The 72089-nt window shown below is 39.6% G+C and overlaps 1 protein-coding gene and 1 pseudogene across 1 annotated transcript; both read right to left on the bottom strand.

Moving 5' to 3' along the window:
* Positions 1–30457: 30457 nt before the first annotated feature.
* On the bottom strand, positions 30458–69978 carry FMR1NB (FMR1 neighbor). The gene is given in 6 exon segments (NM_001102262.2): positions 30458–30607; positions 32284–32432; positions 46066–46162; positions 48079–48219; positions 51669–51788; positions 69593–69978. Coding segments are annotated over 6 exon segments (849 nt in total). The 5' UTR covers positions 69918–69978; the 3' UTR covers positions 30458–30590.
* Positions 35914–37714, bottom strand: LOC100335894 (proteasome subunit beta type-6-like; annotated as a pseudogene).
* Positions 69979–72089: the final 2111 nt, after the last annotated feature.

The raw sequence follows: 72089 nt of genomic DNA, 5'->3' as shown, positions 1-72089 counted from the left end.
TCCTGAATCCCTTTGATTTATCTTTTTAGTTCAGTTCAGTTCAGTTCAGTCGCTCAGTCATGTCTGACTCTTTGTGACCCCATGGACTGTAGCACGCCAGGCTTCCCTGTCCATCACCAACTAACGGTGCTTACTCAAACTCATTTCCATCGAGTCAGTGATGCCACCCAACCATCTCATCCTCTGTCATCCCCTTCTTCTCCCACCTTCAATCCCTCCCAGCATTAGGGTCTTTTCCAGTGAGTAAGTTCTTCGCATCAGGTGGCCAAAGTATTGGAATTTCAGTCTCATCAACAGTCCTTCCAATGAACATTCAAGACTGATTTCCTTTAGGATTGATTGGTTTGATCTCCTTGCAGTCCAAGGGACTGTCAAGAGTATTCACTGACACCACAGTTCAAACGCATCAATTCTTCAGCGTTCAGCTTTCTTTATAGTTCAACTTTCACATCCATGAGCTTGCCTAGTAGCTCAGTTGGTAAAGAATCTGCCTGCAATGCAGTAGACCCCGGTTCAGTTCCTGGTTTGGGAAGATCCCCTGGAGAAGGGATAGGGCTCAGCTGGTAAAGAATATGAATGCAATGCAGGAGACCTGGGTTCAATCCCTGGGTTGGGAGATCCCCTGGAAAGGGAAAGGCTACCCACTCCAGGATTCTGGCCTGGAGAATTCCATGGACTGTATAGTCCCTGGGGTTGCAAAGAGTCCAACATGACTGAGTGACTTTCACTTTCACTCACAACCATACATGACTACTGGAAAAACCATAGCTTTGACTACATAGACTTTTGCCAGCAAAGTCATGTGTCTGCTTTTTATGATGCTGTCTAGGTTGGTCATAACTTTTCTGCCAAGGAGTAAGCATCTTTTAATTTCATGGCTACAGTCACCAACTGCAGTGATTTCGGAGCCCCCCAAAATAATGTCTGTCACTGTTTCCATTGATTCCCCATCTATTTGCCATGAAGTGATGGGTGCTATGATTTTAGTTTTTTGAAAGTTGAGTTTTAAGCCAGCATTTTCACTCCCTTCTTTCACTTTCATCAAGAGGCTCTTTAGTTCTTCTTCACTTTCTGCCATAAGGGTGCTGTCATCTGCGTATCTGAGGTTATTGATATTTCTCCTGGCAATCTTGATTCCAGCCTGTGCTTCATCCATCCTGGCATTTTTCATGATATACTCTGCATATAACTTAAATAAGCAGGGTGACTATATACAGCCTTGATGTACTCCTTTCCCAATTTGGAACCAATTTTCCGTGTCCAGTTCTAACTGTTGTTCCCTGACCTGCATACAGATTTATCAGGAGGAGAAGGTGGTTTGGTAGTCCCATCGCTGTCGAAATTTTCCAGCTTGTTGTGATCTACACAGTCAAAGGTTTGGCATAATCAATAAGGCAGAAGTAGATGTTTTCCTGGTATTCTCTTGCTTTTTTGATGATCCAACAGATGTTGACAATCTAATCTCTGGTTCCTCTGCCTTTTCTAAATCCATCTTGTACATCTGGAAGTTCCTGGTTCATGTACTTTGAAGCCTGGCTTGGAGAATTTGGAGCATCACTTTACTAGCATGTGAGATGAGTGTAATTGTGTGGTAGTTTGAACATTCTTTGGCATTGTCTTTCTTTGGGATTGGAATGAAAACTGACCTTTTCCAGTGTGGCTACTGCTGAGATTTTCAAAATTTGCTGGCATATTGAGTGCAGCACATTCTCAGCATCATCTTTTAGAATTTGAAATAGCTGAATTGGAATTCCATCACCTCCACTAGCTTTGTTCACAGTGATGTTTCCTAAGGCCCACCTGACTTTGCATTCCAGGATGTCTGGTTCTAGGTGAGTGATCACACCATCATAGTTATCTGTGTCATGAAGATTTTTTTGTATAGTTCCTCAGTGTATTCTTGCTACCTCTTCTTAATATCTTCTGCTTCTGTTAGGTCCCTACCATTTCTGTCCTTTATTGAGCCCATCTTTGCATGAAATGTTCCCTTGGTATCTCTTATTTTCTTGAAGAGATCTCTAGTCTTTCCATTTCTATTGTTTTCCTCTATTTCTTTGCACAGATCACTGAAGAAGGCTTTCTTATCTCTCCTTGCTATTCTTTGGAACTCTGCATTTAAATAGGTATATCTTTCTTTTTTCCTGTGCCTTTAGCTTCTCTTCTTTTCTCAGCTATTTGTAAGGCCTCCTCAGACAACCGTTTTGCCTTTTTGCATTTCTTTTTCTTGGGGGTGGTCTTGATCACTGCCTCCTGAACAGTGTCATGACTTTCCGTCCATAGTTCTTCAGGCACTCTATCAGATCTAATCCCTTGAATTTATTTGTCACTTCCACCGTATAATCATAAGGGATTTGATTTAGGTCATACCTGAGAAAACCACTAGACCATTCAGGTATGACCTAAATCAAATCCCTTACGATTATACAATGGAAGTGAGAAATATATTTAAGGGACTAGATAGATAGATAGAGTGCCTGATGAACTATGGATGGTGATTCTTGACACTGTACAGGAGAGAGGGATCAAAACCATCTGCAAGAAAAAGAAATCTGAAAACGGCTCTCTGAGGAGGCCTTACAAATAGCTGTGAAAAGAAGAGAAGCGAAAAGCAAAGGAGAAAGGGATAGATATACCCATTTGAATGCAGTGTTCCAAAGAATAGCAAGGAGAGATAAGAAAGCCTTCCTCAGTGATCAGTGCAAATATAGAGGAAAACAATAGAAAAGGAAAGACTGGAGATCTCTTCAAGAAAATTAGAGATACCAAGGGAACATTTCATGCAAAGATGGGCTCAACAAAGGACAGAAGTGATATGGACCTAACAGAAGCAGAAGATATTAAGAAGAGGTGGCAAGAATACACAGAAGAACTATACAAAAAAGATCTTCACAACCCAGATAATCATGATGGTGTCATCACTCACCTAGAAGCAGACATCCTGAAATGCGAAGTCAAGTGGGCCTTAGGAAGCATCAGTATGAACAAAGCTAGTGGAGGTGATAGAATTCCAGCTGAGCTATTCCAAATCCTGAAAAATGATGCTGTGAAAGTGTGGCACTCAATATGCCAGCAAATTTGGAAAACTCAGCAGTGACCACAGGACTGGAAAAGGTCAGTTTTCATTCCAATCCCAAAGAAAGACAATGCCAAAGAATGTTCAAACTACCACACAATTGCAGTCATCTCACATGCTAGTCAAGTAATGCTCAAAATTCTCCAAGCCAGGCTTCAGCAATATGTGAACCGTGAACTTCCAGATGTTCAAGCTGGATTTAGAAAAGGCAAAAGAACCAAAGATCAAATTGCCAACATCTGCTGGATCATCAAAAAAGCAAGAGAGTTCCAGAGAAACATCTACTTCTGCTTTATTGACTATGCCAAAGCCTTTGACTGTGTGTATCATAATAAAATGGAAAATTCTGAAAGAGATGGCAATACCAGACAACCTGATCTGCCTCTTGAGAAATCTGTATGCAGGTCAGGAAGCAACAGTTAGAACTGGACATGGAACAACAGACTGGTTCCAAATAGGAAAAGGAGTATATCAAGGCTGTGTATTGTCACTCTGCTTATTTAACTTATATGTAGAGTACACCATGAGAAATGCTGGGCTGCATGAAGCACAAGCTGGAATCAAGATTGCCAGGAAAAATATCAATAACCTCAGATATGCAGATGACACCACCCTTATGGCGGAACGTGAAGAAGAACTAAAGAGCCTCTTGATGAAAGTGAAAGAGGAGAGTGAAAAGTTGGCCTAAAGCTCAACATTTAGAAAATTAAGATCATAGCATCTGGTCCCATCAGTTTGGTTCAGTTCACTTCAGTTGCTCAGTCATGTCCAACTCTTTGCGACCCCATGAATCGCAGCACGCCAGGCCTCCCTGTCCATCACCAACTCCCGGAGTTCACCCAGACTCACGTCCATCGAGTCAGTGATGCCATCCAGCCATCTCATCCTCTGTCGTCTCCTTCTCCTCCTGCCCCCAATCCCTCCCAGCATCAGAGTCTTTTCCAATGAGTCAACTTTTTGCATGAGGTGGCCAAAGTACTGGAGTTTCAGCTTTAGCATCATTCCTTCCAAAGAAATCCCAGGGCTGATCTCCTTCAGAATGGACTGGTTGGATCTCCTTGCAGTCGAAGGGACTCTCAAGAGTCTTCTCCAACACCACAGTTCAAAAGCATCAATTCTTCGGCGCTCAGCCTTCTTCACAGTCCAACTCTCACATCCATACATGACCACAGGAAAGTGAAGTGATGGGACCAGATGCCATGATCTTCATTTTCTGAATGTTGAGCTTTAAGCCAACTTTTTCACTCTCCACTTTCACTTTCATCAAGAGGCTTTTTAGTTCCTCTTCACTTTCTGCCATAAAGGTGGTGCCATCACTTCATGCCAAATAGATGGGGAAGCAGTGGAAACAGTTTCAGACTTTATTTTGGGGGGCTCCAAAATCACTGCAGATGGTGACTGTAGCCATGAAATTAAAAGATGCTTACTCCTTGGAAGGAAAGTTATGACTAACCTAGACAGCATATTAAAAAGTAGAGACATTACTTGGCCAACAAAGGTCCATCTAGTCAAGGCTATGGTCTTTCCAGTAGTCATGTATGATTGTGAGAGTTAGACTACAAGAAAGCTGAGCACCAAAGAAATGATGCTTTTGAACTGTGGTGTTGGAGAAGACTCTTCAGAGTCCCTTGGACTGCAAGGAGATCCAACCAGTCCACCCTAAAGGAGATCAGTCCTGAGTGTTCATTGGAAGGACTGATGTTGAAGATGAAACTCCAATACTTTGGCCACCTGATGTGAAGAGCTGACTCTTTGGAAAAGACCCTGATGTTGGGAAAGATTGAAGGCGGGAGGAGAAGGGGCCAACAGAGGATGAGATGGTTGGCTGGCATCACCAACTCAGTAGACATGAGTTTGGGTTAACTCTGGGTGTTGGTGATGGACAGGGAGGCCTGGTGTGCTACACTCCATGGGGTCACAAAGAGTTGGACATGACTGAGTGACTGAACTGAACTAAACTGAACTGAATGGTCTAATGATTTTCCCTACATTCTTCAATTGAGGTCTGGATTTGGCAATAAGGAGTTCATGATCTGAACCACAGTCAGCTCTTGGTCTTGCTCTTGCTAACTGTATAGAACTTCTCCATCTTTGACTGCAAAGAATACAATCAATCTAATTTCAGTATTTACCATCTGGTGATGTCCATGTGTAGAGTCTTCTCTTGTGTTGTTAGAAGCGGGTGTTTGCTATAACCAGTGCATTCTCTTGGCAAAAATACTCTGTTAGCCTTTGCCCTGCTTCATTTTGCTTCATTTTCGCCAAACTTCACTGCTACTCCAGGTATCTCTTGACTTCCTGCTTTTACATTCCAGTCTCCTATAATGGAAAGGACATACTTTTTGGGTGTTAGTTCTAAAAGGTATTGTAGGTCTTCATAGAACCGTTCAACTTCAGCTTCTTCAGCATTACTGGTTGGGGCATAGGCCTGGATTACTGTAATATAGAATGGCTTTCCTTGGAAACAAACAGAGATCATTCGGTCATTTTTTAGTTTAACCCCAAGAACTGCATTTTGGAATCTTTTGTTGACTATGAGGGATACTCCATTTCTTCTAAGGGATTCTTGCCCACAGTAGTAGATATAATGGTCATCTGAGTTAAATTCGCCCATTCCAGAACATTTTATTTCACTGATTCCTAAAATGTCCATGATCACTCTGGCCAACTCCTGTTTGACCACTACTAATTTACCTTGATTCATGGACCTAACACTCCAGAGTCGCTATGCAACATTGTTCTTTACAGCATTGGACTTACTTCCATCACCAGTCACATCCACAACTGGATGTTGTTTTCACTTTGGCTCCATCTCTACATTGTTTCTGGAGTTATTTCTCCACTCTTCTCCAGTAGCATATTGGGCACCTAGCAACCAGGGGACTTCATCTTTCAGTGTCATATCTTTTTGCCTTTTCATACTGTTCATAGGGTTCTCAAGGCAAGAGTACTGAAGTGTTTTGCCATTCCCTTCTCCAGTGGACCATGTGCTGTCACAAATCTTCACTATGACCTGTCCATCTTGGGTGGCCTTACATGGCATATCTCATAGTTTCGCTGAGTTAGACAAGGCTGTGGTCCATGTGATTGTTTTGATTAGTTTTCTGTGATTGTGGTTTTCATCTTGTCTTCCATCTGACAGATAAGGATAAGAGGCTTATGGAAGCTTCCTGTTGGGAGAGACTGATTGAAAATATGGGAAACTCATTCATTAACATAAAAAACCCAATATGGGAAATCCATTTATTAACTAAAGCCTCTGACCTTGATCAGGTCTCCTAATCAGCCAGCCCTTGAGCCAAATAAGAAAAGTAGGAAGTCAGTCACAGGAAGGGCTTCTCATGGTGCCATCCCTGCAGATGCCTCAGTCTATAAAATAACCTGAATGTTTCTACAAGACTTCTCAGGAAAAAAGCACAATATAAGATGCTTGCTTAAACTTCCAAAATTCATCTAGAATATAAAGTGATTCAGCAAATAAAAATCTAGGATACCCAGTTAAATTGGTGGGGGGGGGGGGGCACCAGAGAAGCAGCATCCCTATTCAGAGTCATACCATGGATGAGAGCAGAACCCCAGCTTCTCCAAGGGATGGTTTCAGAGCTACTTTGGACAGCTTTTTCCAATGAAGGACAGTCTCTCCCAAAGTACAACATGATGCATGCTCAGTCGCTCAGTCGTGTCCGACTCTTAGCGACCCCATGGACTGCAGCTCCATGGGGTCGCTAAGAGTCGGACACGACTGAGCGACTTCACTTTCACTTTTCACTTTCTTGCATTGGAGAAGGAAATGGCAACCCACTCCAGTGTTCTTGCCTGGAGAATCCCAGGGACGGGGGAGCCTGGTAGGCTGCCGTCTGTGGGGTTGCACAGAGTCGGACACGACTGAAGCGACTTAGCAGCAGCAGCAGCAGGCTTCTCTAGCCATGGGATTCTCCAGGCAAGAACACTGGAATAAGTTGCCATGCTCTCCTCCAGGGGATCTTCCCAACACAAGGGTGGAACTCATATCTGTTACATCTCCTGCACTGACAGGTAGATTCTTGACCACTAGCACCACCTGGGAAGCCCCTTCCCAAAGTACTAGTGATGCCTTACTGGAGCAACACTGTGCCAGATGTCTGTGTGCTAAGGGCAGCTGTGCTTATTTTAGTGTTGAGTTAGCTATTTTATCAGTTCAGTTCAGTCACTCAGTCATGTCCTACTCTTTGCAACCCCATGGACTGCAGTATGCCAGGCCTCCCTGTCCATCACCAACTCCCAGAGTTTACTCAAACTCATAACCATTGAGTCGGTGATGCCATTCAACCATCTCATCCTCTGTCGTCCCCTTCTCCTCCCGCCTTCAATCTTTCCCAGCATCAGGGTCTTTTCAGATGAGTCAGTTCTTCCAATCAGGTGGCCAAAGTATTGGAGTTTCAGCTTCAACATCAGTCCTTCCAATGAATATTCAGGACTAATTTCCTTTAGGATGGACTGGTTGGATCTCCTTTCAGTCCAAGGGACTCAAGAGTCTTCTCCAACACCACAGGTCAAAAGCATCAATTCTTCGGCATTCAGCTTTCTTTATAGTCCAACTCTCACATCCATACATGACTACTGGAAACACCATATCTTTGACTAGACAGACCTTGGTTTGCAAAGCAATGTCCCTGCTCTTTAATATGCTGTCTAGGTTGGACATAACTTTTCTTCCAAGGAGCAAGCGTCTTTTCTTTTCATGGCTGCAGTCACCATCTGCAGTTATTTGGGAGCCCCCCAAAATAAAGTCTATCACTGTTTCCATTTCTTCCCCATCTATTTGCCATGAAGTGATGGGACCAGATGCCATGATCTTCATTTTCTGAATGTTGAGCTTTAAGCCAACTTTTTATCTCTCCTCTTTCACTTTCATCAAGAGGCTTTTTAGTTCCTCTTCACTTTCTGCTATAAGGGTGGTGTCATCTGCATATCTGAGGTTATTGATATTTCTCCCGGCAATCTTGATTACAGCTTGTGCTTCTTCCAGCCCAGCGTTTTTCATGATGTACTCTTTGTGTCCAACTCTTTGTGACCCCATGGACTGCAGCACACCAAGCTTCCCTGTCCTTTACCATCTCCCAGAGCTTGCTCAAACTCATGTCCATTGAGTCAGTGATTCCATCCCACCATCTCATCCTCTGTTGTCCCCTTCTTATCCTGCCTTCAATCTTGCCCAGCATCAGGGCCTTTTCTAATGAGTCAGCTCTGCACAACATGTGGCCAAAGTATTGGAGCTTCAGCTTCAGCATCAGTCCTTCCAATATATATTCAGGATTGATTTCCTTTAGGATGGGCTGGTTTGATCTCCTTGCAGTCCAAGGGACTCTCAAGAGTCTTCTCCAGCACCACAATTTGAAAGCATCAAATGTCTAAGGCTGATATTTATTTCAAAAATTAATGTAATATTTGAATTCAGCTTAATAATTAATCCATTTTAATAGAGTAAACATTATTTATCTTTGAATAAAACATACACTAAAGGAAAATGTGCTATGCTTATTGTGTATCACAGATCAATGGTTCTCAAACCAAGATTGCACTAGAATATGGACAAAACACCAAGAACTACAGATTCTCGAGCCCAGTGCAAGATCTTCAGAATGAGAATCTCTAAAGATGCACGGTGAACCAGGGAATCGGAATATCTAAATGCCTCCCCCTAGTTGATTCTGATGTGAATCCTCATTTCACAACAATTTGTTTGAATCATCAGGAAAATAAATATGTATTTGGACTATATCCCCTCAGTTTCCACAAAGAGATTTTTTTCTGCGACAGAGTTATGATTTGACATTTTGGCTCCATTTTTAACAGGGTAAGTGAAGAAAACATTCAGCCAGAAGTTTCTGTGTCTTTGATAAACATAAAAACTACTGTCTAATATGTCACTTAATGTTGCTTATATAAGACACCATACAATAAATTTCTTTAAGTATTTTCCTTCAGTATATATATACAAACAACCGAGCAAACCTAATTACCATTTTTGGTTCGGAACCAGAAACCTCAGAGCTAAACCCTGTGTTTTATTTAATAGAAAAGTCATTCCATATTTCCAATACAGTTATCTCATTCCCTCCAAATGGTTATTTCATTTCTTCTCAACAATTTGTCATTTTTAGTTTATACATTTATTTGTCTTGTTCCACTTCAGGTCTTTTAATATTGTAAACAGCTTCAAATGTACAAAGGATATAAGTTAACTAATTGGTTTTCTTTAGCTTTGGTCTATTCAAGATGAATGCCAGAATTGATTATACTGAGCAACAATTATATTCAGCATTATGAAGGTCTCACAGGATTGCGCCAACATATGTTCCTTTATATCACAATTTATTCAGATTACATTCTCATAAAAAATCCAGACAACAGAAAAACATATAAAGTAGAAAATACAAGTCCCCTTGCACTGCAATATACTGTCTTCCTCACGACATAAATAATCCACTTTAAGCAAATTAGTGAATAATCTCCTAGATCTTATTTTCTGAACATATAAAAGAAAATATATATTTCAAACAAGGATCATACTTTACATATTGTTCTGCAACTTGCTCTATTTCTCTTATAATTCAGTTTGGATAACTTTCCATGTCAATATTTATGAGTCCATGTCATAATTTTGAACAGCTACATACAGTCCATCATATGGATGTGTCATGATTTATTTAACCAGTTCTTTACCTAACATAAGTTTTTCTACCAAAGAACACAGTGTTTCCACTGGGAATACAAGAAGGGAGAAGTTAAAAGTTCCTTTCTAAAGACAAGATTATTTTGCTATTCAGTCTTTCACTTGCAGTCATATTGCTAACTACTGGTAGTTTATAGACCATCAATAAGGAAGTCTCCAATGCTAACCAAGTTGAGAGAGTGAAAAATGGTAAGAACTCAGTAAATGATAATTTAAACCAACTACATGCTGCCAATGCATCTTAAATGGGCATTTTATTTTTCCTATTACATGACCCTCTTTTAAAAATGAAGGTGCTTATTACCAAGGATTTTCTTTTATAATCGAGTCAATATGCAGGTTTTTAAGATAGCTATCTACCAGGTTATTTTCAGTTCCACAGAAACCAAAGCCCACTCTTCGGTTAGTGAATCAAAAAGAGAAGAGTGTTCTATGGCTTATCCCTCACATTGCAAGCTGCTGACGTTGCAATCTGTAGAAGCCTAGACCTGATACAAACCAGGAACTCTTGGAGGAAAATGAGTCACAGGTGACACTCACAGACTAGAAACTTTCTGTAATCACAAGAAGCTTGGCTCACATTACCCTAACAAATGAACTCTTTTGATATATGTTTACATAGAAAGTTTTATATGGCTAGCATCTCCATTGACCAATAAACTATTTTTCTTTGAGGAATAAAAAAATAAGCAGAGGCAAATGACTGACTCTGGTAGGGAACTGCTTTGTTGTTGCTGTTGTTGTTCAGTTGCTAAGTCGTGCAACCCCACAGACTGCAGCATGCTACACTTCCCTGTCCTTCACTATCTCCCAGAGTTTGCTCAAATTCATGTCCATTGAGTTGGTGCTGCTATCTAACCATCTCATCCTCTACCGCCCTCTTCTCCTTTTGCCTTCAATCATTCCCAGATTCAGAGTCTTTTCCAGTCAGTTGGCTCTTCACATCAGGTGGACAAAGTATTGGAGCATCAGCTTTCAGCATCAGTCCTTTCAATGAATATTCAGGCTTGATTTCTTTTAGGATTGACTGGTTTGATCTCCTTGCTGTGCAAGGGACTCCCAAGAGTGTTCTCCAGCAGCACAGTTCGAAAGCATCAATTCTTCAGCACTCAGACTTCTTTATGGTCTAACTCTGACATCTGTACATGACTACTGGAAAAACCACAGCTTTGACTATATGGACATTTGTCAGCAAAGTGATGTCTTTGTTTCTTAATACGCTATCTAGTTTTGTCAGGGCTTTCCTTCCAAGGAGCAAATGTCTTTTAATTTCATGGCTGCAGTCACTATCCTCAATGATTTTGGAGCCCAAGAAAATAAATTCTGTCACTGCTTCCACTTTTTCCCCTTCTATTTGTCATGAAGTGATGGAACCAGATGCCATGATTTTCATTTTTTGAATGTTGAGTTTTAAGCGAGCTTTTTCACTCTCCCCTTTTACGCTCATCAAGAGGCTCTTTAGTTCCTCTTCACCTTCTGCCATTAGAGTGGTATCATCTACATATCTGAGGTTGTTTATATTTGTCCCTGCAATTATATGACCACAAATATTTTGCTAAACATTTTTTATCTTGGTGCATGGGTTTGAGGAGTTGCGTGGAGATGAGGGACACATAGCTATTACATTTACACCTAGGTCTTCTGGCTACCATCCATACACACCCACTCATTCCTACAGCAATCAGTTTAGCAAATACTCAGTGCCAAGACTCTTCACGAAAACTCAAACACTTTTAGACAACTTATTAAAAGAAAATAACAAGTTACCAGCAACTCTGATATGGTTAAGGCATTGACCTAGTACCACTTTCTTGAGCCCCTCGAGCTCGTCAGTGTGGGGACAGATAACTACTGTGAGACATGGTGAAAACTGTGGATATGCTTATCAGAAAAATGCTCATTTACACAATATCTTAAATACATTTCAGAAGTGTTGTGGATCAAATTTAACAAAATGGTGTATTTTTTAAATATTTATATTTATTTATTTGGGGCACTGGGTCTTAGTTGGGGCACACAGGATCTTTGATCTTTGTTGCAGCACACAGGATCTTTAGTTGTGATATGTGGGATCTAGTTCTTCAAGCAGGGATTGAACCCGGGCCCCATGTATTGGGAGCATGGGAGTCTTAGGCAGTGGACCACCACGGAAGTTCCAAAATGGTATTTATTTCAACAAAAGCAATCCATAGAATGATACAGCCAAATGGCATTTTGTGTTCGTGCTCTTGTTTAACTTTTCATATAAATGTATTCACAGAGCAAAAGTAATCCTTTGTTGGATCTTGCATCCTGCTTCTCAGATGAGAAAATAAGGTCACCTTATAAAAGGCTACAAAGAAGCACATAAGAGCATTCCTCTACTGCCATCTTGTGGGTTTTGGCTGAAAAACAGCAGAAGGCTACCAGGGCTTTTCTCCCCCTTCTCATTTTCAACGCCTTCATCTATGTCTGCCAATATTTAAATCTTGCAACATCCACTCCATCTCTCCACACACTCACACATCCAGTTTTTCAAATCACACTTTCATCACTACACTTCACCATGAAATATGTCAGTATACATTTCCCAAGAGTAAGATCCCCCTGTTTAACTATAGTATAAGCACACCTAAAAAAATTCACTATAAATTCAGTATCAAGCATCCAGCCCATACTAAATTTATTTTATTGTTCTCAAAATGTCCTTTATGGATTCCAGTTTTCCAGTCCAGGATCCATTCAAGATTCACTCCGAGCATTTGACTGCTGTGTCTCTTTAGTTTCCTGCAATCCAGAACAATCCCCCTGACTCCCTCTGTTCTTCATGACATCAAGTCCTTTGAAGAAATCCAGGTCAGTTGTCCTTTATCATGCTGCACACTGTAGAATTGTCTATTTCCTTCACTGTAGAATTGTCTATTTCCTTGCAATGAGATTCAGGGCAAACATTTTCAATAAGAGCATCACATAAATGACATTAGGTACCAACCACTGAGTCACACTGAAAGCACACAGTGTTAGGTCAAACCACTACTGGCAATGACAAGCTTGACCACTTGGATAAGGTGACGACCACCAGACTTTTCCATTGTAAGAACATATTTTTGCCTTTATGAAAAGTAATCTATGGAGTGATAACTTCATACTTGTTCCCAATAACATTTTACCCAGTCATATTTGCATCAACTGATCATCCTTATTCAAACCATTTATTACTTTGGAGATTATAAAACAGCAGTTTTCTAACTATATTATTCTTTCTACATTGAGTAGCTGACATTCTTCTGTAAAAAATAAGAACAGAGCTTTCTTCATCCTTACCTTTCTTTACAATATGCACCATGCATTTATGCATTTTTCTTAATTAAATGCATTATAAACCTTTAGCATCATTTTTTTGATATTCAAACAGTTCCACATTTAGCCATTGGATGTCCTTTCAAGTTGGCTTCTGTGTCCTTATGACATGTTCCCATCATTCTTTGGTCACTGTCTTACTTTCTCATACAGCAGGATACCCAGGCTTGTACTTGTACTTTACTTGAAACCAGCCATTTCTTTAAGGAAATCTGATTCATCTTTAGTGAGAAATGATGCATAGAAACAAAGATCAAGTGCTAGATGTGCTCACTGCTATTGGAGAGTTATTGCTCCTATATCCTTTTGGTCAACATACAGAAAAATGTACAGGGGAACTACACACACACATTATAATCATGAGCTCAGAACTATGATGGCATAGCTTTGTAGTAGACCAATAACCTAACAGAAAAACTAGAGGGTAGGATGATTTGAGGAATAGCATTGAAACATGTATATACGTGTACACCTGTGGCAGATTCATGTTGATGTATGGCAAAACAAATACAATATTGTAAAGTAATTAGCCTCCAATTAAAACAAATAAATTTAAATTTAAAAAATAAAATTAAATTAAAAAAAGAAAAAAATAAAATATGAATTAATTAAAAAAAAAAAAAAGAAAAAGAAAAGTTCCATCATCTCTGCTTCCCTATTCTTGGCTTTTAAAAAAGATATCCATTCAACCTTGAGGGTATTATGCTATGTGGAATAAGCCATAGAGAGGAAGACAGATATTGTATGATCACTCTTATTTATGGAATCTTAAATCAAACAAACAAAACCAAGCTCTTTGATAGGTGAGAACAGATAGGTGCTTTCCAGAGGGAGAGGATGGATAAAGGGTGATCAGAATGGGTGAAGAGAGTCAAAAGGTAAAAAATTCCAGGTATAAAATGAATGTCATGGTGATTTTATGTATAGCCTGGTGACTAGTTAAGAATAATGTATTGCATATTTGAAATTGTTAAAGAATAAATGTTAAAAGTTCTCATTACAAGAAAAAAAAACATGTATATTACCATATGTAAAACAGATGACCAGTGCCAGTTCGATGCATGAAGCAGGGCGACCAAAGCCAGTGCTTTGGGACAACCCAGAGGGACGGGGTGGAGAGGGAAGTGGGAGGGGGTTCAGGATAGGGTGGACACATGTGCACCTGTGGTCAATTCATGTTGATGTATGGCAAAAACCACAATATTGTAAAGTAATTATCCTCCAATTAAAATAAATTAATTAAAAATATCTTTTGTGAAGAAAGAACTGCAGAGCTACTGAAGCAGTCAGGACTTGAGAGACGAGATCTAGAAGGAAGTCTGGCAGCTTGTTAAGGTGAGTCTTACTTTCCGCATACTACTTTTCCCTCAGGATAATTTTGGCATGGAGTTGAGACAGAGAAGCCAGCAGATTAGCTTTAAGTTGCCTCATGGGCTAGGGAGACTAAAAATGAAGTTTGGCTGCCAAGGCAGCTGAATGTTGACAGGCCAAGATCCTAGAAAGCCAGGAAATCATGGAATAGAATACAATACTAGAAACCAGATTTATTTAGAGGAATTAACAGGTTAAATTGTACAGAGAATGAGGCTAAGAAGTCAGGGAGAAAGCATGAGCAAAGCAAAGCAAGTCTGTGACAGGCGCACAGTGCTGAAGAGAGAAAAAGTGGTTTATGACCTACCAGGTAGGAGGCGCCCTAGCAACCAACCTTGATTCTTAGTTGGAACTCCTAGAAGGCTATGCCCTACAGGTGGGGGTTAACCAGAGGTAAACCTGGACATATAAAGACTGCATACTAGCCTTGAGACAGCCAAGTCCCTAGTTGAATTAAGGTGATCAGATCCTCTGCTGCCTGCCAGAGGAAAAGGGTAGTTCTCTCTGGAGTAAGATAACATGATCGACAGTCACTACCATTCTCATACATAACATTGAGCATTCAATAAAAATTTACTGGCATAAAAATACACAAGACAAGGGAAAAAGAGAGGGGGTAGAAACAGAAACATAGATGATATTGTAGTTACCAGACACAGACTTTGAAATAACTGTGATGAATAGGTTCAAGAAAATATATGGCAACAGAGAGATTTTCACCATAGAACTGGGAAATATAATAAGAAGTCAAACTTAAAGTCTGGAACAGAAAATAAATGGCTAAAATTAAGAACTCAACATATGGGTTTAAGAGTAGATTGGGCAAAATTGAAAACATGATTAGTGCACTAAAAAATAGGTCAGTAGATATTAGCTAGAAAAAAGAATGGAGAGAAAAAGGATGAGAATTCTTGAAAACAACATAAGAGACATATGAAATATGGTAGGGCCTCCCTGGTGGCTTACACGGTAAAGAATCTGCCTGCAATGCAGGAGACTCAAGTTTGATCCCTGGGTCGAGAAGATCCCCTGGAGAAGGGAATGGCTACCTACGCCAGTATTCTTGCCTGGAGAATCTCATGGACAGAGGAGCCTGGTGGGTTAGAGTCCATGGGGTTGCAGAGAGTTGGACACGACTGAGCAACTAAGCACGAGCATGAGGAAAGTCTAACGCAAGCGCAGTTGGCAGACCCAGAAAGAAAAAAGCAAAAGAGAATGGGTCAGAACCAGCTCTAGAGGAAGTGGAGAAATTCCTTGAGAAACATAAGTCAACAAATCTGACAGAAGAAAGGCTCCTATATCTCTGAAAGACATAAAACCTGTTCTTTAAAACCTCCCAATGAAGTATAACTCTAGGCCTAAATGGCTTCATGATAAATTATTTCAAACACTTGAAGAATAAATACTTCTTACACAAATACTTCCAGAGATCAGAAAGAAAGAAAAAGAATACCTGCCATCTTATTTTATGAAGCCAGCATAACTAAAACTTGAAAATTACATTACATAGTAATGGGGAAGGAAGAAACTCTGCAAGAAGATAGATATGTCTAGGATATTTATGGTGATGATGGTTTCCAGGTACATGTAAAGTGAAAGTGTTAATTGCTCAGTAGTGTCCAACTCTTCGTGACCCGGGGACTGAACCCAGGTCTCCTGCATTCCAAGCAGATTGTTTACAGTCTGAGGCACTAGGGAAGCCCTCCAGGTACATGAATTCATCAAGTTTTATACATTAAATAGGTACAGCTTTTTAACATCAATTATAACTCAATAAAACGGCTTTTAAAAAGAAATCAAAATTATGTATAGATGAAAAGTGTGTGTGTTAATCTACTCCAATGATATTTAACAATGATAGTATATCTCAAACAAGTAGAGTTAACGGGAAAATCAATTAGTATAATTTACTATATTAGCATGAAGAGAAGGTAGAAAATTATATGATCACTTCAATAGATGCAGAAAAGGCATCTATTTTCTGCAATAGATGCAGAAAAGTCAAAGATAAGACTGAATTCTTACTTGTGGTTAAAAAAAAAACTCTTAGCAAATTTGGAAGAAAAGGGAAATTCCTTAATCTGAATAGTAACTACCAAAAAAATCACATTGTTAAATTATTTTTTAAATTTCACCTGAGGTCAGGAATAACACAAGGATGTTTGCTAGCAACACTTCCATTTAACACTGTACTGGAGGTCCTAGACAGTGTAATCAAGCAAGAAAAAGATATAAAAGACATAAAGATGAGAAATGAAGAAATTAAAACTATCATTTGCAGATGACATGATTGCATACATAAGAAATCCAAAAGAATCTACAAACAATGTGAATTGATAAGTGGGTTTAATAATGTTGGTATAAGGTCAAAATACAAAAAGCAATTTAATTTTTACAGATCAGGACAAGTCAGTAGAAAATAGATGCTTTTTAACTTTACATTACCAACAAAAAGTCATAAAATACCTAGAAATAAATCTAACAAAAGATATGTAAGATCTTTACAATGAAAACTAGAAAACACTGTTGAGAAAAAACTTATGTATGTCAATGTAGTAATATACTATGTCCATAGGTTAGAGTCTAAATATGTGAATTGATATATGGAGTCAATGAAATTCCAATGAAAACTGCAGCATGTTTGTGATGAAAACTGACAAGTTGGTGTGAAAACATATGGAAATGCAAAAGGCCAAGAATAGCCAAAGCAACCTTAAAGAACAAAGCTGGAGGACCTACCCACCCAGATATCAAGACCTATTATATAGCTATAAAACAGTGTGGTATTAGGGGAAGAAGGAACACATCAGTGTAGCAAAACAAAAAGTTTAGGAACAAACCACAACTATATGATCACCTTATTTTTATATCCTTAGGCTATATCCTTCTGAGATTGTTCAGAGTCAAATTTGCTTGAATTAATTTTTTCCTCTGTGATTATGTTATCACTCTAAACCATTTGTTTTTGTAGGTATTCAACTTAAGGTTTGCTTCTCTTAAACCCCTTCTGACTTTACCTTTTGAATATATAAAATATTTACATGGTTCAAAAGTCAGAACTATATAAAGAATGGAAATAAAACAGCACATTTCTTAATAATCATATGATCAAAGACGAAATCACAAGCAAAATAATAAAATACTTTGAGATGAATGAAAATGTAAAACACAGTATAAAAAATTCACAGGATATAGCTAAAACCCACTGTTTAGAGAGAAATGTATAGTTGTGAAGAACCATATTAAAATAAAAAAGATTTCAAAACAATAACCTAATATTCCACCTTAAGAAACAAAAAAGGAAGCCAAAACTAAACCCAAAGCAGTCAAAAGGAAGGAAATAATACAGATTAGAGCAGAAATAAACAAAATAGAGCTGAAGAATAGAGATTAGTGACATCATAAGTTGGTTCTTGGAACAGGTCAGCAAAAATGGAACATTTTTAACTATATTAACCAAGCAATAAAGAGAGAATTCAAATGATTAAGAAATGAAAGAACATCACTACCAAACTTAGAGAAATAAAAACAATACTATGAACAATTATATTCCAAAAACTTAGACAACTTAGATGAAAGGAATAAATTTCAAGAGAGGAAAAAATTAAACTCAAGAAGAAATGGAAAACTTTAAATAGACCTTTTAAAAGTAGAGATTCTATCAGTAATTTTAAAAGTATTCCCGAAGAGAGGCCCAGGTCCAGACGGCCTCACTGGTCTTTACAATCTCTTTCAAATAATATAAAAACAGGGAAATTTTCCAACTCATTCTGAGGCCATTATTATTGATACCAAAATCAGACATAGACAAAGAAGCTAAGCCAATATCTATTATGAATATAGACACAAAAATCTTCAAAGAAACTACCAACCCCGCAACATATAAATAGGATTATATACCATCATCAAGTGGGACTTATTTCAAGAATGAAAGGTTGGTTCAGCATATGAAAATCAATCAAGGTAACACAATGTATCAGTAAAAGCAAGGGGGAAAGCACATGATCATCTCAATAATCACAGGGAAAGCATATGACAAAATCTAACACCCTGTCAATAACAACAAGCTAGGAATGAAAAGAATCTTCCTCAACCTGATAAAAGGCATTGAGGAAAACTACACAGCTAATGTCTACACAGCACATTGCAAGGCAGAGACAGCCCTTTGCTGACAAAGGTCTGTATAGTCAAAGCTATGGTTTTTCTAGCAGTCATGTAAGGATATGAGAGTTGGACCATGAGAGTTGGACTCAGAAAGCTGAGTGCTGAAGAATTGATGCTTTTGAACTGTGGTGTTGGAGAAGACTCTTGAATGTCCCTTGGACTGCAAGGAGATCAAACCAGTCAATCCTAAAGGAAATCAGTCCTGAATATTCATTGGAAGAACTGATGCTGAAGCTCCAATACTTTGTCCACCTGATGTGAAGAGCCAACTCATTGGAAAAGACCCTGATGCTGGGAAAGATTGAAGGCAAGAGGGGAAGGGGGCAGCAGAGGATGAGATGGTTGGATGGCATCACTGACTTAATGGACATGAGTTTGAGCAAGCTGGGAAATAATGAAGGATAGGGAAGCCTGGTGTGCTGCAGTCCATGGGGTAGCAAAGAGTCAGACATGACTTAGCAATTGAACAACAATATCATAATTAATGATGAAAGACTGGAGACTCCTCCTAAAGATCAAGAACAAACATTTCCATAACTCTTTGAGTATATACCTGGAATTACTGACTCGATGGATGTGAGTCTGAGTGAACTCCGGGAGTTTGTGATGGACAGGGAGGCCTGGTGTGCTGCGATTCATGGGGTCGCAAAGAGTCGGACATGACTGAGCGACTGAACTGAACTGATGGTGTTACTATGTTTAACATGTTGAAGAACAGTCAAACTAGCAAGGTAAAAATGTTCCAATTTCTCCAAATCCTCACCAACATTTATTATTTTCTTTCTTTTTGACTGCAGCCATGCTCACAGTTATGAAGCAATATTATTACAACTCTGGTTTTGATTTGCATTTGCCAATGGTTGCTGAGGTTGATCTTCTCATGTGTTTAGGTCAATTCTATATCTGTTTGACACATTATGTCTTAATTCACCACAATCTGTATTAATTGTGCATTAGTCAATAAACTTCAAACGGAAAACTGATCTCTTTTTTCCAATTATTAAATACATTACCTTAAAAGATACTTCCCTTGCTCTCTCTATCCACCCACCCACCCCAACTGCCAACTACTGCTTGATTTCTTTGTTCTCTGAAGCAAGTCTCTCAAAAGAGTTGCCTATATCTGCTGTCTCTAATTCTTTTTAGTCTTTTAAAACTCATTCCAAGTAGGCTTTCACTCTTTTTAGTTCATCACAGGGATCTCATCAAGGTCCACAATGACCTCCATATTGATAAGCCTTCAAGTCTAAGCTCTAATTTTACTGATCTATCAATAGAATTTGAACATGGATCACAGTTTTCTCTTGGCACTCCCAGCTTTCTTTCCTGGTTGTCCTCTTTTTCCCTGTATCAATTTTGGCATGGCCCAGGGATTAGTCTTTGGTCCTTTTCTTTAACCATCTTATTCACCCAATGTTTGTTGTTTAGTCACTAAGTCGTGTCAGACTCTGTGACACCGTGGACTGTAGCCTGCCAGGCTCCTCTGTCAATGGAGTTCTCCAGGCAAGAATAATACAGTGGGTTGCCATTTCCTTCTCCAGGGGATCTTCCTGAACCAGGGATTGAACCTGTCTCCTGCATTGGTAGGTGGATTCTTTACCACTGAGCCACCAGGTAAGTGGCAATCTATGGCTTTAAATACACTTCTCAAGTTTTTATTTCTAGCCCTGAATTCCTGACTCATACATAATATATCCTGACTCATATATCCTATTCAGCATCTCCACTTGAATATCTAATAATCGTCTCAAATTCACCATGGTTGGTTCTTATCCCCTGTAACTTGCTTCCCCGCCAGCCTTCCCTGTATCAGTATTGACAGTAACTCCATCCTTCCAGTTTTTCCTGCATTACTAGCTTTCCCTTACACCTCACATCCAAACTGTCAGGAAATCCTATCAACACTTCTTAGTACCCCCAGGATCAGACCTTCTTAACACCACTTCTCACCTTGCTTCCACACTGGTTTGAGCTACCTACACTGCTGCAACAGGTTCATAACTGGTGTCTCTGCTTCTCCTCTTGCCATTCTATAGTCTATTATCAACACAATAACCTAAGTGATTCTATTAAAACACAAGTCAGGTCCCATCACTGCTCTGCTTGAAACCCCCCACCAGCTCCCATCTCACCCAGAAAGAGCGCCCAAGTCCTCACCACAGCCTACCAGGCCCCTTCTGTCTTCTGGCCCTGACCACTACTCTCATCTCTTCGCCTTATCCCCTCCCCTTGCTCTCCGAATCAGTCACACAGACCTCTTAGCTCCTCTGCAAACAAGCCAGGCACATTCCTGCACTGGGGCCTTTGCTCGGACTGTCTCCTCTGGTGGATGTACTTCTCTTGGATATTAGTTCAGCTGACTCCTTTACATCCTTCAAATCTTTCCGCAAATCTTCTACCTTGACTATTCAGTAGTACAACCTGTGCCTCCCCTCGATGCCACTCTGAACTCTCCTTCTGCTGTTTTTCCACAGTGTTTATGACATTCTAACATATCACATGATTTACTTATTATGCCTATTGTTTCTTCTCTGTCTTACCCCGCTTCTCAGTAGAATGTAAACTTATTGATGGCAAGGTTCTTTACTGTCTCCCATGATGTAGTCTAAGCACCCAGAACATTGCCTGGAATATAGTAGGTACTCAGTAAACATATATATTAACTTTTTTGCAATTTCTTTTAAAATTTTTATTTATTTATTTTTGGCTGTGCTGGGTCTTTGCTGCTGCTGGAGAAGGAAAAGGCTACCCACTCCAGTATTCTGGCCTGGAGAATTCCATGGACTGTATATATAGTTCATGGGGTCATAGAGTCAGACACGACTGAGCGACTTTAAATGTAAATGTAAAAATGTGCTGGGTCTTTGTTGCTGCGTAGGCTTTTCTCTAGTTATAGCAAGTGGCAGGCTACTCTCCTAATTGTGGTGCGCAGGCTTCTCATCTCGATGGCTTCTCTTGTTGCAGAGCACAGGCTCTAGGGCATACGGGCTTCAGTAGTTGCAGTTCCCAGGCTCTAGGGCACAGGGCTCACTAGTTGTGACACACAGGGTTAGTTGCTCCGCGGCATGCAGGATCCTCCTGGAACCGGGATCGAATTCTATGTCTCCTGCACTGGCAGGTGGATTCTTTACCACTGAGCAAGCAGGGAAGCCCCAATAAACATACTGAGCGAACAAACAAATTTGCTCCAGTTTTTCCAGAGAAAAGTCACTGCCACTGCTGCTCTTGTCCTTGAGAAACTTCTATGCTCAGGATGCTGTCTTCCAGTGCTCTCAACCTGCAGCTTCCCTTCAGTCCTCATTGCACTTTAATCCTATGTTCTAAGGTGAAATAAAAAATGCTCTTTTCTCCTTAAGACTCCAGCCTAGTCTATGGTGGGGCCAGTTAGAGAAACAGGCACTCTGTTCATCCACTCATCACCAAAATTCTGCCTCCAAGAGTCGAACATAAGCCAAAGTTCCCCAGGAGCTAGACACAAACCAAACTAGGCCCCATACCCTAGGTGACAAACCTGTGAAAATGGATGCCTAGATATATCAGAATCTTAGCTTTTACTCAGCTATAGCTTTTACTCAGATATAAACTTCTGCTATATATAAAATGAGGTAATTGGATGAGATAATTTTTGGTCTTTTCTAGTTCTTGATGTTATTGTATTTAAACTTAGCTTTAACAGTTAAGGTCAATGTCCTAATATACTAATTATACTAATACACTAATTAAAATACCTAGTATACTAATTACTTTAATGCCCATTTCAAGTATGATTCTCTACTTTAAAAAATTATAAGTCAAATTGCCTAAAAGCTGTTCTGTGAGCTATTTTATCACGAACGTGTATCTCATGTCTGTCTATATTAAGTGAAGGACTTGACATCCTGATTCAATTCATTAGGTGATTTTTTTTTCAGCCTCCAGTAAATAAACTGGTCATTTGACTGATATGTCTAAATAAAACAGTTGTAGAATAATGTTTTAGAAGGCCATTTCTCTAACTGCAGCAAGACACTGTGGCCTATATAAAAGTGAAAATGAATAAGGCTCTTAAGTCTGTATTTATCTTTCTGTCATCTAAGGCATAATTTGGCAAGGCACACAAGTGCCAGTCAGCCCAAACCTCTTCTGCCAGCCTTGGTACCCAACTAAGACAAAACAGGCATGTATTTGGGGGTCATGTTGGCTTTTCCTGGGAGATGCTAGTCTACATGACCCATTTTTTGCTGTTCTTGTCGTGTACACCCGTGGAAGATTCATGTTGATGTATGGCAAAACCAATACAATATTGTAAAGTAATTAGCCTCTAATTTAAATAAATAAATTTAAAAAAAACCTTTTATTTTGAAATAATTCTGAATTCCTTGGAAGTTGCAAAGAGAACAAAGCGGGTCCCACAAATCCTTCACCCAGTTTCCTCCACTGGTTACATCTCACATAGCTACAGTAAAATTATCTGAAACTAAAATAATATATAAATCAAATATACTTCAATTAACAGCAAACCCAGGAAATTGACATTGGTAGTGTGCAATGCCATTTTATCACATGTGTAGGTTCACTGTTACCATTACTGCAATCTGGATATGGAACTACTCCATCATCACAAAGATCTTCCTAGTGTTCCTTCTTTATATCAATAGTTACACCCATCCTCCTCCTTCCTACAAAACCTATTTTACATAACTATTTAAGGAATATACTTCCTCAGGCAGGATTTCCCTATTTTGATGTACTTATACCTAAAAATTCTAAGAACAGACCTCCATCATTTTAATGACTAAGAAACCTCTTAACAACTCATCAAAGCTCTGTTTTGAGCCTGGGTTTACAGATACTGGATTGTTTAATTAACATAAAAAAAAACTTGAACCACATCAGAGTCTTTCTAGGACTAATTAACATTCAAATGTATTTTAGTTAACTTATTTTATTCTTTCCCTGGTTAATGCACAGATTTTTTAAAAATTCCCTTAGTAAGTGATTGTTTAAAATGCCTGCTCCAATGACCTAGCTGCTGCTGCTGCTGCTGAGTCACTTCAGTCGTGTCTGACTCTGTGCGACCCCATAGACGGCAGCCCACCAGGCTCCCCCATCCCTGGGATTCTCCAGGCAAGAACACTGGAGTGGGTTGCCATTTCCTTCTCCAATGCATGAAAGTGAAAAGTCAAAGTGAAGTCACTCAGTCGTGTCCGACCCTCAGCGACCCCATGGACTGAAGCCTTCCAGGCTCCTCCATCCATGGGATTTTCCAGGCAAGAGTACTGGAGTGGGGTGCCATTGCCTTCTCCAATGACCTAGCTGCATGCTCACTAAGACAATGTAATCTGGATCCAGGTCTCTGATGAATAACAGTTGATCACCTTCTCCAAGATAAAAGTAGTCAGACAATGTGAGAGAAAGAGCTACAGGTTGTAAGTGTTTAAAAATACAAACTGTCTCACTGTAATGAAATCATTCCCCCTTGGTTATGTCTCGCAATCTTCACCATTTTTCTCTCCTATCCTCCATCCTTCCCCCTTTCCAGCTGCTCATCCTGTAAGATTTCTTTTCCATTTATCCATAGTCATCTCCTCTGAAAGAGACTGAAGTCAATTCTATCTGAAGTTCTGCTAGCTATCTCAAAAATTTTCAAAGATGTGAATACATATCTTTACAATAAAAACAGAGTTGTATAGTCCGCTTTTTTTCACTCTACACATGAACATTTGCTCGTGTCATTAAATGTTTCCTTATTCTTAAAGGTTTAATAAGGGAAATTCTGGCAAAAGTAAAGATGAGCTGATGCAGATCCATACCTTATGCTAAAAATATCTAGAAATGCTGGATAAACTGTAATATAAAACAAATTTAAATACATAGCCTAGCTTGAAAGGAAATATCCAGGGGTTATGAGAGAAGAAAGAAATCCAAGTCAGAACTAGGGTGACTGTTTCATGTTTAGCATGGAAAATTCTGCATCCAGGGAAATCCCTCAGTCCTGGGCAACCTGCAGTGGCATACTTGCCCAGAGCAGTAAGAAGCTGACAAATATTGGATATCTGTAGACATACCAGGACTGATAATGACTCTAGGGGCTAGATCCAACACTCATTAGTCCCAGCGATTTGTAGATTTTCTCAGATTGTCTATGTAAATGATATTTGTATGCAAATAACAGTTGTTGTCTTTTAGCCATTACAAATCATGTTTCTATTATCTGATTCTTTGACTAGACTGTCTAGTATTATGTTAAATAGCAGCTGTGATACAGGGCTTCATAGCCTTTTTCTTGACCTCAACGGGACTGCTTCTAGAATCTCTCCATTAAATATGTTTAGTTTACTTTTAAAAGGTTAGCGGAGCTCCCTGCTATTCCTAGCTTGCTAAGATTTTTTAAAATCATAAATGAGTGTTGATATTTCTCAACTGGTTTTCTTCACGTTTTCAGAAAATTGTATCATTTTTAACCTTCAGCCCGTTGTGATTCTATTCCTCTGCATTCCAGCACTGAAACATACTTGCACTTCTGGAACAAAGCCTACTTAATACATTATTGGATTCAGTATACACACACACACACACTTGTGGGATTTTTGTATCCATGTCCTTAAGTTAAATTGGCCTCTGATGTTCTTTTCTTGCACGCTCTTCTTCTGGCTGTGTTATCTACAACACACTAGCTTCATAAAAGTGATGGACAGCTTTTTCTGTTATTCTACTTTCTGAAACAAAATGTGTAAGATTGGAGGTCTCTGTTCTGTTTGTAAGAGTCACCTAAGAATTTGGGGTCAGATCTGGGGGGCAATGAAGGAAAAATAAAGAGTGCAACTAGAAGCCTTTGGCCTAACCACTCTGGCATCTGTAGGCCTAGCCATCTCCCACATTTCCCTTCATATACTGACTCTGCCTGGGGGCCTTTAACAGGTTTTTAGTTGTTTGATGTTGAGTTCCATTAACCTCCTTATCACTTTTTTAGCAGACAGGTGTGAAGGTGGTGGAGGAATCCATATACAACTTGGTTTGCCATGTCACAACTATTCCCCAAGGTGTGCATGGATATGCAACCTGTGTGATCACGTAAGGCCCAGCTCCTTGAACAGCCCTGTACTTGGTTTAATGTCCTGTTGTCACCATCTTAAAATTCTTAATAATTTTGAATATGGAGCCCTGTATTTTCATTTTGCACTAAGCCCCACACATTCTATAGCCAGTCCTACTATTCCTGGATACCTTCCCATTTGAGTATCACCTCCCTTTGCTCTGTCTTCTACCCTAAAGCAATAACCCATGCACAGCTATGTTTTCTTAGCAAGTCTCTGAGGTCTGGGGCAGGCAGCAAGTAACTTGGATGGTCCACGTTACAGCTTGGTCTAAGGCTCTAAATTCAGCCTAGCAATTCCATAGTAGGTATATCAGTTTCGCAGTCCTCCTAAGGGCAAGTTGTGAATCACTTAGGCCATAAATAGACAAAAAGTAGTCACAAAATGCCATAGCGAATAAAATAGGCCTTTATCACAGTAAAGAGAAGCCCTTCTTTTATGGAGAGCTCCAATTATCTGTGACAGTGACATTCAAGAAAGATTTTGTCCTCATTTTCCAAGTGACCTAACTTTACATCTATCCAGATTCTTTTTTTTTCCAAATAGTTGCACTACACAGCATGCAGGATCATAGTTCCCTGACCAGGGATCGAACCTGTGCCCCGTGGCACTGGCAGTATGGAGTCTTAACCACTGAACCACCAGGGAAGTCCCTCTATCCAGATTCTTTTACCAACATCTGGTTGGCCAATGATCCAGATATGAGATCTTTTGAGTGGTGATTTATAATTTAAAGTCTCAACGCCCATGGAGTTTGGGAGAATATCTATCACTTCTAATTTTAGAGCAGTCACCATGATCAGTTTAAGTTCAGGCTCTGCATCATAGTACTTATCACTTCACTAGTATCTTTCCATTTGGAATAGATATGGTAATAACTTAAGGGAAATGACTCTGTGACTGTTAAGGTTTGAATGCTAGTGACATATGTATGATCTACTCATCTGTCTCGTTGGGCTTGATCATCTGTGTCAGACCAGACTTTAGTACTGCTGACTACTACTGTTGTTGTTGGCACTGTTGTTGGGAGCCAGCACTCTGAACCACCTTATTTCCTTCCCACTCCTGTGAGGGTCCCTTTGGCTTTTAATCTTTGATAACAGCAACCTTCAATTGTTTCAGCTTTTCATCTTGGGTCCAGTATTTATTTGGCTGCCACTTATGTTCACATTCTTTCCTCTCATGTTACCCACTTCGTGGTAATCTCTGTCAGTAGACCCTGCAACTCAGCTTCTAATCTGTTAAACAGAGAAGAGTTGCAGATGTTCCTCTCTTTTGCTTTCAGGGTACTATTTGTTTCAGACTATGCTTATATTCTGCATAGACTGCAGCAGCTTTTGCTAAAATCTCAATTTTGTATTCTAAAGTATTTGTTTCCTTATGGAGTTGTCTTACTTATTTCTACCAAGAGAAATTTTTGGTTGTTCTTTTTCATTTAGTTTTCCCTGAATGCACTTCTTAAAATTTAGAGAAGCAGTATTAGATTCTTGGGCAACAGCTTTAAAAGCAACCATTTGTTTTACTGAACTGTTTTTCTTCCCTAAGAGTTCAGTTCACTTGAAAGTATCTGATCATCATAGCAAAACATCTTTTTTCCTAATCTAATCATTCAATAGGTATTTTATTTGTTGAGCACTTACTATGTGCCAGACACTGTTTGAGGCACTTGGGAAATATCACTGAACAAAACACATAAAAATCCCTCCCCTCAAAGAACTTATATTCTGGCACAGGAAGACAATAAGCACAAAAATTATTAAATTACATAATATGTTAACAGATGATAGATGCTAAGGAGAAAACAGAGCAGGGTACGGTCCCCACGGATCAGGAGGGCAGATGGAAATGTCCCTACATCCCCAGCCTTTATACTCAATGTTCCATCTACTCTTCTACCTTGAAAAAAATTATTCTACCCCATTCTGTTACCAATTGATCACTGCACTGTTGTTTCTGATTCCTTTCAGAAAGTTTTTCAACAAATAGTCTATACTCTTTCACTTTCTCACTTTCCAGTTACTCTGCAACTCAAAGTCATCTAGTTTCTGCTCCTACCTCTTCCCTGAAACCGCTATTGCCAAAGTCACCAATGACTTCCATGTTATCAAATCCAGTGGAAATGAATCTGAACTTTGATACTCTTGAGTACTTCTTCCTTGAAACATGCCATCCTGCTGAATTTCATTATATTGTTCTCTCCTACCTATCCTCCTACTCTTCAGTTTCCACTGATAGCCACACTACTTCTGACCATCCTATAAATCCCAAGGAAACCAGAATTGAAAGAGACACATGTACTCCAATGTTCACTGCAGCACTATTTACAACAGCTAGGACATGGAGGCAACCTATATGTCCATTGGCAGATGAACAGATAAGGAAGTTGTAGTACATATACACAATGGAATATTACTCAGCTATAAATAGAACACATTTGAGTCAGTTCTAATGAGGCGGATGAACTTAGAGCCTATTATACAGAATGCAGTCAGTCAGAAAGAGAAAGACAAATACTGTATACATGTGTGCTAAGTCACTTCAGTCGTGTCCGACTCTGTGATCCCATGGACTGTAGCTCACCAAGATCTTCTGTCCATGGAATTTTCGAGACATGAATATTAGAGTAGGTTGCTATTTTCTTCTTCACAAATACTGTGTATCAACACACACACACATACACACACACATATATATATGGAATTTAGTAAGGTAGTAATGATGATCCTACATGCGGGGCAGCAAAGGAGACACAGATATAAAGAAGAGACTTTTGGACTCAGTGGGAAAAGGCGAGGGTGGGATAAATTTTGAGAGTATAGCATTGAAACATATACATTACCATATATAAAACAGATGACCAGTGCCAGTTCAATGCATGAAGCAGGGCACCCAAAGCCGGTGCTCTGAGACAAGCCAGAGGGATAGGGTGGGGGGGAAAGTGGGAGAGGGGTTCAGGATGGGGGGGACACAAGTATACCTATGGCCGATTCATGTTGAGGTATGGCAAAAACTGTCACAATATTGTAATTATCCTCCAATTAAAATAACTAATTTTTAAAAAATGCTTGGGATGCTTGCAGTGTTCCTCTGGATTCTATTCCAGTCCCCTTTTCCCCCCTTATTCCTTCTATTTAGAATCAATCATTCATTGTGATTTCAATTATCATCTATATATTGATGACTCTCAACTTTTATATGCAGCCAGATCTTTCTCCTGTGCTCCAGAACCTAGTCATATCTACTTGGATGGCCCACAGACACACCCGTGGCTGATTCATGTCAATGTATGGCAAAAACCACCACAATATTGTAAATTAGTCTCCAATTAAAATAAATAAATTTTTAAATAAGAGCTCATTCAAAATGACCCATCTTCCCCTGCCAAACCTGCCCTTCTCATTGGTCCAGCTCAGCACCACTATCTTTCCAGTTGGCCCATCACTGAGAAACCTGAAATTCATACTCTCCTTTCAGCATGCTAACTCTTGCCGCACATACATTAATCACCAAGTCCTATTGATGCTACACACTTAACAGCTCTCAAATCTACCTCTATCCACAAGTGCCACCACCCCAGCCCAGGACACACTTTCTCATCCACATTAATACAACAGCCTCATAACTGGTTCCCTTGACCCCAATATTGTTCACTGCCAATTATCCACACAATAGTCAGACTGACTTCTAAGGATTAGATCTAACCATACCATTCTTTTGCTTGAAATCCATCATTGTTTCCTTCTGTCCACAGGATAAAACCCAACCCTTTAATGTGGGTTATAAGTTCTTCTGATTTAATATCTAAGTCAAAGTTGCTGCCACCCTAAACTGTTTGCAGTGCTTCAAACAGTCCATGAAATTTGGCCTTCATATCTGAAACATTCCTGCCACTACAGTGACTGCATGGCAAACCCTGTTCAGCCCTCTTATCTTTCATTTTATATCTCTTTCTAAAGTCTGGGCTAGTTCCCCTGCCATCTACTTCCATAAAACTTGGTACTCCTGTTACCACAGCCCTGTCATTACTTTATGTGGCTTCCTCCCCAGCTGGATGGTGAGCTCCACGAAGGAAAGGTTAAGTCTATCTTGCTCATGACTATGTCCCAAGTACATACCCTAGCAGGGGCTAAAGCAATGTTTGTTGAATGAATGAGCAACAAGCCCAGGTAAACTTGAGCCCTAGACATTTCAAAGAGGAAAGTAAATCATAAAAAAGCATCAGTTTCTTAAAAAGTCAATTTTACATATGTCACAGGATGTAACTGTTTCTTTAAAAAGTAAAAAAAAAAAAATATATATAGTAACAGTGTTCAGCTCTGGGTGGTGGATTATGGTTGATTTTTCCTTCTTTCTTCTACATAACCTTTTTACCAAGTTCTCTGTAATGAGTGTGTCTTACTTTCAGGGTGGAAAAAACGCTATAAATTATAAACTACAAAGAACACTAATATAAAATACTTTTACCTCTTTTCCTCAAAACAAAGTGTCATATAGAGTGAAATTTGATCACTTTTTTTTTTCATCACTTTGCTTGAAGGTGAATAACAGCGTGATATCTCTGCCTTATTTAACACCAACAGAAGTATATATGTTGATAACATAACCCAAGTTGCAAAAATCCATCACTGTCCAGGACCTGAAATGCAAGCAGTACTTTTCATATGCTTTTTTTTAATTCTATAGAAGCTACTTTTAATAAGAATTCGGATTATGGTTTGATGCACAAAACTAAACTACAACTTTATTTTATATTTGAAAATAAGCACAACAAAAGTTTTTATCCTTCTAAAACGTTCCAGCAGATTTAGATGACTGGGACAGTCTCCTCTTCTCTGAAAGGTACGCGTTCTTCTCACTGGGAAAATAATGCTACAGGAGAAAAAGTAAAGCAGAGTTAAAACAACTTCAGAACTAGTATACGTACATCATACTTTGTTATACAAGGAACTGATTGCAACAAAGTTCTCAAACTATATACTGAATGCTACAATTAGTTTATTTTCAGTTTGCCAATGTATCATCTTATTACAGTGAGGCATACAGACAAAATATTGATATACTACAACAAATATCATTACAATGACAATTTCTGAATAACAAAGGTAAATCTCATGCCCTGAAGAACTGCCCATGGAAATCAAGTTTTGTTAGTCTACTTATAATTTCATATGTATGTGCATATATATATGCATGTGTGTACTGCATTAAAGTTATACATGGTAATATATAGGTATGTGTAATAATATACATGTATTACTATTATCATATATACTTATGTATTACCTTATATAAATAATATATCAATTACATACACATATATAATATCTTGTATAAGGATTTTATTTTGTTTTTTCTGATATAAGTCACTTTTCTTATTCATATAGTCCAAATCTCTATTTTGCAGTTTAATCAACTGAGCAAAGGTTAAGGGACTTACCCAAGCTCCCATTGTAAATAACAGGAAAACTAGGACTAAAGCCAGAATCTCCTGACACTCAGTTTAATGGTCTAGTATTCCACTCTTGCCCTTACCCATAAGTGAGGCTAGAAATTAACACCTTACATTTGAGTAATGCGCTGCAATTTTCAAAGCATTTTCACATATGTTATATTGCTGCAGGTACACACACACACACACACACATACACACACAGTATCTCAGCTAATCAAGGACCTGAAAGGTTACTTGCCATTGGAAACACTAGTTAATGTCCTGAGTCCCCTGACTCGCAATCCAGTCCTCTACTCCTTGAAGGACACTCCTTTTCCCACAAATCATTTTATTCTCACTTGGTCCCTCACAATTAATTTGGGATGAGGGAATCCAGGCCAAGGCTCAGGGATCTGTAAGCCTACACAAGTGAAGTGAGGCCCAGGGAGTCCCTGGTGTTTCATTCTGAGATCCCCTCTCTGAACCTTTTCTAATACTACATTGTGTACCTTTGGGGAGCAGGAAGCTGAAACTAGGATTAGCTAGGATCTAGGACTGGAAGAGTTGACTCATTGGAAAAGACTCTGATGCTGGGAGGGATTGGGGGCAGGAGGAGAAGGGGACAACAGAGGATGAGATGGCTAGATGACATCACTGACTCGATGGACATGAGTCTTGGTGAACTCCGGGAGTTGGTGATGGACAGGGAGGCCTGGCGTGCTGTGATTAATGGGGTCGCAAAGAGTCGGACACAACTGAGCGACTGATCTGACGACTGGATATGTCATGTAGTCAACACAACATGGAGGACCATGGCCACTATTATACTTAGCAAGGGTGTCTATTATGGAGCTTCAGAATTAGGGCAGGCAGATTCTATTTCTTTGTTTCCCTGAAGGGCTGAACTACATATACCAAATAGTATGGTACCCAAACAACCTAGCACATTTCTTGTCCACCTTCTTTCCATCCAAATGGTAATAATGACATTATTTCAGAAGCTGATACTCCTGTGGTCCAAACATTTGCAGGATAAAAAAATAAGCATCAACTGAACCAAGATGAGGATAACAATCAAATATCAAATACTTCAACTTTAAATCCTTGTCATTACCTGTAGTCTCCTGGTCCTTTTCATCACCATATCCTTCCTCATCCACTGCTGTTTCCAACATTTCAGTATCCCTCTTTGGTTTCTTTCTGTGTTTCTTCAAACGCTTTAAAGTTCTGTTGAATCTTCTTCGTAAAAGACCAGCCCATCTACTGTAATATTAAAAGTTCAAAGTGAAACTTTATTTCTCAAGACTGATAAAATAATAAATAAAGGAAAAGGTTATTTGGTAACATAACCCTTTACTGTGAGGAGACATCCCACGTCCAAGGGCAGAGAAGCCACAGTAAGACAGAAGGAGGGGCAAAATTGGGACCCAGAGACCCCAAAGAGACTGAGACAGAAATGTGTTGAGTGTCTACTGAGGAGGTACGGGTCAGCAGTGGACTGCTGCAGCAACAGGGGCTCTGGGTGCAGTAGACCTGGGTATGGCATAAGCACTCTAGGAAGAAGTCGCCATTAACCCAATCATAGAGCCGCCAGAACTTACACAGGACTGGGGAAACAGACTCTTGGAGGGCACAAATAGAACCTTGTATGCACCAGGACCTAGGAGCAAGGAGCAGTGACCCCACAAGAGACTGACCCAGACTTGCCTGTGAGTGTCCAGGACTCTCTGGCAGAGGTGTGGGTGGGCGGTGGCCTGCTGCAGTGGTGGGGGCACTGAGTGTAGCAGTGTCTGAATGGGACCTTTAGAAGGAGGTCGCCATTAACTTCATTACCTCCACCATAGTTTGGCCTCAGGTCAAATAATAGGGAGGGAACATAACACTACTCATCAACAGAAAATTGGATTAAAGATTTATTGAACATGGCCCTGCCCATCAGAACAAGATCCAATTTTCCCCTCAGTCAGTCTCTCCCATCATGAAGCTTCCAGAAGCCTCTTATCCTTCTCCATTAGAGGGAAGACAGAATGAAAACCACAATCACAGAAAACTAACAAATCTAAGCACATGGACCACAGCCTTGTCTAACTCAGTGAAACTATGGGCATTGCTGTGTAGGGCCACCCAAGACAGACAGGTCATGGTGGAGATTTCTGACAAAATGCAGTCCACTGGAGAAGGGAAAGGCAAACCACTTCAGTAATGTTGCCTTAAGAACCCCATGAACAGTATGAAAAGGCAAAAAGATAGGACACTGAAAGATGAACTCCCCAGGTCAGTAGGTGCCTAATATGCTACTGGAGATCAGTGGAGAAATAATCCCAGAAACAATGAAGAGATAGAGCCAAAGCAAAAACAACACCCAGTTGTGAATATGACTGGTGATAGAAGCAAGGTCTGATGCTGTAAAGAGCAATACTGCATAGGAACCTGGAATATTAGGTCCATGGATCAAGGCAAATTGGAACTGGTCAAACAGGAAATGGCAAGAATGAACGTTGACATTTTAGGAATCGGCAAACTAAAATGGACTGGAATGGGAGAATTTGACTCAGATGACCATTATATCTACTACTGTGGGCAAGAATCCCTTAGGAGAAATGGAGTAGCCATCATAGTCAACAGAAGAGTCCAAAATGCAGTACTCGGATGCAATCTCAAAAATGACAAAATGATCTCTGTTCGTTTCCAAGGCAAACCATTAAGTATCACAGTAATCCAAGTCTATGACCTGACCAGTAATGCTGAAGAAGCTAAACGATTCTATGAAGACCTACAAGACCTTTTAGAATCAACACCCCAAAATGATGTCATTTTCATTATAAGGGACTGGAATGCAAACGTAGGAAGTTAAGAGACACCTGGAGTAACAGGCAAATTTGGCCTTGGAGTACAGAATGAAGCAGGGCTAAGGCTGATAAGAGTTTGGCCAAGAGAACACACTGGTCATAGCAAATACCCTCTTCCAAAACCACAAGAGAAAACTTTACATGTGGACATCACCAGATGGCCAACACCAAAATGAGATTGATTATATTCTTTGTAGACAAAGATGGAGAAACTCTATACAGTCCACAAAAACAAGACCAGGAGCTGACTGTGGCTTAGATCGTGAACTTGTTATTGCCAAATTCAGACTTAAACTGAATAAAGTCAGGAAAATCACTAGACCATTAAGCTATGACCTAAATAAATCCCTTACGATTATACAGTGGAAGTGGGAAATAATACTTAAGGGACTAGATCTGACAGACAGAGTGCCTGATGAACTATGGACGGAGGTTTGTGACACTGTATAGGGGACAGGGATCAAGACCATCCACAAGAAAAAAAAATGCGAAAAAGCAAAATGGCTCTTTGAGGAGGCCTTACAAATCACTGTAAAAAGAAGAGAAGGGAAAAACAAAGGAGAAAAGGAAATATATACCCATTTGAATGCAGAGTTCCAAAGAAGAGCAAGGAGATATAAGAAAGCCTTCCACAGCAATCTGTGTAAAGAAATAGAGGAAAACAATAGAATGGGAAAGACTAGAGATCTCTTCAAGGAAATCAGAGATACCAACGGAACATTTCATACAAAGATGGGCTCGATAAAGGACAGAAATGGTATGGACCTAACAGAAGCAGAACATATTAAGAAGAGGTGGCAAGAATACACAGAAGAACTGTACAAAAAAGATCTTCATGACCCAGATAATCATGATGGTGTGATCACTCACCTAGAGCCAGACATCCTGGAATGTGAAGTCAAGTGGGCCTTAGGAAGCATAACTATGAACAAAGCTAGTGGAGGTGATGGAATTCCAGTTGAGCTATTTCAAATCCTAAAAGATGTTGCTGTGAAAGTGCTGCACCCAATATGCCAGCACATTTGAAAAACTCAGCAGTGACCACAGGACTGGAAAAGGTCAGTTTTCATTCCAATCCCAAAGAAAGGCAATGTCAAAGAATGCTCAAACTACTGCACAATTGCACTCATCTCACATGCTAGTCAAGTAATGGTCAAAATTCTCCAAGCCAGGCTTCAACATGTGAACTGTCAACTTCCAGATGTTCAAGCTGGATTTAAAAAAGGCAGAGGAACCAGAGATCAAACTGCCAACATCCGTTGGATCACTGAAAAAGCAAGAGAGTTCCAGAAAAACATTTACTTCTGCTTTATTGACTATGCCAAAGCCTTTGACTGTGTGGATCACGATAAACTGTGGAAAATTCTGAAAAGAGATGGAACTACGAGCCACCTGCCCTGCCTCTTGAGAAATCTGTATGTAGAACTGAACATGAAATAGCAGACTGGTTCCAAATCGGGAAAGGAGTACATCAAGGCTGTATATTGTCACCCTGCTTATTTAACTTATATGCCAGAGTAAATCATGAGAAACGCTAGGCTGGATGAAGCACAAGCTGGAATCAAGATTGCCGGGAGAAATATCAATAACATCAGATACACAGATGACACCACTCATATGGCAGAAAGTGAAGAAGAACTAAAGAGCCTCTTGATGAAGGAGAAAAAGGAGAGTGAAAAAGTTGGCTTAAAGCTCAAAATTCAGAAAACTAAGATCATGGCATCTGGTCCCATCACTTCATAGCAAATAGATGGGGAAACAGTGGAGACAGTGACAGACTTTATTTTGGGGGGCTCCCAAATCACTGCAGATGGTGACTGCAACCATGAAAATAAAAGACGCTTGCTCCTTGGAAGAAAAGTTATGACCAATCTAGATAGCATATTAAAGAGCTGAGACATTACTTTGCCAACAAAGGTCTGTCTAGTTATGGTTTTTCCAGTAGTCATGTATGGATGTGAGAGTTGGATTATATAGAAAGCTGAAGAATTGATGTTTTTGAACTGTGGTGTTGGAGAAGACTCTTGAGAGTCCCTTGGACAGCAAGGAGATCCAACAAGTCCATCCTAAAGGAAATGAGTCCTGAGTGTTCATTGGAAGGACTGATGTTGAAGCTGAAACTCCAATACTTTGGCCACCTGATGCTAAGAACTGACTCATTTGAAAAGACCCTGATGCTGGGAAGGTTTGAAGGTGGGAAGAGAAGGGGACGACAAAGGATGAGATGGTGGGATGGCATCACCGACTCAATGGACATGAGTTTGAGTAAACTCTGGGAGTTGGTGATGGACAGAGAGGCCTGGCGTGCTGCAATCCATGGGGTCACAAAGAGTCGGACATGACTGAGTGACTGACCTGAACCGCACCTTTTTTATGGAGTGTGACTTTCTATCTTGGATACTTTTATATATTTTTATTAGACTATGTGCCCCTTGAAAGCACACACCATGATCTGATTCACCTTTTTGCCCTTCATAACACCCAACAGAAGGCCTGGAATCAGTATCATCTTGAATGAATTTTAAGTTCTTTTTTTTCTCACTGACAGAATGAATTTTAAGTTCCTTTTTTTTTTCTCACTGACAAACTGTTTATTGAATTTTGAAGCAGTATGGGGTGTCTCTTATTGTATCTTAGAATCTCAGGATTCAGAGAGGTGGTAAAGTGGCATTGGTGAATTTGGGACTCTGGTCTCGAAGAAGTACCTGCCACTCTACCCCTGATTCCTCAATGGCTGCCAGGTGGATAACCCCTCCACTGGAACCATCCTGCTCCATGTCCAAAGTGAAAGCACTGGCAGTAAACTGCAGGCATTCTTCCTTGGTCATGCCTTCCCAGTAGGTAGCATTGACACAGCCAAAGAAATAGGAGCTCCTGGAGCCCCCAGTGGCAAAGGACTGTTGTACTATCATACTCCCCATAGGCACTGAGTACACCTGCCCCCTTCTTGGGGGTTCCAGCCAGCAGTGATGATTTCTGCCATCAGGTCTTCTTGGTATCAATAACACATTTCCTTAAAGAGGCTGGCTGCCGTGTATACCAGCAGAGGCTCATTCAGCTCAATGCTGTGGAAACCAAGCTGATTAAGTGACTCCATCAGCTACTGCCTGGGTATATCAGCTGCTGAGCCTGAGTGGCAGCAGAAAATACAGTCATGAATAGGGGTCAGAAAACACAGTCACAAATAGGGGTCAGCTTGTCAGTCACTCGATTGGTGATGTACAACCCAGTGGTTGATCTGGAGTCGGTTCCTAGAACCACGCCCTCAGCAAATTGCATGGCCATGACAGTGGTCCCTGTGGAAACTTCCCTGTTTTCCCAGTCGGAGGCAATGGCCTCAGGCCCCCAGGATGGTGCCAGCCCAGCTCCCCAGCAGCCACTAAGGTGGTCACCATCTTCCTCTTCCAGTATTGCCCAAATTTTAAGTTATTGAATGATATAATGAGATGAAATAATGCTGTTTTAGGGAGATAAGCCTGGCTGGATGTAACAGGGTGAATTAGAAGGAGAGTAGATGAGGAATTCATGTATACATCCAAATTAGCTTGGCAAGCATCCTTACTCACTCCCTCCATGTGAAAGGCACAGCCATACTCTTCAATTGAAGTACCAGGAAAGTTCTCCAGGACCTAACTCTTAGCCATCTTCTAAACTCCACTTGCAGCCCCATTCCAGTTATTGTCTCTCTTGTATAAATTCTTTGGATTGGATGCATCATCTCAATGTTCTCCTCAGTTTCCAATTCTGCATTTGCATTTGAATGCCAGCTAGCCTCCTGTTACAGACTGAATGTTTGTGTCCCTAAAATTCATGTTGAAGCCCTAGCTGCCAGTATGGTTGGATTTGAAGACAGTACCTCTAGGGAATACTTAAGGCTCAATCAGGTCATAAAGGTGGGGTGCTGATCAGTAAAATTAATTTCAGTATAAAAATAATAAATTTTTGTTTTACTAAAAATCAGAATGCCTGCTCATCTTACTCTCACACACATCATAGAAAGGCCATGTGAGCACACAAAGAGAAGGTGGCCATCTGCAAGCCAGGAGAGCCCTCACCAGAAACCAAATCAGCTGGCATCTTGATCACTGACTTCTAGCCTACAGAACCATGAGAAAATAAATGCCTATTGTTTAAGCCAACTGTGGTATTTTGCTACAGCAGCACTGGAAGACTAATACATTTTGCCCTTCTTTTGCACCTCAGGAAACCACTTGCTCATTAGGACAGCAGGTGACAAGAGGACTACACCTGGACTAAGCTGTGACTATAAAATATGAGAAGAGGTGAATCCCCAATTCACCCCAAAGGAAACCAAAAAAAAAAAAAAAATGACAGGGAGTCTGAAAGAATAGAATTACATATTAAAGATAAAGGAAATAGTCACAGATGATTCCAAGGATTCTAGCATGAGAGACTAAAGAAATCACTGAGAGAAATGAACAGGTGTCAAGGGGATATGATTTGGGAGAAAAAGAAGTCTAGTTTTGCACACATTGCATTAAATGCAGTTAAAAATACAAAATAGGTGGAGGTGATTTCAGGATGTATGAGTCATTTATCCAGAGAAACCAAGAACACTATGTTCAGAAAGGACTTCAGAAATTAACTCAATTTTCTACTCTAATATTATGAGAAAATCAACATCAAAAGAAGTTAAGCTCACTATAAAACTGGTAGTAAAGGCAGAACTAGAACAAAGATCTTTTAAAATACTCTTTCTGCTACATACTTGTAATATTTTCTGATAGATGAGAATAAGGCTTTGGGAGACAACCACAGTTGGGAAAACAAAGAAAACCAAACTGAGGTGGATAAGAATGGGAAGGGGAACAATGAAATCCAAGGAAGGAAACTTTCAAAAAGGGAGCAGTCAACAGTGTACTTATGTGATAAAAATGTCAAGTCAGATGGAAATTCAGAAAAGGTCACTGAATTTTGCAATGAGGTTATTAGTTACTTGGCAACAAATCCTTCCTTTTAATAGTACCTAATATCCCAGAATTTTCTAAAATGCTGCCCTTGGAGTCCTTGCAATAGGAACACCTTGGACATATAATCCACATATAATGAGGTTCTCTTATTATTTCAGTAACTAAATTACCTTGAATGGGGTCCAATAAGAACTGGTGTTATGTGAATTTCAAGTCTATAGTGACTCATGTTCAAGAAGGGTTCCAGTTGCTCACATTCTCATCTGATCGTATTTTATCAAAGTTCTTAGAGCCCAGCAATACTTTTATAGACTCTATTTTCTTTCTTTGAATTCATATGTCTATAATCCTAGGAACTTCAAACCTTTCAGCAGTTGGCTAATTACTGCATAAACCTTTTCAAAATAACATTACTAATTATATTGTACAGTATAATGAGACAAACAAACATGGGGTTTTGAAAATGTAAATGCTCATTTTTAAAATTCAATGGGTCATGATTTTTAGGCAATTTTTGGCATATTTATTCCCAATTCTTTACCTCCCATTCTATGAAAGTAAGTGGTAATAAGACTGTCTACATAATGAAAACCACATTATAATACAGAGAATCACTCAGCAGGATTTGTCTAAATGTAGAAATTTTCAGTAGCAGCCATCTGGCAAGCAGCAACATTGAAAGAGTATGGGGGATGTGCTATTTACATCATCTGTGTATCAGATGATCTAGAATCTTAAAAAACACGGTTTTATTAGTTGAAAGAAACATAGTCTTGTCATTTTCACACTGAGTTCTGAATTTTCTTAATTTGAGGTTACAAATTCAATCTGATAGGAAGAAAAAGAACATGAAAATACATTTCATCTGATTTGAACAGGCACTGCATTACAGTGTTTGAATCTTTCCCCTTGCCAAAGCTATGTATACACTCAAGTATCATATCCCTATATAATACACAGATGTTTAACTGGCATATAAATATAGATTAAACTTTATATAAAAACAGGTAAATATTAGAAGCTAAATTCGCACTTTAAACTACTGTTCTTGGCACTCTACAACTGTAACAGGAATAATTCAGCCACTCTCCTCTCTCACTCTAGAGCCCCCACCTGCTTTCTTTTGTCCCAATCCACCTGATATTTTTGCTTTTCATCTCTATGTAAGTCTTAAGTCTACCAGTGACACTTAAACCTAATGAGGTTTCTGATCCCTATTAATGAGAATAAAAATAGATTTTACATAACCTTGAGGACATAATGAATTTCAAAATGCATCTTATATACGTTAATAAGGATATCAATAGCAAATTCTTAGAAAGCTTTTCACTAATATTCTCTGCTCCCTATTGTATATGTGAACCAGTTCAAACTAGCTTCTCTGTTTACATTTGAACTCAAGTAGAAGTAAACTACACACACAAAATAAGTAAACTACAGATTCAGTTATAGATTATAAAAGGGACAAAGTTCAGCCACTCTTGCTAAGAAATGACAGGCATTTAAGGGGTCTATATTATTAAGGAGACTACATCTCAATGTAATGAATTCTGTGGGAGAGCCCCCTTTCCACCTAACCCAAATGTTGTTCTCCCTTCAGAAATTTAGCTCAAATATCATCTCCATCATGGAGCCCACCTGCTCTCTACCATTCAACCTGATTCCCAATGCCTCAGAACTTTTACAAGTCACTGTCACCACTAATTTTAACCCTTAATTATATTCCACCTTATATTGTTCTTAGTATGTCATGCTTGGGATTTATTTTAAGGTATATTTAAGTTCCTCAAAATGAAAATCCATCTCTTAAGACATTTCTGTATCCTAATATCTAGCATAAGTAGTGACTGAATATGGTCAATTGCAGAAAGCCTGAATTAGGCATTAAAAATGAAATGCATTTGTCTTTGGAAAGTGACTATCTTCTTTATATAAGCTGCTTTCATTTCTCCCCTCTCCTCATATTATTTCTCATTTTTCATCCCTCCAACTCTTGCAGGTTGTTAGCTCCTTAGGTTGGGGATTCCCTGGTGGCCCAGATGGTAAAGAATCTGCTTGCAATGCAGGAGACCTAGGTTCAATCCCTGGGTTGGGAAGATACCCTGGAGGAGAGCATGGAAATGCACTCCAGTATTCTTGCCTGGAAAGTCTCCATGGACAGAAGAGCCTGGCCAGCTACAGTCCATGGGGTCATAAAGAGTTAAGACATGACTGAGCTACTAAGTACAACATAGCTCTCCTTAGGTTGCTGGTGGTTGTTTAGTTGCTAAGTCATGTCTGACTCTTTGAGACCCCATGGACTGTATCCTGCCAGGCTTCTCTGTCCATGGGATTCTCCAGGCAAGAATACTGGACTGGGTAGCCATTCCCTTTTCTGGGGGGAATCTTCTTTGAGATGGAAAACAGAAAGTGAGTTAATGGGATAGCTCTAAAAAGATACCTTGCCCCTCTAAAGGAGGATTTAGCAGACTTTGGCCTTCATTTAAACTCCTTGTTTGGTATCAAGGATAGGATCTTTAGTCTAACACAATGATTGCCCTTGACTATAAAATGAGCTTACCAGGAAAAGCTGCCAATGCCCCATCCACCCTCAGCCATCCATTGTTCCTGAAACTTCAGCTAAGCAGCAAGCTGAAACTGACACCTGCTCTGAGGCTGCAACGAACAGCTCAGGACGACTGAAGGTACCTACTACTATTACACAAAATAGTAAAATAAGTAAGGAAATAAATAAATCATAGTAAACCAAAGTTTATGGTGTTCAATATATACATACTATTCACATTGTTTAAGTCTCTCAAGCAGTTTGTTTATTATGTAAAACGAAGAAAATATATTCCTATCAAGGGATAATCCTCTGGAATTCATTTTAGAGAAAAATCCAGTGTACTTTAACATCCCCATACCTTGTCAGAGGAACACTAGGAGGGACCATAACAGAGGTATTATACAAGGCAGAATATATCAGACACTCTAAATTGCTTGGCAAAATGCTAGGTCTGATGCTGTAAGAGCAATATTGCATAGGAACCTGGAATGTTAGGTCCATGAATCAAGGCAAATTGGAACTGGTCAAACAGGAAATGGCAAGAGTAAACGTTGACATCTTAGGAATCAGCGAACTACAATGGACTGGAATGGGTGAATTTAACTCAGATGACCATTATATCTACTACCGTGGGCAAGAATACCTCAGGGAAAATGGAATAGTCATCACAGTCAACAAAAGAGTCCAAAACGCAGTACTTGGATGCAATCTCAAAAACGACAGAATGATCTCTGTTCATTTCCAAGGCAAACCACTCAATATCACGGTAATCCAAGTCTATCTCCCGACCAGTAATGCTGAAGAAGCTGAATTTGAACGGTTCTATGAAGACCTACAAGACCTTTAGAACTAACACCCAAAAAAGATGTAATTTTCATTATAGGGGACTGGAATGCAAAAGTAGGAAGTCAAGAAACACCTGGAGTAACAGGCAAATTTGGCCTTGGAGAATAAAGCAGAATAAAGCAGGGCTAAGGCTTATAGAGTTTTGCCAAGAGAATGCACTGGTCATAGCAAACACCCTCTTCCAACAACACAAGAGAAGACTCTACACATGGACATCACCAGATGGTCAACAGCGAAATCAGACTGATTATGTTCTTTGCAGCCAAAGATGGAAAAGCTCTATACAGTCTGCAAAAACAAGACTGGGAGCTGACTGTGGCTTAGATCATGAACTCCTTATTGCCAAATTCAGACTTAAATTGAAGAAAGTCAAGAAAATCACTAGACCATTCAGGTATGACCTAAATTAATCCCTTACGATTATACAGTGGAAGTGGAAAATAATACTTAAGGGACTAGATCTGACAGAGTGCCTGATGAACTATGGACGTAGGTTTGTGACATTAGACAGGAGACAGGGATCAAGACCATCCACAAGAAAAAGAAATGCAAAAAAGCAAAATGGCTCACTGAGGAGGCCTTAAAAATCACTGTGAAAAGAAGAGAAGGGGAAAACAAAGGAGACAAGGAAAGATATACCCATTTGAATGCAGATTTCCAAAGAAGAGCAAGTAGAGATAAGAAAGCCATCCTCAGTGATCTGTGCAAAGAAATAGAGGAAAACAACAGAATGGGAAAGACTAGAGATCTCTTCAAGAAAATTAAGAGATACCAAGGGAACATTTCATGCAAAGATGGGATCAATAAAGGACAGAAATGGTATGGACCTAACAGAAGCAGAACATATTAAGAAGAGGTGGCAAGAATACACAGAAAAACTATACAAAAAAGATCTTCACAAATCAGATAATCATGATGGTGTGATCACTCACCTAGAGCCAGACATCCTGGAATGCAAAGTCAAGTGGGCCTTAGGAAGCATCATTATGAACAAAGCTAGTGGAGGTGATGGAATTCCAGTTGAGCTATTTCAAATCCTAAGAGATGTTGCTGTCAAAGTGCAGCACGCAATAAGCCAGCAAATTTGGAAAACTCAGCAGTGGCCACAGGACTGGAAAAGGTCAGTTTGCATTCCAATCCCAAAGAAAGGCAATGCCAAAGAACGCTCAAACTACTGCACAACTGCACTCATCTCACACGCTAGTAAAGCAGTGCTCAAAATTCTCCAAGCCAGGCTTCAGCAATACATGAACCGTGAACTTCCAGATGTTCAAGCTGGTTTTAGAAAAGGCAGAGGAACCAGAGATCAAATTGTCAGCATCTGCTGAATCATTGAAAAAGCAAGAGAGTTCCAGAAAAACAACTACTTCTGTTTCATTGATTATGCCAAAGCCTTTGACTGTGTGGATCACAATAAACTGTGGAAAATTCTGAAAGACATGGGAATATCAGACCTCCTGACCTGCCTCCAGAGAAATCTGTATGTAGGTCAGGAAGCAACGGTTAGAACTGGACATGGAACAACAGACTGGTTCCAAATAGGAAAAGGAGTACGTCAAGGCTGTATATTGTCACCCTGTTTATTTAACTTACATGCAGAGTACATCATGAGAAATGCTGGGCTGGATGAAGCACAAGCTGGAATCAAGATTGCCGGGAAAAATATCAATAACCTCAGATATGCAGATGACACCACCCTTATGGCAGAAAGTGAAGAAAAACTAAAGAGCCTCTTGATGAAAGAGAAAGAGGAGAGTGAAAATGTTGCCTTAAAGCTCAATATTCAGAAAACAAAGATCATGGCATCCGGTCCCATCACTTCATGGCAAATAGATGGGGAAACAGTGGAAACAGTGATAGACTATTTTTTGGGGCTCCCAAATCACTGCAGATGGTGACTACAGCCATGAAAATAAAAGACTCTTACTCCTTGGAAGACAAGTTATACCCAACCTAGACAGTATATTAAGGAGCAGAGACATCACTTTGCCAACAAAGCTATGTCTAGCAAGGCTATAGTTTTTCCAGTAGTCATGTATGGATATGAGAGTTGGACCATAAAGAAAGCTGAGCACCGAAGAACTGATGCTTTTGAACTGTGGTGTTGGAGAAGACTTTTGAGAGTCCCTTGGACTGCAAGGAGATCCAAGCAGTCCATCCTAAAGGAGATCAGTCCTGAGTGTTCATTGGAAGGACTGGTATTGAAGCTGAAGCTCCAATACTTTGGCCACCTGATGCGAAGAACTGACTCACTTGAAAAGACCCTTATGTTGGAACAGATTCAAGGCAGGAGAAGAGGGGGACAACAGAGGATGGGATGGTTGGATATCATCATCGACTCAACGGACATGAGTTTGAGTAAACTCTGGGAGTTGGTGATGGACAGGGAGGCCTGTTGTACTGTAGTCCATGGGTTTGCGAAGAGTCAGACACAACTGACTGACTGAACTGAACTGAACTGAACTGAATCCTAGCCACCTATTTCTAAGAAATAATATTTCAGTTTTATTCATGGGTTTTCTTTTACATGAACACAAGCTTTGAAGGGAAGATGTAAGGATCAAAAATTCTACTCCTATTCCCATTCAGCTGTGAAAAGAAACAAAAGAAATAAACCTAGGAATAGAGATAACTCACTCAGTATAAGACACTAAGTAAAAACTGAGAAAAGAATTGACAGTCATGCAAACTGGAAAAGCTGAAAGAAAGGCTGTGATCCAACAGTGTCTTCAAATTCGTCTGAGAAAGTTATGAAAGCATGAGAACGTTTAAATCAATATAGAACTGCCTTCCAGGCTAGCCATCTCCATCCACCATATTCCTTTATTTGTTCAAGTACTCATTTATTCAACAAAAATATATTAAGCATCCACTGTATCTGAGGCACTTTGCTTTAAATTGAAAATACAATGAAGAAGATGACAGGTTCACCAGACTCAAGAAAAAGGTACAGAAAAGAAAAAAGACAGAATCTTTTTTTTTAAGACAGAATCTTTATGCAAAATAAGATAACATGTATAGTCTAAATCTTCCAGTGAAATCTAACTCAAATAAAAACATAAAAGATGCTTAATCTTCAACAGGCACTTTATCAGAAAATGTAATAGGTACTTGTTCTCAGGGTTGTGCTAGTGCCAACCCTGTACTTGCACAAACCTGACAGTGAGTGCCTCACTCACTCCATCTTAGTCCTGGCCCTGCTCTCTACCTCTACACACATTCTGTCTCAGTAGGCGAGAAGCTATTTAAAAAAAAAAAAAAAAACTTAACAAGCATCATGCCAACAGCCCAATGGGATTTTGATAAGAAATCTGATACAAATTGGTTTGAAGTCAGATCAAGGTTTTCCAACCCAATAGTAGATGACCATCTATTAGATGGAGAGTAGCGCTTCTGGGAATCCTTCTGATTTGCAGTTAACCACCTCTACTCCACATACCCTCAGCTCACTGATTTATTTTTCCTTTCAGTTGGGATTTTGTTTTGTTTGATGAGGGAATGTACAAACTAGGACATGCAAGAGGATGTCTTAAATGGGTGGAAAAATAAAAATAGCATGCATGAAGAAATATTCTGGTAACTTAACTTTTTCCCAAGCTACCTTCTGTTAAGCAAAAGGGACCAAAACGTAATCCCTGTACTTTTGAAGCTATGAATGAATGTGTCTACACAGGAATGCTCAAGTATACGCAGCACTTGGCAAATAAAAGTTGTTTGCCTACCTCTTCCAGCAAAAAGAGCAGCAATACATGGGCAGACATCCCAGGAAGACCATGCTCATCGCACCAAACCCAAACATCCGGAACATCTGCGTAGGCTCTGGTGGTTTAATTATATCCTGTTACTTTTATGACTTAAGCAAGAGAAGCAAATCTGAGCTCTTTCATAAAGTCTTTATTAAAAAAAAACTATTAGTTAATAAAGTAAAATAAGGAGATATTCTTATATGGCAGGTAAATATCATTGGTACTCTATAAGCAGCAGGAGTTTATGAAATGTTCTAGAAATACAACTAAAGGTTCAGTTTGTGTGTTCTCTCCAATGGACATGATTTAGCAACTGAACAACAACCCCAAAGGAAGCCTTAACAAAACAATCCTGTTTTTGTTAATATACTAGATTATTACTATTCAGACTATATATATTTCTTCCTGTGACGTAAGCATGTTTTTTCCTTGGCCATATGTTATACATTCTAGAATACTCAGGGAGTGAATCAATCTATGAATAGCTAACTTGAGAAAGGAATGGTTTCTTAAATGTTTACTTCTAAGTATAAAACATTATATTAAATGAAAAATCAAGAATTTGCAGGTGATTAAGTATATTTTTTCTTATATTCATTGGGAAATGTATTCTAATATGACTGGGGGATTGTAAGTCATGGTTCAATTTTTCCCTCTACAAGAATCAAATGTTTCTTAACACATAATATAAAGACTACATAAATGAATGAATTATAACACCATATGACATTGTTAAAACTGTAATACTATATTCACGATCGAGTTTAGGTTTCCATCATTAATACTAGATGCTCAATAATTGAATGCGGAGAAGGCAATGGGAACCCACTCCAGTACTCTTGCCTGGAAAATCCCATGGGCGGAGGAGCCTGGTAGGCTGCAGTCCATGGGGTCACACAGAGTCGGACATGACTGAAGCAACTTAGCAGCAGCAACAACTGAATGGGGCCTATACTAACCTAAGACACTGTTTTGCATGCATCCTTTTAGTACCATTTGTTAGTGCTTAATCATATAAATCAAATATGTCCATAAAGGGACCAACTGGTAGGATGTCCCCACTATCCAAACGAAGGAGTAAAAGCAGATGGTCTGGTGCTCAAAACATTGTAAAGAAAAAAAATTCTTAAGAGAAGAACCTAATTCAAAAACAAAATAACAAAGAAAGAAACTGATAAACAGACTGAACAAGAAACATTCAATTTACTGTTACATACTGAGATGCTGAAGAAAAAGATAAATGAGAAGAATTCTACTCAGGAAGAGAAGGTGGGAAGAGAAACTAAGCTAAGAAATATATTTATATATATATAAGACTGGTATTATCTCCCAGGCACATTGATGGTTACATCTCGTAGAGCCTGGGATCTATGGGAGAAGATAGTGACTAAAACAAACTCAAACTGCAACAGTTAGGACTTCCCTGGTGGTCCAGTGATTAAGGGGCTTCCCCGCTGGATCAGCAGTAAAGAATCCACCTGTAAGGCAGGAGATGCAGAAGATGCGAGTTGGATCCTGGGTAGGGAAGATCCCTGGAGGAGGAAATGGATACCCACTCCAATATTCTTGCGGGGAAAATCCCATGGACAGAGGATCCTGGTGGGCTACAGTCCATAGGATCGCAAAAGGTCAGATACAACTGACTCAGCAACTGAGCATGCAGGCACCAGTGGTTAAGACTCCATGCTTCCAATGCAGAGCATGCGGATTTGATCCCTGGTCGGGAACTAAGATCCCACGTGCCACTTAGCCAAAAAATTATAATAAAAACAACAACAAAAACCCACCATAGTCACACCTAAGGACTATGCAGAAACAGCTCATGTATAGAGGTCTCCAGGCCTTTCTACAGATGGTAGTATTGCTCTAGGGCTGGGAGCCTCCTTTAAGGGTTAAGCTAAGAGATCCAACTGTAAACATATGCCATTGTGACCTGTTTATTCAATTTTAAAAAACAGGAATATAATAAATGTAAAAGGATTAACTTACTGTCTCTCAGAGGGGCAAAACAGCTAACCGTAGCGGTCTCGATTGAAGAGTAACAGCATTTGTATTTCAAACATTCATCCTTGTTAAGATCTTGCCCCTGCTTGCAAGGCGTTAGCACCTGACCCTCCACTGGAACGCATGCTTTTAGAAACAAAATGCAAGAAAGAGATTTCAGCATGGTTAATAAGCACTTCCCCTAAATTAAATAATTACACAAGACAAAACCAAGGAAAAAACAAACAAGCTTGTACATTTAAAGAAAAGATTGAATGACATATACAAATAGTAATGAATGCTGAAAAAATAATTACTTAACACCACATTTCCAATTCTAGATGAACTCCAGAAAAATATAAATTGTTAACAGATCATTGGTAAGGTAGTTTTAAAATGACTTTAAACTTAAGTTGAGCAGTAGTGATACAAATATAACACAGAACAGAAGGTGTTAAATAGCTAGAACAGGCCAAATGCCTTTAAAACTAACACCTTGTTAAAAGAATACTACAGATACCCTCTTACTCAATGTTACTAAGCTACAGAAATGTACTGAATTCATCAATGAAAATGAATGTAAGTAAAATTCACACCATTCACTGCTAGAAAATACAGTAATATTATTGGCATCGACCTAGTTTCTGTCAACACTTAATCATATTGGCACTGCAATATGTTTTAAGATTCTTCCTTTTGGCCTTAAGTTACAACTCTAATTCTGAATAGGCAATAATTTATGGCATGAATACCAAGATTCATGCAACTACAATAAGTTCATACATAACTGAATCTGTAAAATTCACAAGCTCAAATAGCTGATTTTTTTAAAACACCTTGCTTTATATGAGAAACAAATGACAACTAAATAGACAGATATCAGATTTTTATTCAAAAAGAAAACCTCTACAGTATGGCTTAAGGTCAGCATAGAATCAATCTCCAATATTATCAACAACTACAGACTTAGAAAAGTAGTTAAGTGATGTTTTACAATCACTCTAAAGCACTTCAACATCAGCAAAAAACAACATAATGGTTATATTATTACCTCCTGGTATATTCTTATTATATTCTGCTTCTTTAAAGATTGACAATTCCTGAAGCTCAGGTAAAAATAATAACAGCTACCATTCATTAGTCATCTATTTGGGCCAAGTATCTTGCTTTACACATATTATTTCTAATCTTCACAAGAAACTCTCAAAATTGGTTTTACAATCTCCAGTTTTAAAATTAAGAAATAAAGGATCAGAGTAACTTGTGCAAGGTCACAAATTTAATACATTACTGGTTGGCCTGGATACTCATTTCCCAAACATTTTAGACATGTGAGAGATTAGCCTACTTTGTTGTTATACTCTAAACAAGTTGTTCCTCAATCTTGCCAGGCCCAGAGTGACTCTCCTCCCCAGGATGGACTGCATCTGGAATACCATGTTCAGTCCTGGACATCACACACTCAAGAAAGAGTGATAACTGTCAGGCTCTGGTCAGAGAGCTGATGAACTTCCTGTGTGCTGAGTTCCTCACTATTGGTATTATTCAAAGACCACTTTCCAGGAATGAAAATCACACAAGAAAAGATTTTAAATCATAGAAGAGACTGGGCTAGATCATCTGTAAGGTCCCTTCTAATGCTGGGCTTCTGTTATTTTATATCTAAATTAGTATCTGGAGTTTATGCCAGATACTAAAATTAGCTTTCAGATTCAATCACCAATTTTGAATAATAAAAAGGTAGAACAATTTTTATCAGCTATAAGTATATGATTTTGTCCAAAGGGAGAAGAACTGTGGGACCTCTCAAAGTTCCCTGTCTGTCTCAACATTATCATTTAAATCTGCAAGAGATGAATCTACTACTGTGCGTGCATGCTAAGTTGCTTCAGTCGTGTCTGACTCTTTGTGACCCCATGAACTGTAGCCTGCCAGGCTCCTCTGTCCATGGGATCCTCCAGGCAAGAATACTGGAGTGGGTTGCTATGCCTACTAAAATACTAAAAACAGTCTAATAATGAGATGACAGTCTTTTTGCTAGTGCTTAAGTGGGATGGATATTCATTTTTAATTACATAGGGGAAGAAATATATTGGCTAAAAGTACTTCATATTTTATGAACTTATAGTTTTTCTTTTTTGAGAATAAGGTATGTACATTTGTAAGTATTAATATTTAATGACTGTTGAAAGATGTGAATCAACCTGTGCTGTGTTTAGTCTCTCAGTCCTGTTCGACTCTTTGCGACCCCATGGACCGTATCCCGCCAGGCTCCTCTGTCCATGGATTTTTCCAGGCAAGAATACTAGAGTGGGTTGATATGCTCTCCTCCAGGAGATATTCCCAACCCAGGTCTCCCATATTATGGGTGGATTCTTTATTGTCTGAGCCAGCAGGGAAGCTCTGAATCAACCTAGGTAAGATATTTCTCTTAAAATGGGACAGTTTGATTTTACTGGGCGAAAACATCAATTTATAAATTGGTTTTCACTCAACTTACTGCACTAGGTTGGAGGAGTATTTCATAAATGCAGATACTTTATTTAGACTATTTTTAAAGGTGGCTTCAGTGTTTGTATAATGTACTTATTATAAGTAGCTTGGGATAGTTTACATCTGCTATCTTCTTAAGCTCTAAAGCTTGAATCATCATTTGTTGTTTATGACCAACTCCAACACTCATTAAACTATTCTCTTAGCTTCACAACAAAGCACCTTATCAGACTTCTCTTTCTCCAATCCATTTAACTGTAGAAGTATTTTAAACAAATTATTTGAGTTTCTTTATTTTGCTATTCTCATTAGTAGTATAGATGTTATAATGCTTGTTTTGAACTTGAAATCTCTATAGAGAAACATGAAGAGATTTATGCAAAGTCACAGAAGAATTCAGTGGTAGAGTCTGGAATTAAACAATGGACACAATTTCGTGCTTGTATTTATACATCAAATTTTGTTAGAATAAACTCTGCATGATTTTTAATAAAAGCTTCATCTTTGTAATTCACATGTCAATTTATTTGAACTTTCTCCTTGAAAGGGCATCACATGCTGTACAAAATGAAATGTGTTTATTTGTGGTTAATCTCAGGAGCCATCATGTGCTTGATAAACACATTATATACAGAACCACAAAAAGACAAAGATAATGTGACTTGAAGCCTGAACTTTTTATCATTAAAACAGATGGAAAAACATCTGGTATATTCCATAATATTAGAGCTACACAGTACCCTGATTAATGCCACAGAAGACACTGCTTTCACAAAACTGGATCAGTGACTAAATTTCAAGCAATGCCATTAAGGTAAATTGAGGTTTAGAAATTTGTAAAGGAAAAGTATTAACAAGCATTTATGGAATGCCTTAAAATACTGCCTCAATTTACTTCACAATTATTTCTGATAAGCATTTTCATTTTAATGATGAAGACATTGAGGCTCAGAGGTTATCTTGCCTAACGTAAAGGGCAGAGTCAGGATTAAAAATCAGGTGTATCTCACTCCACTACCAATAGACTACACTGCCTCCTGAACATTTAACTACTGGTTTCAAAACAAGGACACTGGGAGGAATAAAATAAAACAGGAACTTACTTGTTGGAAAGAAAAATCTTATCAGAGATCTCAAGGCAGAAGTTTCATTCAGAGATTGTCCATCAGCATTTTCACTGCTCCACAGAATATAGTTATTTGCAGATACAGAATCCATATACCCTTAAGAAAAGTGAAATTATTAACCCCAACATAAAGTTATCACCTTCCTTGACCCTTTAAAACTAATTACCTTTGCTTAAATTAAATATGCAAAGTCTAAGAACTAACAGACATTGTATTTAAAACTCACAGCTGCTGCTGCTGCTGCTAAGTCACTTCAGTCATGTCCGACTCTGTGCAACCCCATAGACAGCAGCCCACCAGGCTCTCCCGTCCCTGGGATTCTCCAGGCAAGAACACTGGAGTAGGTTGCCATTTCCTTCTCCAATGCATGAAAGTGAAAAGGGAAAGTGAGGTTGCTCAGTCGTGCCCAACTCTTAGCGACCCCGTGGACTGGAGCCACCAGGCTCCTCCGTCCATGGGATTTTCCAGGCAAGAAAACTCATAGCAGCTAGATACAATTAATAATCAGAATACGTTTTTGCTGTGAAACAAAAAACTGAGTATTAAGTTTAAATAAATTAATTAAAAAATACATTTTAAGATGTTTAAACTATAGGCCGGAACATGCCATTGTTGAACTGTAAACTACAATAGTCAATTTGCCTCTGATAGTCTTGACATTCGGTGTGAAGATCACTCAGTCATGTCCTACTCTTTGTGACCGCATGGACTGTAGCCTGTCAGGCTCCTCTGTCCATGGAATTCTCCAGGTAAGAATACTGAGTGGGTAGCTGTTCCCTTCTGCAGGGGGTCCTCCCAACCCAGGGATCCAACCCAGGTCTTCTGCACTGCAGATGCATTCTTTACCATCTGAGCCAGAAGGGAAGAACAAGAACACTGGAGTGGGTAGCCTCCACTTGTGGAGGATCTTCCAGACCCAGGAATCGAACCAGGGTTTCCTGCATTGCAGGCGGATTTTTTACCAGTTAAGTTTCCAGAGAAGCCCTTGACATTCAGAAGCCCAGTCAATTAACAACTTGGAAACAGTATGTATTCCAATTAAATTAGATGCCATCACAGAAACTCTTGGCAAATATGTTGGCTTCTTTATTTACTGATTTAAAAAAAAAACAACAAGGTTTTAGACATTGTAAACATTATCTCCTTCCTCACCACTTCAGAACAATCTGGTTGTAGTTTTACTGGCATAATTCCCTCCTATATAAGGGGAGAGTATATCCATCCTCATTCCCATAATAAGGATTTGTCCATATCATTAAGGATTTTCCAACATTGTCTTTAATAACTTAACGGCATTCCATTATACAACTCTATTATAAATGAGTTGATAATTTCTCCCATACCAAGACATTTAAGTTTTTTACAATTTATTGATATTACAAAGAACACTGGAGAAGGGAATAGCAAAGCACTTCAGTATTCTTGCCTTGAGAACCCCATGAACAGTATGAAAAGGCAAAAAGATAGGACACTGAAAGAGGAACTCCCCAGGTCAGTAGATGCCCAATATGCTACAGAAGTGGAGAACTAACTCCAGAAACAATGAAGGGATGGTGCCAAAGCAAAAACAACACCCCAGTTGTGGACGTGACTGGTAATGGAAGCAAGATTGTAAAGAGCAATATTGCATAGGAACCTGGAATGTTAGGTCCATGAATCAAGGCAAATTGGAAGTGGTCAAACAGGAGAGGGCAAGAGTGAATGTCGACATTTTAGGATTCGGCAAACTAAAATGGACTGGAATGGGTGAATTTAACTCAGGTGACCATTATATCTACTACTGTGACCAAGAATCCCCTAGGAGAAATGGACTAGCCATCAGTCAACAGAAGAGTCCAAAATGCAGTATTTGGATGCAATCTCAAAAACGACAGAATGATCTCTGTTCGTTTTCAAGGCAAACCACTCAATATCATGGTAATCCAAGTCTATGCCCCGACCAGTAATGCTGAAGAAGCTGAAGTTGAATGGTTCTATGAAGACCTACAAGACTTTTTAAAACTAACACCCAAAAAAGATATCCTTTTCATTATAGGGGACTGGAATGCAAAAGTAGAAAGCAAGTAACAGGCAAATTTGGCCTTGGAGTACAGAATGAAGGAAGGCAAAGGCTCATAGAGCTTTGCCAAGAGAATGTACTGGTCATAGCAAACACCCTCTTTCAACAACACAAGAGGAGACTCTACACATGGACATCACCAGATGATCAACAGTGAAATCAGATTGATTATGTTCTTTGCAGCCAAAGATGGAGAAGTTCTATAAAGTCTGCAAAAACAAACCGGGAGCTGATTGTGGCTTAGATCATGAACTCCTTATTGCCAAATTCAGACTTAAATTGAAGAAAGTCAAGAAAATCACTAGACCATTCAGCTATGACCTAAATCAATCCCTTACGATTATACAGTGGAAGTGGGAAATAATACTTAAGGGACTAGATCTGATAGACAGCGTGCCTGATGAATTATGGATGGAGGTTCATGACACTGTACAAGAGACAGGGATCAAGACCATCCACAAGAAAAAGAAATGTGAAAAAGCAAAATGGCTCTTTGAGGAAGCCTTACAAAACACTGTAAAAAGAAGAGAAGGGAAAAACAAAGGAGAAAAAGAAAGATATACCCATTTGAATGCAGAGTGCCAAAGAATACCAAGGAGAGATAAGAAAGCCTTCCACACCAATCCGTGCAAAGAAATAGAGGAAAACAATAGAATGGGAAAGACTAGAGATCCCTTCAAGAAAATTAGAGATACCAATTCTATGGGAAATTGAAATACCAATTTCAAGGGAACATTTCATGCAAAGATGGGCTCGATAAACTACAGAAATGGTATGGACCTAACACAAGCAGAACATATTAAGAAGAGGTGGCAAGAATACACAGAAGAACTATACAAAAAAGATCTTCATGACCCAGATAATTATGATGGTGTGATCACTCACCTAGAGCCAGACATTCTGGAATGTGAAGTCAAGTGGGCCTTAAGAAACATCACTACGAACAAAGCTAGTGGAGGTGATGGAATTACAGTTGAGCTATTTCAAATCCTAAAAGATGATGCTGTGAAAGTGCTGCACTCAATATGCCAGCAAATTTGGAAAACTCAGCAGTGGCCACACGACTGGAAAAGGTCAGTTTTCATTCCAATCCCAAAGAAAGGCAATGCCAAAGAATGTTCAAACTAGTGCACAATTGCACTCATCTCATACACTAGTAAAGTAATGCTCAAAATTCTCCAAGCCATGCTTTAACAATATGTGAATCATGAACTTCAAGATGTTCAGGCCGGTTTTAGAAAAGGCAGAGGAACCAGAGTGTAGGAGACAGGAAGAATAAAAGAAAAGCATGTCCCGCTAAGGGCCACAAAAGAAATTTATAATTATTGATAAACTGGATGCTATGATACTCTTGGAACCAGTCCAGAGGGAAGAGTTCATAGTCTTGAAAACAAGATATGATCCTAGTTGCTTTAGGTATAGAGTTAGGTTATTTGACTTTTTTCTTGTTTCTTGAGGTTAAGCCTGTATTGCTATGAACATTCCCCTTAGCGCTGCTTTTACAGTGTCCCATAGGTTTTGGGTTGTTTTGTTTTCATTTTCATTCATTTCTATGCATATTTTGATTTCTTTTTTGATTTCTTCTGTGATTTGTTGGTTATTCAGAAGTGTTGTTCAGCCTCCATATGTTGGAATTTTTAACAGTTTTTCTCCTGTAATTGACATCTAATCTTACTGCATTGTGGTCAGAAAAGATGCTTGGAATGATTTCAATTTTTTGAATTTACCAAGGCTAGATTTATGGCCCAGGATGTGATCTATCCTGGAGAAGGTTCCATGTGCACTTGAGAAATTTAGTTTCACTTTTTAAATGTAAATCTTTAATTCACCTGGAAAACATTTTGATATATGAAGTAGGGATACATTTTTTTCCAGTTTTCTTAAGTCCATTTATTAAATCCATCCTTTCCTACTTATGATATCACCAGAATATTCTAAGTCCTCAGTCATAGATTTGTTTCTTGACTTCCTATTTTGTTCCATTGAACTATCCATTCATGCACCAATAAGCTTTAGTAATTGATCTGGCAATCTTTTCATTAATCCTCATTATCAAAATTTTATTCTCAACTCTGAAGAATTTTTTAGATGAAACTTAGAATCATTCTGTCAGTTCAAAGAATCCTAAAAATATTTTTATGGTAATTATGTTCCTTATTTAACATTCGTTCAAAAACATTTATTGTGTGCCTTGTATACCTAGTTTGAATTTTCTTAAATGTAGATTCATTGAGAGATAATGGATAACAGTACAAAATTACCTCACTCAAGAATCTCACTCATTCAAGTCTCTTTTTTATCTCCCCGAGTAAGGTTTATAGTTACATTCATATAGGTCCTATACCATTCTTATTACACTTATTTCCATATGTCAAGTATATTTTCTTTTTATATGAATATGATCTACTTCACCACATTTTCTAGCTGATTACTGCTGGTATGTAAGAAAGGCAAGGAGTTTATTTTCTAACTTACTACTTTATTTTACTCTCCTTAGTGCTCATTGGTCTTCAGTTTCATTTCAGATCTATACAACCACAATATCACTAAATACAGATGAAGACAGAAATTTCTGGCTTAAGAAAGAAATTTTTTACTAATTAAGAATGTACTCCCCTAGTCCTAATTTACTATAAATTTTCTGTTATTTTGCTTTATTTTTAAGCAAGAATGGAAGTGGGATTTTATCAAATGTTTTTAATATTTACTACCATGATGGTATTTTCCTCTGCCTCTTAATTGTTGAAGATTAACATATTTCCCAATATTAAAATATTCTTGCATTCCTGAAATAAAGCCCAAAGTATTAATGCTGTATACAGAATTTGTGGATCAACATTTCTAAGTCAAGTGTGCCTGCAGCTTTCTGTTGTTTGCTATCTCTATAGGTTTTGGCATGACAGTTATATCTTCTTTCTAAAATAATCTGGGAAGCTTTTCATATTTTTTTCTATACTTAAACAGTTTAAACAGAATAGGAAATATTTGATCCATTAAAGGTTTGGAAAAACTCATCCATAAAGTCTGAGTCTGTAAGTTTTGAAGGGGGATTGTTCCTCTCTAGATGGTTCTATTCTATAGAAAATAACTACTGCTTCATGCTCATGAGTTTAATTTTCCTAGGAAATCATTTGCTTATAAAGTAATTATCAAGACTGAATCATAAGAATATTCACTTGCAATTTTTAAATCTCCTTTATATCAATGAAATATTCTTTCTTATTTTAATGAGACCAGCTTCCATACACATGTACCTGAGTGTATATTCTCAGCCTGTAGGGTACTTTATTGCAATATGAACTTTATTATATGAATATGAACTTTGTTATACATGTTAAATCAATCTAATTGTATTATTCAAACGGTCAATATTTTTACTTTTTTCTGTCAAGGACTAAAATATGTGTATCATAGTTTGCCACTACAATTGTATATTTGTCCATTCCCACTTCAATTTCTAAAACCATTTGTGTTATATATTTTAGCATTATGCATAAATGTTCATCATTATAGTTTTATCTTCACTGTGTATTACAATATCTTGGCAATGTTAAAAATACCTCATTTTGTTCTGTTTGTTTTATCCTAACCCCTACTCGTTCAATAAATATGTTTTTAATGCCTATTATATTTGAGGTTTTGGGAATATATCAGTGAACAGATCAGGTAAGATCCCTACCCTCATGAAGTTCACCATATAGTGGAGAAAACAAAAAAAGTAAACTAACAAATAATTATGGGCTTCCCTGATAGCTCAGTTGGTAAAGAAACTGCCTGCAATGCAGGAGACCCCAGTTCAATTCCTGGGTTGGGAAGATCGCTGGAGAAAGGATAGGCTACCCACTCCAGTATTCCTGGGCTTCCCTTTTGGCTCAGCTAATGCCTATTATATTTGAGGTTTGGGGAATACATCAGTGAACAAATCACATAAGATCCCTACCCTCATGAAGCTTATGATGTAGTAGAGAAAACAAAAAAAAGTAAACTAACAAATTAAATAACTATAAATTGCAATGTGTTCTATGAGGAAAGTGGATATCAATATAATATAGGGTAGAGGATCTACTTTAAACAGGAGCTGACCTCTCTGAGATATTTCAGCTTACAAAAAAAAAAAAAAAAAAAAGATTAGGAGAAACTGACCATACAAGGGGCTTGGAAGCCCAGGAAACAAGAAATTAGATTAATATTGCCAGCCATATTTTGCCAGATTAGAGAGCTCATTGCTCTGCATCATACAGGAAAGGAACCACAGTTGGAAGGAGCCTTGACAGGATCTTTGTGTTCTGTACTGCCATTTGTTCACTCAGTGCCGACCTTGACTACCCTTGTCAACACGCCATCTGAAGAAGTATCAGCTGGCAGTGGCATAAAGCGACTTGAATCTCCATACCAGGTTGTCTTCTGCAGGGGGTGTGCTCTCTGGAGTCCTTGCAGGATGCAAATTGATCTCCAACTCAGGGTACTCTAGCCTCCAAACCCTCCCAGACAGGCTTGGCTTTAGCTGAAGTGAAATACAGGTATGCTGCAACTTCTCTCAGTAGTGTCTAGCTTGGCTATCTTTTAGAAATCCCTCCAAATTTTTGGTATATAAATAAAGATAGCACCCTTCTTGGCTCTCTGAGTTTTCAACTATTACAGATATTTTGGTCACTTCAATGGGTACAAAAGAAAGAGGCAATTAAATGTTTACTCAGGTAAGCACCCATCAGCAGCAGCCTGAACCAAAAGCCTCCAGCATGTTTAATCTGCTCCCTACCACTGCTCTTTTCCCTACTCTGAAAGACAATTATTTTAAAATTAACATGAGCACTATTTCCTAAAGTATGTATAAATATCATCAGCATTACATGATTTGATTTTAGGTGGAACACAGCTGAGTATTTATGGGTGTATTTAATTTTCACTATTTAGGTATTTATTATGAAAGTGTAGAAAAAAATATACACGACTAGTATAGAAAAACTACCATGACACCAAACAAGGTTTGACACCACTCACCATATGGCAAACCTTTATAAAAATCCCCTTTGATATCCCTGTTCTTTCATTCTCAGAAGCAGCTGTCCTTTTCTCTCTCCAGTATCTCCCATCAGCCAGTGCCCAGGTCTTTTCAGAGCTTCCTCTTCACCTTATTAGGCTCCATACTCTTTCCCCTCCCCCATTGTTTTTCATATGCAGAATAATTCTATCCTCTATGCTTCTAATTTGCATCTGTACACTCATTAAGCTCAGCAAATAAAAGATTAGGAACAAGCATCCCTAAATGGCAACAAGAAATGGTAAAGAACCAATTATGTTTCCCTGTCACAAAGAATTTTTATTTTTTAATTTCCCTGTTACCAAAAAAAAAAAAAAAAAGACTGAAGATCTAACTAAGTTTCAAAGTGAAAAAATAAAACAGACTCAAAGCTGTGGGCTTCATGGGCATGTGACCTGTGCAGTCTACAGCATGTGACTCTTAAAAAAGTCCTGCTGCTGCTGCTGCTAAGTCGCTTTAGTCCTGTCCAACTCTGTGCGACCCCACAGACGGCAGCCCACCAGGCTCCCCAGTCCCTGGGATTCTCCAGGCAAGAACACTGGAGTGGGTTGCCATTTCCTTCTCCAATGCATGAAAGTGAAAAGTGAAAGTGAAGTCGCTCAGTCGTGTCTGACTCTTAGCGACCCCATGGACTGCAGCCTACCAGGCTCCTCCGTCCATGGGATTTTCCAGGCAAGAGTACTGGAGTGGTTCGCCAATGCCTTCTCCAAAACAGTCCTACAGTTGGTTTAATGTTCTTCTATCATCTTGAAATTCATAATACATTTTGAACAAGGGAGCCCCCTGTCCTACATTTTCATTTGAAAAATCATGATGCCAGCCCTGCTCTGTAGTGAAGTATGTCAGATGAAGAACTAGATTAAAGGGTGAAAAGACAGAATGTGAACAGTAGCTAATGGTATTGTTAGGGGAAGCACACAGATTGAGACTGCCCACCCTGGCCAGGCACTATAGTAACCATTTGCATGAGTTGTTTTATGACAGGAGATACTGATAAGGAATACGGAACTAATGAGCCACCACCAACCAGAAGAGTTCGAGAAAGGTCTAAAGGAGACACCGCATGTCCGTCCACTTCCCAGAATCCCTCTCGCTAGCATCCAACTTGGCTGAGTGATGTGTGCGCCACCAGGAAAGACTCTGAATTAGAGTGATTGGTCAAAGACCACCCGGAAACTAATCCCATCACCATAAAACCCGAGACTTCGAGCCACGTGGCAGAGCAGTTTTCCTGGGTTCCCTTACCCTACTGCTCTCCACCCGGGTGCCCTTTCCCAATAAAATCTCTTGCTTTGCCAGCACATGCATCTCCTCAGACAATTCATTTCCGAGTGTTAGACAAGAGCCCAGTTTCGGGCCCTGGAAGGGGTCTGCTTTCCTGCAACAGTATCAGCTTGAAGAGGATTTTGCTAGGGCTTTATTTGAGGGTCTACCTATGCTGCAGTCTTTTCTGGGCCTCAGCCTCAAATAGACCTGAATTTGCATTCTGACTCTGCCAGGTACTAGCTAGTCAACTTGGACAAATTAGTAAACTTATCTTTGCCTCAGTTTACTCATCTGAAAAATGGGAATAGAATTTACTTTGAAGAATTCTAAGCATTACATGAAATCATACATGAAATGCTTAGTACAATGTAAAACCATAAATATTTCATCATATGTCTTTCACTTTTTAAACTGTTTCTAACTTTAATAACATTACTTTGTTTTCATGATACTGATTTTTATAAATAATTCTCTTAATCACAAATATGACCAGTTTTCCATTTATAACAGTGCTACAGTTTCCTTTTAAAACAAATGCATTTATATTAAAAAGTGAGGCAATTTAAAGAAAATATGAATAACTGGTAGCATTAAGATCACAAATTATGAAGGTGTTATACAAATGACTGAGGCAGGAGAAACACCTGCCTAATGAAATCCCAATTTTTAGACAAGATAACTGAAACCTAAACAGGTAAAACGATTCCTCAAAAGTCACATAGCAAGTCAGTGGCAGAATCATGATGACTCAAGTCTCCTAACTCCTAGTTCGGGGTTCCTCCAACTACACCGCATATACAAATGGTTAAAGCAAGACCAAAGTTCGTGCTTAGTGTGGTACCAGGCAGTCAATCGAGGTGCACTGCCTCATTTACTCACCAAGCATAACAGAGAAATGAAGTATAATAATACAAAAACTAGTCAAGAGGTTCCCCGCCCCCCATGGAGCTAAAACATTCTGAATATGTTACCTACTGGTCAATCTTTATTTCTCTTTTTTAATCTCCCCCCAAAATAGACATGCAATAAGGACTAACCCAGTAAGTTAGAGAACTGGTGGAGGAAATGGGATCAAATTCCCAGTCCTGATCTACTGGTCTCTTCATCCTGTATGCCACTAGTTTATATGCCTTGTGCATAAAAACAACCTGAAAAGCAAGGTTAAAATGACAATACAACCTGGAGCTATCCCAGCAGTTACTTCAGATCCCTCAACCTCAATTCCCCCTGGTGGCATTAAATCTAAGAGAACTCAGAAGGGCCTGTCTATGAAGAAGGGAAATTTTAGCTCTGGGACCAAGTACCCTGATTTCACTGCAATACTCCAAGGGCATGGCCAAATTATTTTTATTTATTTTACCCTGAATATACTCTGACCACCTGATACAAAGAGCCGATTCATTGCAAAAGACACTGATGCTGGGAAAGACTGAAGGCAAAAGAGAAGAGGGCAGAAGGGGATGAAATTGTTAGACAGCATCACCGACTAAATGGACATGAATTTGAGCAAACTCTAGGAGATAGTGAAGGACAGGGAATCCTGGCATGGGGTCGCTAAGAGTCAGATATGACTTAGCAACTGAATTAACAACAACAGTATGTATTAGTTTGCTAGGGTCATTGTAAGAAAGCACCATAAACCTAGTGGCTTTAACAACAGAAATTTATTGTTTCAACAATTCCGGTGGCCAGAAGTTCAAAATTGAGATGTCAACAGGGTTGATTCTTTCTGAGAACTGTGAAAGAAAGCCTCTCTCCTTGGCTTATAGATGGCTGTCTACTCCCCGTGTCTATTCATATAGTCTTTATGCTATCAATGTCTATCTCTCTGTTCAAATCTCTCCTTTTTATAATGAAACCATTCATACTGGATTAGGGCCCACTTCACTTTAACTTGATTACCTCTATAAACACCTTATCTCCAAATCAGGTCACATTCTGAGGTACCAGTACAAAAAACGTACTACAACATTTTTTGATGCAGGGAGGGGGGAGATACACGTCAACCCATCGCATAATTGAGTTAAATCATTTTAAATGCAAAATGATTTTTAATCCATCCAGTCATATGTTACCTTTTGAGGATCTGGGAAATTTGACAACATGAAGAATGAATCATGGATTATTTTAAGAGAAAATATGTTAAACCTATATTGGAAAAAGTCCTCATGGAAATAAAGAAATTACACTGAATAACAGTATTCTCTTTTTCAAAGAGATCTACTCAAAACAGAAGTAGAAAATGAAGAACTCATGAACTAAGAAAATACAACAATATATAGTTGTATTTTCTAAATTACTTTTTCAGAGAATGAAAAAGGTCTCAGTTTGTAAGGTTCTCAGTTTTATTTGTAACTAACATTTACAAATACATTAAAAGTAATTCAGAAATACTTTGTATTTTAGATGAATAGTAGGAAAAATACATATGAATAATCTTAAATAATATGATTTGTAAATGATCATTTAAAATGCATCTTAAAATATTTTTCTAAGAGCAGGAATCATATTTTTCTACCTTACTTAAAATAGTTGATAAAAGAATGCATAACGTATACTTTATTTAACACTAAATTTTATCCCCAAGCAGCCATGACACAGTATATAGTGGTTTCTGTTCCTTTAACTTACAATGCCTCTGCCCAATTTTTGCCTCCTCCTTTTGACTGTGGAGGACCTTAGCTGAAGAGATGGAAGGACTCTGGGGAGGGCAGGGAGAGAGAAGTCACTGAGATTAGACGTGGGGATCATGGAAGGTCTTTGGGTTTGAAGCTGGAGCTTGAGGGAAGGAGGGAGGGAAGAATACTGTGGGAAACCCAAGTTCTTTATGCAGAGGAGGAGACAAAATACCATAGTGAGGGGGTTGGGAGGGAGGGCAGCCTGAAGGAGGTAAGGTAGACAAGGCCCTTTCTTGACAAGGGTATCTTTGAGCTAAGAGAGCAGGCTGTGGGGAAAGGAAAAGTACTGGATTTGGGGGCAGGGCAGCAAGAAAGATCTGGAGGAGCAAAGACTTTGAGTGAGGAAAGTGAGGCCACAAGAGCACTGAGTAGGAGGAAAAGAAGACTTCTGAGAGGAGAGTACCTGTGGGTGGTGAGGAAGAAAAACCTATGAGTTGGGGAGATTAGGGGGCCTTTGGAGGGCCAAAACAAGCATCTAGGGGAGGGGGGTGAGCAAAGGTCTCAAGGAGGGTAAATAAGAGAAGGAAAAGATTTTGACTGAGGAGATCTTTGTGAAGGTATGTTAAGAGTGAGAAGAACAATGAAGGCATTTTAAGAGGGAGGTGAGAGAGTAAAGACCTTGAGTGAGGGGAGTAAAGGGCTTTGTGAAATAAAGAAGAAAAGTTTTTGAATGAGGGGAGAGAAGGCTTGTATGGTGATCCAAGAAAAGTCATTATGGGGAGGTAAAGAATGAAAGGACCTTGACTAAAGGTTAAGAAGAACTTCTGGAGTGGTGATGAAGAGGGGAAAGCACTTGTGAGAATAGAAGAGGAAAGGGATTCGTGGCTGAGGTGACAGCAGGAGTGTCTTCGTGAGCATACGTAAAGGAGAAAAGTTCTTTGAGAAAGGTGAGGGAGTTTAGTACTATGTGGAGAGAGGGAAGTTCCTACTTTGTGAAAGGATTGGAGGGAAAGAGGCCTTACAGGGGAAGAAGGGAAGTCATTTTGTGAGGTTAGAGGAGGCAGGGATGGCAACCATGAAAAAAAGGGAAGGGCTTCCCTGGCGGCTCACTGGTAAAGAATCTGCCTGCAATGCAGGAGACCCGGGTTCGATCCCTGGGTTGGGAAAATCCCTTGGAGAAGGACATGGCAACACACTCCAGTATTCTTGACTAGAGAATTCTATGGACAGAGGAGCCTGGTGGGCTACAGTCCATGGGATCGAAGAGAGTCAGACATGACTGAGCTACTAACACGTTCACTTCCACTTTTGTGAGAGGAAGTGAGCAAGGAAAGGTCTTTGAGAAAGGAGGTGATGTAGAAATGAATTTGATAGGTTAGGTAAGGGGGGTTAGTAAGGTGAGGTTAGAGGTGGAAGAGCTTTAAGAGAGGAAGTGTGGAGGTTAGCACTTTGATCAGTGAGGTGAAGGAGCTTAGTAATGATAAATAGGAAAAGGAGTACATCAAGGCTGTATATTGTCACACTGCTTATTTAACTTATATGCAGAGTACATCATGAGAAACGCTGGGCTGGAAGAAGCACAAGCTGGAATCAAGACTGCCGGGAGAAATATCAATAACCTCAGATATACAGATGACACCACCCTTATGGCAGAAAGTGAAGAAGAACTAAAGAGCCTCTCAATGAAAGTGAAAGAGGAGAGTGAAAAAGTTGGCTTAAAGCTCAACATTCAGAAAACGAAGATCATGGCATCCAGTTCCATCACTTCATGGCAAATAGATGGGGAAACAATGGCTGACTTTACTTTTGGGGGCTTCAAAATCACTGCAGATGGTGACTGCAGCCATGAAATTAAAAGACGCTTACTCCTTGGAAGGAAAGTTATGACCAACCTAGACAGCATATTAAAAAGCATAGACATTACTTTGCCAACAAAGGTCCATCTAGTCAAGGCTATGGTTTTTCCAGTAGTCATGTATGGATGTGAGAGTTGGACTGTAAAGAAAGCTGAGCGCCAAAGAATTGATGCTTTTGAACTGTGGTGTTGGAGAAGACTCTTGAGAGTCCCTTGGACTGCAAGGAGAACCAACCAGTTCATCCTAAAGGAGATGAGTCCTGGGTGTTCATTGGAAGGACTGATGTTGAAGCTGAAATTCCAATACTTTGGCCACCTGATGTGAAGAGCTGACTCATTTTAAAAGACCATGATGCTGGAAAAGATTGAGGGCAGGAGGAGAAGGGGATGACAGAGGATGAGATGGTTGGCTGGCATCACCGACTCAACAGACATGGGTTTGGGTGAACTCCGGGAGTTGGTGATAGACAGGGAGGCCTGGCGTACTGAGGTTCATGGGGTCACAAAGAGATACAACTGAGCGACTGAACTGATAGTGATTATGAGATAGGAGATAATAAAAAGTTCTTAGGAGAAATGAGGGATGGAAGTCATTCATGAGGGAAAGAAGGGTGTTTGTGCAAGTTGGTGAGGAAATTTAGTAGCTTGTGAAAGGAAGCTAGGGAAGAAGACCTTTTAGAGAAGACCTATTTTAAGTAAAGACACTGAAACACTCATCAAAACTTCCCTATAAAGAAAAGTCGCTTCATTGGTGATTTCTATCAAATATTTAAAGAAGTAATACTAATCCTTCTCAAACTCTTCCAAAAACAGAAAAAGAGGGAACAGGTCTTTCCTCATTCTATGATGCCAGTATTAACCTTATACCAAAGCCAGACAAAGATACCACAAGAAAAAAAATATACAAACCAATATCACATATAAATACAGATACAAAATACTGGCAAATCAAATGCAACTGCATATTAAAAACAGTATACAAAATAACCAAGTGGGGTTTAATCCCAAGAATCCAAGGATGGTTCAACATAATAATATCAATGGAACACACCACCTTAACAGAATGAAGGAAAAAAAAACTCACATGGTCATCTCAATTGGTACGGAGAAAATATTTGGCAAAATCCAACAACTTTTATGATCAAACCACTCACCAAACTATGAATAGAAGGGATTTTCCTCAATATGATAAAAAGCATTTATGAAAAATCAACAGCTAACATCATAATCAATAGCGAAAAACCAAAAGCTTTCCCTTTAAGATTAGAAGAGAAGGATGCCCACTTCTACCACTGCTATTCAACACTGTATTGAAAGTTCTAGTCAGAGCAAGTAGAATATAAAATGAAATAAAAGACATCCAAAATGTAAAGGAAAAACAACTATCTCTATTCACAGATAAAATAATTCTATAGGCAGAATATTTTTTAAAGTTCACAAAAAAACTTACTAGATCTCATACAATTCAGCCAAGTTGTAGGGTACAAGATCAACATGCAAAAGTAAGTTGTGCTTCTATACACCAGCAATAAATAATCCAAAAAGAAAATTAAGAAAACAACTCCATTTACAATAGCACCCAAAAGAATGAAATATCGAGGACTAAATTTGACCAAGGAGGTTAACAACTTGTATAATGAATACTGTAAAACATTGCTGAAATAAATTAAAGAAGATATCCATTAATGGAAAGACATGCCATGTTCATAGCTTGAAAGACTTAATGCTGTTATGATGGCAATACTGTCCACTGTGATCTACAGATTAAATACAATCTCTATCAAAACTTATGACCTTTTTGCATAAATAGAAAAGTTAGTCCTCAAATTTATATGGAATTATAAGAGGCCTTGAATACTCAAAGCAATATAAGAAGGAACAAAATTGAAGGAATCACATGTCCAACTTTCTCGACTTGCTACAAACCTATAGTAATCAGAGTATGGTACTGGCACAGGAACAGACACATAGACCAACAGAACAGAACTTAAGAGTCCATCAATAAACCTATAGGTCTATGGTCAACTGATTTTCAACAGGGTGCCAAGACTATGCGAAGGGGAATGAATAGTCTCTTCAACAAATGGCACTGAAATAACTGGATCAGTTCAGTTCAGTTCAGTCGCTCAGTCATGTCCGACTCTGCAACCCAATGAATCACAGCACGCCAGGCCTCCCTGTCCATCACCAACTCCTGGAGTTACTCAAACTCATGTCCATTGAGTCAGTGATGCCATCCAGACATCTCATCCTCTGTCGTCCCCTTCTCCTCTTGCCCCCAATCCCTCCCAGCATCAGAGTCTTTTCCAATGAGTCAACTCTTTGCATGAGGTGGCCAAAGTACTGGAGTTTCAGCTTTAGCATCAGTCCTTCCAATGAACACCCAGGACTGATCTCCTTTAGAATGGACTGGATGGATCTCCTTGCAGCCCAAAGGACTCTCAAGAGTCTTCTCCAATACCACAGTTCAAATATTCACATGCAAAAGAACGTTAGACCCCTAACATGCACCACAAACAAAAATTAATACAAACCAGATCAACAACCTAAATATAAGGACTAAAACCACAAAACTATTAAAATAAAACAGATGAATGGATAAAGAAGCTGTGATGCATACATACAATGGAATATTACTCAGCCACAAAAAGAACATGTTTTGAGTCAGTTCTAATGAGGTGGATGAACCTAGTGCCTATCATACAGTGAAGTCAGAAAAACAAATATTGTACACTAATTCATATATCTGGAATCTAGAAAGATAGTATTGATGAATCTATTTGCAGGGCAACAATGGAGACTCAGACATAGAGAAGACTTACCAATATGGGGGCGGAAGCAGGAAGGAGAGGGTGGAACAAATGGAGAGAGTACAGTGGAAACATATACATATTACATTTTACCATATGTAAAATATATAGCCAAAGGGAATTTGCTGTTTGACTCAGGGAACTCAACCTAGAGGGGTGGGATGGGGTGGGAGAAGGGAGGCGGAATCAAGAGAGAGGGGACATATGTATACCTATGGCTGATTCATGTTGATATATGGCAGAAACCAACACAATACTGTAAGGAAAGTATCATTCAACTAAAAATACATAAATTTTTTAAAAAGAAAACCTACAGAATGAGAGAAAATATTTAAAAATCACATATTCTGAATATATGAAGAACTCTTACAGCTCAGTAACAAAACCACAAACAATCCACTTTTAAATGGTTAAATGATTTGAATAGGTATTTCTGCAAAGAGCATATGAAAAGCTACTCTATATCATTAGTCATTAGGGAAACACTAATGAAAACCACAATACGATACCACTTCACTTGCACTAGGATGGCGCTCATAAATAATGGAGATGGTAAAAAATCCTGGTTAAATGAGGACCTTCATACACTGTCATGGGCTTCCTAGGGAGTGCTGTGCTGTGCTGTGTACTAAGTCGCTTCAGTCATGTCTGACTCTTCACAATCCTATGGGCTATTGCCTGTCAGGCTTCTCTGTCCATGGGATTGTCCAGGAAAGAATACTGGAGTGGGTTGCCATTTCTTTCTCCAGGGGATCTACCCCACCTAGGAATTGAATCAGTGTCTCTTAAGTCTCCTGCATCAGCAGGTGGGTTCTTTACCATTAGTGCCACCTGGGAACCTGCCTGCCAATGCAGGAGATGTAAGAGACATGGGTTTCACCACTGGTTGGGAAGATGCCCTGGAGAAGATGGCAACCCACTCCAGTAATCTTGCCTGGAGAATCCCAGGGACAAATGAACCTGGTGGGCTACAGTCCATAGGGTCCCAGAGTCAGACATGACTGAAGAGACTTAGCACACAGCACACATACACTGTCAGTGGCTCAACCACTTTGGAAAAAATTGGGGACTTCCTCAAACAGGTCAACATGGAATTCCCATTTGACCTAGCAATTCCACTCCTAGGTACATGCCCAGGAGAACTGAAAACATACACAAAAATTTGTAGAAGAATATTCATAACAATGGGGCTTCCCTGGTAGCTCAGCTATAAAAACCTGCCTGCAATGCAGGAAACCCTGGTTCAATTCCTAGCTTGGCAAGAGCCCCTGGAGAAGGGAACGGCACTCCACTTCAGTATTCTTGGGCTTCCCTGGTGGTTCAGATGGTAAAGAATCCACCTGCAATGCGGGAGACCTGAGCTTGATCCCTGGGTTGGGAAGATCCCCTGATGAAGAGCATGGTAACCCACTCCAGTATTCCTGCCTGGAAAATCCCCATGCACAGAGGAGCCTGGCGGACTACAGTCCATGGGGTCGTAGAGTCGGGCATGACTGAGTGACTAAACACATTCATAACAGTATTATTCAAAATACCCAGCAAGTGGAAAGAGAAAAACCCTGAGGAAAAACCCAAAAGCCCAGCAATTTGATAAATGGACAAACAAAATGGAGTATATTCATACCACAGAATAGTATTCAGCCATAAAAAAGGGATGAAGCACCAATACATATGCTACAACGTCCCAAAATCTCGAAACCATTACACCAAATAGAACAAGCCATATACAAGGAAGGACAAATATTACATGTTCCCATGGATAGTAAAAGTCCAAAACAAATCCATAGGGACAGGGCCTGGGAAATGAGGAGTAACTGCAGTCTTAGTGGGTATAGGTTTAAATTCGGGGTGAGGAAAATATTTTGGAACTAGAGAGAGGTGGTGGCTGCTCAACGTTTCAATATCTAAATGCCACCACACTGTTCACTACCAGTTCATTTTATGTTCCGAGAATTTCACCTCCGTTTTGTTTTATAAAATGGCGGGAGGTGAGAGGGGGTAGGGCTTTGTGCAGGCAAGTGGGGAGGGAAGGTTTTTCTGAGCTGACAGAAGGGACGGAAGGTGCTTCTGAAGGGAGAGAAGGAGGGAAGCCATTTGTCTATCAATAAGAGGGCCGACTGTGAGGGAGGCATGGATGGCCTTCGCACCACAGCGCGCAGAGGTTCCCCCCTCCTTTGACATCTTCCCCTCCCCCTCCCCCTCCAGTTCCCCTGAGGGACCCCTGCGCAATGTCCTCCGGGCAGGCACTCACCAGTACTCATGTAGAAGCACAGCAGCAGGAGGAACCAGAAACCTAGCAGGAACAGCCCGAAGCGCTGGCTGACCCACACCTTTAGTGTAGACCGGCGTGTCCCACCCCGGACGCCGTGCACAGATGCGGCCTGCCCCCTAGACTGCTGTGCGGACGCCATGCTACCCCTAGGCTGTGACCCCATCGCTGGGTTCTCCGCACGGTTCTCCGCACTGCTCTCCCCTCCCAAATTGACCTTCTTGGAGCGCGCCCGCCGCAGTGCTCGGATCCTTGCCCGGGTCCTCGACCGAATCCTCCCCCGGGTCGACTTTCTATCAGTAGGCATAATTCGGGGTGGCTGCCACGCTGAGGTACTCCCTCTCTAATGGCCGCCCAAGACCCAGAAGACCTCGGGGCAGTGACGCTTACGTGACAGCCTCTCCCCTGCGGCACGTGCGGCTCTCGTGCCGTTCCCAGGCCACGCCCATTCGTAAGGGCGTGGCCTGTCTAGTTGTTTGTGCCCATGCGCCCCACGCAAGGCCCGGCCCTTCTAGGGTGTGGTAAACGTTGTCTAATGAATGAGTGGACCCAAACGGCCTGTGCCAGCTGCTGAGCGGCATCAAGCACCACCAAAAAGCCTCGCTGGAATTCGTACATCAGCCTTGGCTCTTAATTCCGCTTCAAAGTCAGTCCTCTGACACCTCTGTGGTCACCACATTTAGTCACTGCAACACCGCCAGATAAATGTGGCTTTTTAAATGTACGTTTTCATTAATTAAAATTAAATGGAATTAAGAAATTGCTTTCTCAATCCCCGTAGCCCCGTACCAAGTGTTTGGTAGCTACACACGGCTCTGGTGACCATATCAGACAGGGGGAAAAAAACGAGGATCTCCGTCATGGCAGAAAGTCGTTACGGGAAGCGCTGGATGGGACAAGTGGCCGTTGGGACTATGATATATATTCGGGTGCTTGCTACCCTGCAGTAGGAGCTTTTAAGTGGAACAACATGGTATTTGCCTTTAGAGACCTTAAGGTTGTTATGAATAAATTATACAGTGGGACAATATGATAATACAAAGTGCGTGTTGCTGCTGCTGCTAAATTGATTCAGTCGTGTCCGACTCTATGCAACCCCACAGACGGCAGCCCACCAGGCTCCTCTGTCCTTGGGATTCTCCAGGCAAGAATACTGGAGTGGGTTGCCATTTCCTTCTTCAATGCATGAAAGTGAAAAGTGAAAGTGAAGTCGCTCAGTCGTGTTCGACTCCTAGCGACCCCATGGACTGCAGCCTATCAGGCTCCTCCGTCCATGGGATTTTCCAGGCAAGAGTACCGGAGTGGGTTGCCACTGCCTTCTCTGCAAAGTGTGTGAGGAACACAAAAAAGAGACTCAGAACCCTTCAGTTTGATTCCCATCATTTGTCACTAATGAATTAGGTGCCTGCCTTCTCCTGTGCCTCAGTGCTGCATGTGTAAAATGAGAGAGTTAACATTGTCTGTCCCCTCCTGATTCTAAAATCTGACACTTGGGCAAAATCCCATTAACTCGCTTGGTTTGGGCACATCTGGAAAAGCATCTTGTAGGTGATGCTGGAGCATTTGTTCAACTACCTTGGTCTAGTTTTCAAGTGATGTGAAGACGATCCCCTTCAACTGCATTTCCATCTGTTTTCTTACTAAATTTTACTCTGACCTTCCAAATGGTTTTCTACTAATTGTATTCTATTGTCCTTGTTATTCTTTCCAATGTTAATAAGCATTCTATAGTGTAGCAGGGAGGCGGAGAAGGCGATGTCACCCCACTCCAGTACTCTTGCCTGGAAAATCCCATGGATGGAGGAGCCTGGTAGGCTGCAGTCCATGGGGTCGCTAAGAGTCAGACAGGACTGAGCGACTTCACTTTCACTTTTCACTTTCATGCATTGGAGGAGGAAATGGCAACCCACTCCAGTGTTCTCGTCTGGAGAATCCCGGGGACGGGGGAGCCTGGTGGGCTGCCGTCTATGGGGTCACACAGAGTTGGACAGGACTGAATCGACTTAGCAGCAGCAGCAGCATAGTGGGGAGGAAGAAGGAATTTTTCCTACATAAATAATTCTTGAAATGTAGCATACTCCACCTCACCCCCACATCTAGGAGCAATTCATAATGCTCTGTAGTTTATTAAAGGAGCTGACAGAAAAAGGCACTGCTTTCCTTCCCTTTTATCTTTTTTTAATCTCTCTCTCTCTCTTTTTTTTTTTTTTGGCCTCAACTTTTCCAAAACTAATTTGACCAGAGGACAACTGTATTAACAGCTTTTGAAATTACTGTCTTCAGCTGTGAGTTGAAGTGTCTGAGAAAAGTGTCTGAGATTTTACTGTACTTCTGAGTAACAAGGCAGACTGCCATAGTCTCACAAATGCTGGCAGAAGATGCAAGACTGCTGGGTTAAGGACAAAGGACAAAACCTCCCCAAGACATGCAGACACTCGAGAGACTCATGAACAATTGTCCAACAGCAACCTCATCCGTG

Source organism: Bos taurus, chromosome X, assembly GCF_002263795.3.
Source record: "Bos taurus isolate L1 Dominette 01449 registration number 42190680 breed Hereford chromosome X, ARS-UCD2.0, whole genome shotgun sequence".
NCBI classification, from domain to species: Eukaryota; Metazoa; Chordata; class Mammalia; order Artiodactyla; family Bovidae; genus Bos; species Bos taurus.
The sequence above is the reverse complement of the archived record's forward strand: the minus strand, read 5'-3'. Positions and strand labels throughout refer to the sequence as shown.